Raw genomic sequence first — 72,089 nt, forward strand, 5'->3', positions numbered from 1 at the left:
TGTATGGCGATTCAAAGTCAAGCAGACTTACACACAGCATCAAACAAAAGTTACTGCCCTCATTGCCACATCAGACTGCCCTCTGAAAGGCTGCTCTGAGCCTTTGTACCTCCACTTTCCTCCCTCCACTGAAGTATTCATTTACAGCTAACTTTATTCTCCCTACCTCTGCTTCCTCTATGACCAAAGACAAGCCTATTGCAGGCGATGGCCAGACACCTACGGGGGATGTCCCTACTGGTCTTGCACCATTCACTACATGGGTGACTTCCAGTACCCACAGTATTACTTCTCCAACCGTTTCATGAAATATCCCAACGGCTCATTCTCCTTATCAATCCCAGATCCCTGGGACTCTCGATGGGCTGCTGGAGTAACAGCCTCAGTTTACTACAAGGGGTCCTCGACCCCCCATGGTACCCTTCATATCTCTCAAGAGTATGTTCCCTCTCGCTCCCAGATCTCTCAAGTTGCATCAGATATCAGACATTCCGAAAAAGTCATTATCCAAACTCTTGACGGCGCCTCTTCATCTTCTTATTCCTCCTACTCTTGGTTGCAGCTCATTCAAGACACCACCATCTTTCTCAACCACACCCTCAACACCGCCAATTGTTTCTTGTGCGCATCACTACAGCGCTCACTGCTGGCCGCCGTGCCCCTTAATATTTCCAACTACTCCTTCCATGCAGAAGGACAACCCCTCCGTCCCCTGGCAGACATACCCCTATGGGAGCCAGAATACCCAGATAATCTCACCATCCACCACTGTGTAGGCCCAACTCCACCCCCCTCCAGTGCACTTCACTGCCTCTCTATCTGCACCCCTACCTCCGGCTCTAAGACTTTTACACAACCGGGACACTTCTTTTGGTGTAATGGCAGCCTTTTCAACTCACTGCCTCTCAACTCCGATACACCCTGCATTCTCGTCACCCTAATCCCACAGCTTACACTTTACAGCATGGCAGAATTCCTTGAACTCCAACCTCCCTTGCACTCACGCACAAAAAGGGCTGCTTTCCTTCCCATCATGGTCGGTATCTCTTTAATCACCTCAGCCATTGGGGTGGGGTTTTCAGGAGGAGCCTTGGGTCACTCTCTATGGGCAGTTAGAGATCTCAACGCCAAACTTGAGGGAGCCCTGGCATCCACTGCCGATTCCCTAGCCTCTCTCCAAAGACAAGTCACTTCGCTAGCTAAAGTCACCCTTCAAAACCGGCGGGCCCTAGATCTGCTTACAGCCGAGAAGGGCGGCACCTGCGTCTTCCTCCAGGAAGAGTGCTGCTATTACATCAACGAATCCGGCATTGTAGAAACTGACATCACCAAACTCACTGACCTTGCCTCCAGCCTCCACTCTGCTTCCAATTCCAACCCATTCTCGTCAATACTAACAAACCCCCTCCTCACCTGGCTCTGGCCCATTGCAGACCCCATAATAGTCATTCTTCTTGTCTGTCTCTTCTTACCCTGTATAATAAAGTTCATCAAATCCCAAGTCGGGAAAATCTCTAATCAAGCTTTCAACCAGCTTTTACTCAGGAACTACCAGCTTCTGGCCACGGAAGACCCCTCACCCTCACGTGACCTCCTCACCACATGCTGAGATGGACCCCTCTCTCTGCTGGAAACTGTTCCTGGAAACAATAGCCGCAGACGCCTGGCTCCTGACACCCATATCCTCTTGGCACCATTAGAATCAACAGGTCCTCAACCTATGGTTACAGGGAACCTTCATTGATTTCCAACCTGAAGAAGTCCACATCTACTCATCCTTACTGTGGGGAGTCCTATCAACCCTTTCCTCCCAATCCTCAAACCCTCAGTCCCTTCTCCACCCCTGTTCAGCAGGAAGCAGTCAGAGAGAAAGCAACGTCCACAAACCCATAGAGGAGAAAGGGGGGAATGAAGGGTCCCCACCAGTAAGATGGCGAACTTCCGGCTTCTTTTCGGGGTCCTCGGTTCCCGCCGGCGCCACCTGAAGCCCAATCACCTCTCGCCCCCCTCCCAATCCCAGCACCTAGCCAACAGCCACCAGCCCCGTAGAAGTAACAGCACAATCACCCTATGCCCCATCCTATATAACCCAGCACCTTTCCCTAATAAAGCGGAACTCTCCGGTAAATTGCTGTTGTGTGTCGCTCCTTTCCTTTCAGCAGCCACCCCAGAATTTTAATGAATCAATTTAAATGCTACCTGTTTCAGTCGTTTGGTCTGCTCTCTCAGCTTTGAATTAAATATATCATCCTCTGTTGTATTGAGGCTTGGAGAAAAAAAGCTAGTAGAAAAAGCTCTTTTATCCAAGTAGTATTGAATTTTTAGGAAATCTAAGAACATGAAGAAAAAAGGTAAAAATTGACTTTTTTCCCCCTGAATGGTTTGATAGTATTTAAGCTGACAAAAGATCTTTAGCAAGCTGTACGAAAAACATTTTGAAATAATTGAGCTGGTGTATTAGAGATACCTGTTTCTACAAAGCAGAGATGACAATACTTTCAAAATCATTCATAAGGTAGATCCAACATTTATACCTATAATAGAAATGAACATTTTTTCACAATCACTATACACCATTACTTCTTCCCTGCCACCTTTTCTTATTTTTATTTTTTCTACTGCGGAAAGCCCCAATGAGCCTATATGAAATGTTACGTTATCCTAATATAAATTGATATAAATATTGGTGGTTTGATGTTAATATTTTAGAATTCCCAGACCCAAAAGATAGCCTGTCTTAGGCTTTTTTGATACCTTAGGACACATGGATACACAAACTATACGGAGGTAAAGCTCGGATAAACACAAACACAGTTCAAAGCCCTGGCGGCTGACACTGACATGCTGAGTGCGGTTCCCCCGGAAGGCCCTGATGGAGCCACTCACAGCTTGGGAATGGCGCTGCCTCTGTAACAGCTCACTGCCAAACCAGTGCTGAACGCTATTTTCCCTTTTCATCCTTTTTCATAAAAGCGAAAATCCTCTTCCATTTCTTTCGATTTGCAGTAACAGGTACTAATACAGGTTTTTCATAAAAGAGAAGTGGCATACAGAGAACTCCAGAAGAGCAGGACATACCTGCCCTGGAAATTTCGGGCTATTTTGCAACTTCTTCCATCATCCTGTTCCTATGACTAAATGTTTATAAAATGAAATGTCTTCTACATTATATCTATCTTAAGTTCTGCATTTAAAAATGATATTATTCAGTTGTGAAATTAAATTCAGTTGAAAAACTGCTGTAATAAGTGAACTTTCCTCTTCTTTCTTCTGTATTTAATGGCATTATAGGTGTATATATTAAAATATTTTCTTGTTGAAGTACAAATAATTAGACACATAAGTTATTATTTTATGATGGGTATATAAGTAATCATTATACTGGTCTTTTAACTTTTCTACAGAATTTAATTTTTCCAAAATAATAAGCAGCTAAGGGAAGGAGAACCAGCCATGGGGCTAGGATGGCCTAGTCTGCTCTGTAGGCACCATGACCACCTTTAATGGTGGACAAATGAAACCCGTCATGTTTAGACATGCACTTCTCCATAGCAGGGTCTAAGCTTCCTGCCTCTTGCTGATGCCCCACAATTCTGATTACAAAATTGGTGATAGATTCTTTGAGGTATAGATTTGTCCATGATAATCAAGTGAATCAGACATCCACTTCTTTCCTCTCCCCTCAGGGTGTGTATGTGTGTGTTTTAAACAATGATGTGGTGGTATAACTGGCATCCAACAAAGAATATTTAAAGTGTGCAAAATGGTAAGTTCTGACACTTGTATATCCTTGAAAAGCAGCGGACACAATCAAGATAGATCCACCCCCACCCAAAAGTTTCCCTGTGATATAATCCCCTCTCCTTTCACTGCTCCCTCAACCCTCAAACAACAGCTCATTTGCTTTCTGTCTCTAGAGATAGTTTCCATATTACTGAGTTTCATACAACTGGACTCAGGCATTTGTTATTGACCTTCTTTTACTCAGAATCATTATTTGCAATTAATCCATGTTGTTAGATGTATCATAAGTCATTCTTCCTGTTTCTGAGTAAGTGTAGCTCTGAGGTCCACAGTCATATGCCAGGAGCATCCACCTTTTTCACTGGCCACTTGGGGAATTAAAGGGACTATGAGGCAGAGCTATAAGTGGATGCTTAGCATGTCCCCTCAAAACTGCCTTTATCACATGTACCCTCAGTTTGCACTCACCTGCAGTGGTCTATAACCACAGGCTCTGCAGGATATCTACCCCCAGAAAATATTTGGGGAATGGGAGAAATATATACAGTATACTCCTTTGGGGGTAAATACCCTATTCCAGATGGGATTTGGGCTTTCTTCACTCTACTTGTCATAACCCATAACCATCTATAACAGCAGGGGTCCCAGGAAACCACTCGGGGCTGCCGTAAATCAGAGCATTCACCTCCCATGTCCACCAGCACCAGGAGATGAACATTCACTGGGGACCAATCAATTAATAATTCTACATGTGGCCTCCAGTCCCTACCACGTCCCCAAGGTGGGAGCCTTGACCCCCACCTCAATCAAACCACAATGCACAATTGCCCTCCTGTGGGGGCAGGGGCCCAGGCAGGGTCTGGGTACTTTCCTGCAGGAAGTCCTGCAGACACATGGCCAGGCATGGGGCTTTGACTCTGGCTTCTGTGCCTTGGACCTCTGCTGCTAGAACTGCTTCTCTGGCTTTTAAGTGATGCCATAGCTCTAGCAATATTCTGTTGGGCTGTCCATCAATTTTTTCTTCCACTGCCCCCACATTTATCAAAATCCACATCTGGGTCCTCTAGACCTTCACGGGACCCTTTGAGTCTCTTCTTTCAGTTGAAGTCAGTATTTCCTTCTGTGCTCTTGTTATTTCAACCTCTCCCAGGTCTGCTAGAGTATGAGTAACCTCATTTATGGGTTGCCCAATGTTGGAGGCAAGAATAGTCACTAGGAACCCAAAGAGGAATAGGGTAGCTGTATGGAGCACCAGGTTTCTCATTCCCATGGTGAACCCCTCATCAGTGCCCTAAGGGTCCATGTTATAGATGATACTTTTCATGCCCAACTCTTGTAAAAATCTGCTGTAGCTCTGCGTACACCTTCCAGCTAGTGGGTAAGTATGGTAAATCACCCTGATAAGGCCAAAGTGCCCTGAGGGCTGCTGTCAGCCAATCTAAAAGCACATGATTCCCTGGGGTCTGATGCGCATTTTGTAACCTCTCCTAGAGAGAGGGATGAGTCATCAGGGAAACCAGTTTGCCCATTTCTGACCCAGAGAGAATAATGCCCTCCACTACCATATCCCAAAGACGCAAAAGCCAAGAGGGCAGAGGCTCCATGGGCTTTTGCTGAAACAAGGTGCTCAAATCCACCAGTTCGGCCTGGGTATAGGGATGGAGCACCAAGTGGTCTACAACTTGGGGACGGGGTGTCTCTTCTCATTGAGGAAGCCATGGTTTTTGCATCTTTATTTTTGTAACTACAACCAGCCAGGCTTTCAATAGGAGAGGGGCTGGTGCCTCAGGTGGTGGCCTCAGCAACAGTTCCACCCTCAGCCCTGCCCCTCATCCTCCCCCAGCTCCTCCTTCCCTGACATCTCCTCTACCATCTCTAGGGCTGAAGGCATGACCTCTTCTTTCACCTCTCCATGGCCTCTGGCAGCGCACATTTTTATGCTGCCCCATCACACCAGTAGTATGTCTCTCAGTAATGTGACCTCAGTTTTCAATAGCTTTTATTCCCTTTATGGAACATCCCACAACTCATCTTTTTGTTCAACCAGTTGACACTGAAGTGCATCCCTTTCCTTAGTAACCCTTTCCAATGCCATGAGAAACAGCCACCCCACATATCCTGCCTCTCAGTGGCCAGTGAGTTCCTCTAAGGAGTCCCTTATTTTGTGAAAGGTCAATTCCACTGTCTGTGGTGTCCCCACCCTTCCCCAGTTTGGGGGAGGGGCCCACTACTCTAGGAGGCACTTTATACCAGAGCAAATCCTCACTGGGGAATCTCTAGGTGAATCCCCACCATCTGCAGAGAGATACCTGGGTGAATCCGTGGCACCCATGGGGGATTCCTGGGGTATCTCTCCACACCACCCATGGTGGGGTCCAAAGGCAGTTCCCTACCATCTATAGCAGCAGCTCTCTGAAACATCGTACACATAAAAACAGATTTTGGGTTCACCTGATCCTGCTGATTCACATCAGATGTAGGTCCCAGGGGTGGGGGGAGGGGGAAGGGTGTTCTTGGTCTGGGTCAAGTCCCCGCCCACAAATGAATCACATAAAACCAAAATAAGTCAAGAGGAAAGGTAGATTGGGATAAAGCCTTTTATTTCTTACAGCCACTAGCCAGGCCCAGAACCATCCATCTCTTCCAACCACAGCTCACGCTCCCCAATTCCTTTCTCCCCAGTCCCCACTAGGAAACCCACTCAGTGCTCCATTTCTCTGCAGCCATGGCATGTTACTTCCCACCCACTCCTTCTGGGAGAAATTCCTTGGGCAGGTTCTTGGTGACTGGCAGGCCAGACCAACATACCAGGAATGGAGGGGAAGAGAGAATGGCCAATTTCTCTTCTCCCTTTCCCTGGAGGCTGTAGGAGGTGTGAGGGTAAACACCTATTGATATGTAAATGAACTTAGGCCAGGCAGGAGATTCTAGATAGGCTGCCATTTACCCCACAGTAAGACTCCCACTTACAAATATACACAACTTGATTATCTAGATGGACATTTGGTTTGTTTTCAGTTTGTAGGTGTTACAAATAAAGCTTCTATGAACACTCACAAAATTATTTTTATGAAAATATGCTTCATTTATCTGGTAAATTCTTACTAAAATAAATGAGCATGTGGTAGGTATGTGTTTTTAACTTTTTAATAAATAACAGAACTATTCTCCAAGCTGACCAGCTGTTAATGAGCATTTCAGTTAATTCAATCACTTGCAGTACTTGATGTAAGTCTTTTAAATTTTGGACATTCTAATATGTTTGAGGCTGTACTTATAATTTCAGTTTCCATTTCCTTAATGAGTAATAATGCTGAGAATTTTTTCTGTGTGCTCACTTGTCACCTGTGTACCTTGTTTGAGGAAGTGTCTTCAAATTGATTGCCAAAGTTTTTAGTGGGTTGTTTATTATTGAATTTTGAAAGTTCTTTATATATATGAATACAAGTCCTTTATCAGATATGTGACCTACAAACATTTTCTAGTCTTGTCTCTTCATTCTCCTAAAGTATTAGTCCTTTAACTATAAATTTCAGCCCAGAATTTTCAAAAAATTCAGAATTAAAAAGCTCATATATCAATTTGACAATAAACTTATTTGCTAAGTAGAAATAACAATGCTTCTCTCTGTTGTGATTTATATTATTCATCAATTTTGCTAATGATCCAAGTATTCCTAATCCCCCCTAAGAAGGTAAATGTTTCTTCTAAAACAACATGTGAAACATAATCTTCATGAAATGCTCTTTGAAACAAATAAGGTATAAGTATTTACTGAATGAGTTCTCTGGAAGAGATATTGCCACTTTCTAGTGTGCTTTCTTGAATGATTCAAAGTGTTTCATTTCCAACATACTACCAATGTCAACAAAATACCCTGAAAATTAAATTTAGGAAAATATTTTCCCATTTTTTATAATCAATCATAGTATCTCGGTAAGTTTTTGATAGAAAATAAATTAATATTAATAATAATTCCCAAGTGCTTAGTAATTATTAATCCTTCTTCAGGGATACATAAAAAGGCAACAGAATGTGTGTGTGTGTGTGTGTGTGTGTGTGTGTGTGTGTGTATAAAGGAAACCCAGGACTAATATATAGTGCTTAAGAATCTTGTTGATTCTCCTTTCTCTTGTGGGGAAAAGTGCTTCTTCATAAAGACACAAGATTTAATCAAAGACTGTTCTTTCACTAAGTATTTTAAATAAATATCTACTGAGTGCCAAGAGATATTTCATCTTCATTAATCTTTTATTTCTAAAATGGTAAAAATGAACAGAGATAGTTCACATTCTGTCTTTTTACTGAATGCATTGATACTGACTAGTGGTGCTACAAATATTTTAAATGTTATTTCCTGGCCTTTTGAAATAAAAACAATGACATTTAGAATGCAGTCAAATAGCATTAACCTGCCTTCACTGCCTGCAAGATATATTGCAACTTATCTATAGCAGGGTTTCATAGTTAAGGTGACATCACCCAAAATGTCACTCTGGAGAGAGAGCCAATGACCCTGTTCTTATGGGATTAAAAATTCAAGCAATATAGCCAGCTATTTTTCAGGGTACACCATGGTGTATCTTAAAGGACTCTCAGAAGCCCAAGTGTAGATTCATAAGCAAAATTCATGCACTTAAAGGTTTTAGTGAATTTTCAAAGTTCATACAAATATAGCATTATCATTAATTTAATATCTATGAAGGGTGACAGGTAATAAAATAAATGAGTAAATTATTAAAACTATGTACAATAGAAGGAAATAACAGGAAAGAGAGATGAGGAATGTTGGGTTGGAGATGGTTTGAAATTTTCAGCAGAAGGTCAGGGAAGGCTTCTTTAATAAGATGTCACTTTTTATTCCTTAAAAAAATACCTGTGGAACACTGTCTTTCAGGCTACATGCTTTTCAAATATTAACTCATTTAATTCTATAACAACTCTATTAAGTTGGTACTATTATTAGCCCCATATTACAGGAAATGAAATAGAAAGAAAGGTTAATAACTTGCCCAAGTTCCATAAAGCTGGAAAATGGCAAAGCCATCTCCTGAACTCAGGGAGCCTGCCTCTGGGCTCCATGCTCTTCGCCTTTATGCCTTGTCTGCCTCTCTCCTTTCAGCAATGACACAAAGGAGATAAGGAGGAAGAGGACAAGCCAAGCTGATATATGGAGGAAATGCATTACAGGCAAAGAGAAAAGACAATGGGTTACTTTATATTTGAAAAACAGTCTGGAAGATAGTGCAGCTGGTATAGAATGTAGACAAGAGAAGGGTAATAGATGAGTTCTGTAAAAGGTAGTGGGTGCTAGATAGCATGAATATTTTACTTTTACTCTGAGAATGCTGGGGAACCAGGGCAGTGATCTTGTTGGGCAGCTGTGTCTGGGGAGGTCTCTCCCTGCACACTAGATGAAGCATTAGGTGGAACATCAGCCTGGATGGGGGAGGGTTCTTGACACTAATGAGAAAGAATTCTCAAACAGGTTGGATGAGTGTAGAAAAGGAAGGAATTCATTAAAGTGAGACTAGCAAGGAATGGCAGCTGCCTTGCAGGCAGCAGAGAGCAAGGAAGCACAGAGGGTGGAAAGGGAAGCTTGAACTCCTGCTTGGCGTAGGGAAGATCCTTGCCAACTCATAAAGCCAGGGTCACATAGTGTACAGCGTCGGCTCGGATCTGCACAACATGGGAACTAAGCCCCTACCACCCTAGGATTTGGGGGAGCCACAGAGCACTGGATGGAGTGACATGATGTTCTGAGAACTTCTCAAAGGCAAAGAAAGGAAATGTTCAGGCAGGCTACTAAAGAACATGATCACACAGCTACAGTCCTGTCCAGGTCACCGAGGAGACAGAAACTTGCAAGCCCAAATCAGAAACCTCAGTAGCCCTTCCCTCCTTGCCTGAAGTAGAACAGAGAGAAAACTAGTGCTTAAGTCAAGAACATAGAAAGAAATAGCAAAGTAACAAAGGCGCTTACCATTTGAAGAGCACAAAGACAAAGTGCTGTAAGTTGAGCAATAAGAAGTCTTTATTCAAGGCAAAAAGTACACACTTGAATAAACGGGAGTGTGAGCCACCTTAGAGAGAGGCATACTTAGATGCTTAGGATTCTGTCTTTCAAGCCTTTCAAGAATGGGGCAAAGGGCGGTGGGGGTGGCTGTTGGGCATAGGCTTGACATGTTGTCTCATGATGTCTCTCTCTGGTGAGAGACATCATGTCACCATCCACAGTCCGTCCTCTAGATATTCTGTAAGATAAATTTAATACAAGGAATTTATTGATTCTGTTCTCCAAGATAGTGGTTACCTTCAGCAGTGGGGACATATCCATTAGGACTGCTTACCCTGCCTTAAGATAGGTTGTTGGTTGATTACCAAATAATATGTTAGGAATCTTACCTCCTGAATCCCTGGTTCTTAAAGGAATCTTAGCCTTAAGATGGGGTCCCTCCTGTTCTTAGTATACTCTTTATATCTTGGCATTTTTCATCATAGGCATAAAAAGTTAATTATGATGCTTGTCCCATGTCCTTGCCTTACCTCAGTCTGAGTGTCAATGACTTGCTGTGTCTTATTTTAAGAAGTTCACTGTGGCAACTCTGTTGAGAATAGACCATAGTCCATAGAAAATTAGGACTAGGACTAGGGGATCCAGTCCAAAGCTTTTGCAATAATAGTGGTGAGAGATTATTTTTCTTTGGATCAGGTGAAAATGTTGGAGGTAATAAATAGTGACAAGAATTTTATATATATTGAGTTTGGCCAATAGAATTTCTTGGCAATTAGATAAGAGGTATAAAAACAAAGGCAGAAAAAGAAGTAAAAAGCTAACCTTTTCAAACAATATGGCTTCTCTCTCACTTACCAACTTTACATTTCCCTGTATGGCCCCGGAAGATGACTGGTTAACTAGAGACGGGTAAGATTCCTCAAGTGAGGAACAACCTAAGACAGGCACAGTCACAGGGGGGCCATCAGGTGAGAAATTGGGGAACAACAGTGGTGAAGCTTAGAACCTCACCCCCCCTGTTTTGAGAGAAAGCTTTTGCATCCATGGATGTTTTATTGCCCTTGTCTAGCTCAGATTAGCACATAGTCTACAGGCACACACATGATCATCTACAATTGCTCTCTTACAACACTAAACTATGTTTTCTACCTTTATCTTGCATCTACCTACCACTTCAGCATTTTATTAAAAATAAAAATAATAATGATAATAAAGGGAGAAATGTAGGATCCACATATAAATCAAGTATAAAAATCAAACGAATATTCATATTTGACCTGATTATTTATAGTTCATAATGTGTGATCAAAACCAAAAGTTTCTGTGATGACTGCCCTTGTACTGTTCACCATGTAAGAACTTATTCACTATGTAAGAATTCGTTCACCATGTAAGAACTTGTTCGTTATGCTTCAGAAGATTGGAGACTGACTAGAATTAGGCTTGAGATGGATTAATGATTGTGTATTGAGCATTGACCCCCCTATACAGAATTTTATTGTTGCTAACAACCATTTGATCAATAAATATGAGAGATGCCCTCTCAAAAAAAAAAAAAAAAACAAAGGCAGAAAACCAGGATGGCATCAAGTATATTGGTCTGAATAACCAGAAGGATAAAGTTTCTATTAATTGAGAAAGTAAGAATGTAGTAGGAGATGATGGATGGAGGCAGCTTTGGACATGTTAATTTTGAAACCTATTTGACATCTAAATGGAGGTGTCAATTTGCCAAATGGATTTATGAGTCTGGGTTCAGAGAAGTGATCCATACTGGAGATGCGAGAACTATGGAGAAAGGAAAGAAAAGGTTTCAAGACTAAGCTAGGGGTTGATAGCTGAGCATTTTGTTACTTGCAAAATATTAAATGCAATGCATCACACATGAAAAGGGGAGAAAACCTACGAGGTAGCAGAAGATAAACTGTTTTCTTTTTATAATCCTCTTATATTAATACATGCACAAAATGATGTGTGTGTGTGTGTGTGTGTGTGTGAGTGTGTGTGTGTAAAGATATCTCAGAAGACTTTACAAGTTTAATATGCATTTGAACTTCATCTGGATACAAGTTTATATTTTCTTGGAATTCTGGATTCTCAAACTTGCTAACACTAAAATACACCCTTTCATTAACATCTCTAAACGGTCCTCCTTTGAGAGTTCCTTGGATTAAGTTCAATTGTCAAAAAATGGCTGATGGTGATGCAAGCAAATTATAAATAAGCCAGTAAGATAATGCTTACATTTATCATTAAGAGGAAGGAAGAAAGGAGGAAGAGAAGGAGGGAGGAAGGAATCAAGAAAGAAGGACAGCAGATGGATAGATAATAGCAGCCAAATTTGCCCAGTCTATATTCAAAATTTGAATGACAAGTTTTATAAGGAGCACCTGGATTCCCTGATCATCTATCTCTCCAATCATATGAGTAGTAATCACCATAAAAGCACATTTTCAGAGCACCTGATACTGGGAAATAGCTACAATCTTTAGTATTTAATTGACCCATTGAATTAAACTTTTGTTAGAGTTGATTTTGCAAAGGAATTTGGCCTCTGAAGTCCTTGAAAAGCAGATGGATTCTGGGAAGGAATTAAGTGTCTACTGGTAGGGGGGTGATGGGTTGTTTCATTAATAAAATGTGAACAGCAGGAGGATGTTAATGAAGAGACACCCCAGAACTTGCATACCAAATTTATTCCATGGGAAAGAAAACTTGAATATGTTAACAAGCAGACATATTTTCCAAAAGGAAATGCCAAAGGAAGGGGCAAATTCATTACTTACAACTGTTCAGGTTTGAAAAAACAGTTTGTGCTACTTTCAATGTAACAGAACATTTTTTTTTTCAATTTGTGGTCTAAAAATAAATGAAAAATGTACCGAGTTAATATTACCTAATGTTACATATTTCATAGAATATTGATCGCAACGTGGGGGAATTTGTGACACGGGTTATTTATTTCATTTAGATAACATACTTTCTTCTCAATTTATTGGATGACAAATATGAAATCATTCTTTTTCAAATATGAAATCTTTAAAAATGTAAACTAATTTTGTTACAAAAGTAACTCATACATATTTTTGAAAAGTTAGAACTGCAGGTAAACCAAAAAAGAACATGAAAAACTAACTTAATCCCACTACCCAGGGATTATCACGGTTAACTCACTCTCCTCCCAGAGGTTTTCTTTTGAATAAAATACTGATTTATGTTTATCACCTAAAATTAATTTCAGGAGAGGGCTTTAGATATCTGGAGACACCACAGTGTGTCAAGCAAAACAGGAAAACAATCACTCTGGTGGCCTAAGTGCAGGGATTTTTATCCTCCTGAAGAATTCTTTTTTTTTTTGGCAGCCAATTGAGCAAGCAAGGCAGCAAGGATACTGGCAAAATAGCTCTTCGGGCATGTCTCAACATTCACCTTGATAACTTGCATTTACAGCTAGTGAGGTAAAGTGTCAGGAGTCTTCTGCAGGTTCTGCAGTTCTCTGGGCTCTCCAGCTGATAACGTTGCTCTGCGCCTCCCTGCTGGAGACTCAGCCAAGCAGAGCCACTCCTGTGATGGACGGTGCCATGCCATATGTGGCCATCCGGCTCTTGATTGCCATGCATCCCCTGACATCCTAATGCGGGAAGTAGGAGCTTCCCTGGATGAGTGACATTCAATTATCCAAGAAAGAAATTCTTAAAGGACTGCATGATACAAAGATAAATCACCTTGGCTGACAGCTTCATTACAAAACTGACATATGGAGAAGAGAAGTAGCCCACTGGGCTAAAGGTATTCTCTCAACCACTTCCTAAGCAACCAGCATGTCTAGAAAGGAAGATCCTTAGCCAGATGGCTTAAGCAGGGCCCAGGAGTCACATCATAGAGATCTTCCCCCCAATATCAAGGATTGTGTTTCTGACATCAATTATTGGCTAAATAACCCCTGAGAAGTTCCTGACAAGTAAATGTAATAATAATTATTATGATATGGTCCCTGATGAGACCATCCAAAGTGACTCCCTCCTCCTAGCACCCCCAAATCCCCACCATTGATCGAGATCTAGATTTCAGTCTCTCAGTTACTTTTCATACTACACCTGGCACAGTCTCTGACTGTCTTATTCTTTATGTTATTTCTGTCAACTAGCACATTGCCTGGTACCCCATAAACATTGAATAAATATTGGTGAATGAATGAATATGAGCATAAATGGCTGACTTTCTGACCATCTGAGCACAGACTGCCTGCCCCATGCACTCACCCCCAAGGCAGAGAAAGGGTGTACCTTCTCCTCCACACTGATGCCACAGGAAAAAGTCAGTCTTTTGGTTTACACTGTGCATCCCCCTGAAGACTCGACCATTTCTCCTGGGATTAGCAGGAAACAGGGTGAGGATTTTGCTGTTGAGAGGGACACCAACAGTATTAAAATCACAGGGTTATTGTGATACTTAAATTAGATAATGCAAGTAAAACACTAGCACTGTGTCTGCCATATAATAAGAGTTCTTTAAACAGTCTAATTGGCTGCTGGCCACTAATGCTAGAGGCTCATGGTCACAACAACAAGCTTCCCCCAATGTCTGGGAGAAAAATCTAATTTGGCCAGTGGTAGGAAAGGCACACCATTTTAGGAGCATCTTGCTTCACACTTACTCTGTGAGTTATACATCTACCTCAGAAGGACGGATCAGAGGAAAACTTGTAAAATGCTAAAAAGTGTTCCATAGAGAGTATTAGAAGTAAAAGGACTTAATGATAATAAGTCTAGCCTCCCATTTCACATTTGAATCTTTTCTACATCTTCAGCAAAGGGTACTTCACTCCCATACCCACTGGTGAGAAGCCTGTTCCTAAATAGATTCAGGAGAGAGGCCCACAGGGAAGAAGAATGCAAAGCTGCCTGTATTATATCCTGTTTTTTAAAACACAATATATTCAACAATATGAAATTCTACATTTCATGTCATAATACATACACTGCTGTGGAGGGCTTCCTTTAAACTTCTGGAATAATCTTATTCTCATTTTGATTCCAGTAATAGGAGATGTAATGAAAATGTCAAAAGAGGTTACTAAACGATTTAGGCACATTTTCAATTCCTGTGCTGCATTTTTAATAGTTACATTAAAAAATGAATACTGCAGGGACTCTCCCTCCCTCTCTCTCTCTCTCAGGGAAAATTAGGTGTTCTGGAGATATAGCTTTGATATAAGTAAAGGCTTTAAAGAGACAGCTATTTAATTATGCATTAATATAAATGCTGAATAGGAGATGGTCCATAATGAAGATAGCCCACATTACAGATTATATCCTACTTACCCTATTATGTTTAGTTCCTATTACTTGTAGTGCTCACCACGGCTGGACAGACCAGGAAAACCTAATTAAATCAGCTGGTTTCTTGGGAGATGTAGGTGAAAAGGAAATTGATGCCTGCATGGGAAAAACAGTCATTGAGATAAAATGGATCAGAAGTTCATAGTGAAAGATTGTGTTGCTTTATCACTTGCTGTGTCAAAAACACTAGAGTTAAAACTAACATATTCACACACAAATACTCCCACCTGGTAGAAAAGGGGGTGGTAAATGCTAGTAGAATGGTACAAGTTAGTTCAATTAAAAGAAGTTAGTCAAAAATCCCTGAGACCTTTAAAAGAGCTCACTCAGGAGTGTGGGCTGACATCTTCGTGAACTGGGAAACCTGAAATAGATTTCACATATGTCTACTTGAAGCTTTGCACTCTGGAGGGCCACAGTGCATGCTGTATCATGTTCTTTCCTACCACCATCATACTTGTAAAGATGAAATTTAGGTTAAACATCTAAGTAGCCTTAAAAGCAATAAATAACAGAAAGGTAGGATTTGAAGTGTACATGATACAGGCAAAGACTTCGGATATGGTCTCCACATTTTTTCCTTTTCTTCCTAGCTCAACCAGGTATCTCCTTGACCCAGAGATTATGTCATAAAATGGAAATCAGAAGTTAAAGACAACAGCTCTTTCTTTTCTTCCCTATGTTATAAAGTCTTTGAAGAGACAGAATACCTATAAACGGTATACCTTTAAAGGACACAAGGAGGTCAGAAGTAAAAGTCTTTCAGGAAAACTAAAGATATTGAAGGGATAAACTTCTTGAGATTAAAATGCAGTTGATGGTCAGCAACTGGGAGGAGTGGTGATTTAGGAACCATTTTTCTGAGAGATGAACAAATGAGCCTTATGTATAGAGGCCTTGTTTTTTTTTAACACCAGTTGACTCCTCACCTTAATATTAACATAAGAAGAGAGAATAATCTAAATATTTCCAAGATTAAATTTCTTCCAATTTAGTGAGATCATAGGAAGAGTTAGTTTTGCTTTTGATTTAAATAAAGAAAGATATGAATAATTCTTGTACTGCTAAATTGGTGGGCTGAGATTAGCATCAGCTACAGATGTAGAAAACCAGTTGCTATTCCAGGTGCACTGCAAAGCTAGTTGGAAAGGCAAGATTTACATGGTAAATTGCAGGATCAGTATTTTATGGTTCAGAATCAAAAGATTTAGTGTTAAATCTGAAGAGACCTGATTTAAGTACATGAAATATGTGAACTACGTTCTCAGTGCATTCATGTTCTCTCCATAACCACGTTTGGCTCTGTGATTCTTATCTTTCACTCCTGAACTGAAGCTGATATTCTTTTGGACACACCCTATGCCTAAGTCTCTCCATTACTCTCTCACTATTGACATGCACTTGAGATCCAGTCCCTCCTAACTTCATTTTTCACAGAGTACAGCTATGTAATTTCATAAAATCATTCTGAAGCATTACTTGGGTTTCAACATTTGGGTTTCAACAAGATATTTCAGTGCCCAAATTTCATGAGGGAATTCTAAACAAGGCAATATCAAGCTCTGTGGCAGGAAATCCTGAGACATGAATGTGGGAAGACAGATGGGAATGTGTGTGGTCACATGGGTAAGTCCAGAACTAGGGGTTAAGTTGTCTAGATCCTACTCTTTTCTGTGTCATAGTTCCCTCATCTAAAAAAAAAAAAAAAAAAAATTGACTTGAAAGCAATCCTTAGCTTTCTAATGTCTGATATTTCAATAATTCTGTTTTGCTGCCTATAGATGGTTTTTGTCTATCTTCATTTTACACATGCATTTTTTTTCTTTCTCCCTTTCTCAATTTGCCCTTTTGGGTGTGTCCATTCCCAATTAAATAATGACAAACATATACCTATATTAAAATGTATGAATATTCAAATAATGAGTAAATGTTCTATACTCATTAAGGGCTATATGTCTATGCCTAGATGTCAAGTGATCTAAATACAAAAGTAATAACTATAGAATTGTCATAATTATAATTTATTTCTGACATTTTTGTATTAGCAAAACTATTATCAACATTTTTCAAATTAATGAATAAACCTGTCACAGTTTCAGGGAATGGTTTTACAAATAGACATGAAGCTATAGGCAGAGTGGAATATGGTATGAATATGCTTAATAGGAAAAGCAAGCCCTTGGCATAGACTGGAGAAGAACAGGTCATTATCCAAAGGTGGAAAACAAACTTATTTTGGAATATCACAGTAAAGGGAGGCATTTGGCAAAAGTGTAAAGTTGGTAAAAGTCTGTCCTTGGTGTCCTCCTTCTTGCTTACTTTTCAGCCCAGGTAATCCCATTTGTCCCCAGTCTAGATTGCCCTCATTCTTATTGCACTTGATGTATCTTTGGGACAATTCAGAATATATATTCTATAATATAGTCAATTAATGCTTATTGAACAGGATTCTACATCTTTATTTATTAGTGTGAAGATATTATCTAGCTTATACATAGTGGAATGTTTCATAATGCCAGAATCACCAAGTACTGCTAATAGTGGAAATGACAACTTATTCAATCATCAACTTGTTTGTTTTTCAGTCATTTAAAAAAATATGTTCTAGCAGTTATTATGGACAAGAAATAATAGATAAGAAATAGAAGAGAGCTGAGGCTTACCAGGGATGATAGCATAGCACAGGGCAGATAACCACAGGGAGGAAGGGTGGTTGTGAGCTCTCTTAATGTAGTCTACCGTTCATGGATTTTGTTTTTTTGTTGTCATTGGGGAGTATTGGGAGAATCCAATGCATTTAATTTTGACTGCTTATTTCATTCCAAAATGATTACTTGTCTATTACAGCTTCACTGTTGCTTCATTGTGACATCTGTAATCCTGGCTTTAAATTACCTGGATTTTGACAAAAGGAGCAATTTACATCTTTTAAGCATCATGGTAGATTTATCTTTTACTTTCCAAACATCTTCCAATAAATCCATTATTTTTTAAGGACCTCTCTTCTATTGTTCATAACTGCCCTCAGCCAATTAAATAATTAACTGAGTCAGATTCTTCCAGTAGCCAGTCCTAAATTAGGCATCTTAGAAGCTATATTAAAATTTTAACTCAGAACATAAACACCATTTTCAGAAGTTGCTTAATTATTATGCAATACAAATAATTGGTGCCATATTTAAGTGTTCGCTAAGTGCAGCTTTTAAGAAAATATTACTATGTTGTCATGCAGCAGGACAGAGTTGTTTCCTATTAGCTGAGGTGCAGCTTCCCTTAGTCAAAATAGAATCTCCATTTTCAGGTAAAGTAGACAAAGGAATGTACAAACATATGGCTGAACTAAACATGATCTTGCATCAAAAGTGACAGGCACTTATTAGTGCTCTGATACTAAATATTGTATAAGCATTTTTAAAAGAATCATAAAACCATTAATGTGACAAAAAACATTTCCTTGAAGAAGTCAGTGTAACTTGATCTTTAAGAATGGAAGGATGCAACAAGTTGCCTTTGAAATGTCTGTCGTTCTAATACAAGGATCTTAAAAAGAAAGAAAAGTCAAAATTTGGTGCAATATGGTGAAAGAATGCTCTAATGGGCATTGGTTTCAGAACATGGAAGAAGTGAGTTTCTCAATTCCAGAAGTATCCTAGGACAGGATAGCAACACAGATCAGAGTCTTATGGACTGAGTTTATTTTCCATGGTTCTTGTCCCCACCACTACAAAAAACTGGAAGACAGAGACACAGTAGCAAAGCAGAGCAAAAGTTTTATTTGAATGCTCCCCAAGGAAGGAGTGGGCCAGACTCAAGGTACACAAAGGCCCAGAACTTTTAGGGGAGTGTCTATTATTTATCATGTCCTAGCTGGGAGGCACTTCTTTTGATTGACAGGGTGAGATCATTTGATTGACAGCTCTAATTAAACACCCATTCCTCTAAGTGCTCATGTCTTTCCCAAAATGCACACAGAAAAGCCCATGGGGGAATGGGGAGCAAAACTGCAATTTTATTTTAATGAGATCATGAGGAAGCATGGTTTGGGAGGTTCTTAGTTTTGTTCCATTGCCTCTGTTGGCACCTGGTTGTGAGGGGTTTGGCATGGTAGTGATAGACAAGAAGTTCTCTCCCTGCAAAGCCTTCTTTGTCTTCATGTAGGACCCCTACCTGGGCAGTTCGGGTAGTTTTTCCTTGAACTTTATCTTCCCTTTCCTCTGGCTGCTCATGTCTCTCTCTCTGTACCTAACAAGAGGGATGCTACAGACTCAGTGGTGTAGAGGAAATCACACAGTGCCCAGACTGAGAGTGGAGCTCCTTCATGGTCATGCCCATGTAGCAGTTTACTTTCCCCAAAGTCTGCACATTTGATCAGAAACTTAACTAAACAGAAGCTAAGATTCTCAGAACTGACTGAAGATAGGGTGTGCATTTTAGGTAGCTAGCTCAAAAATAAGTAGATGAAAAGTAAACAAAAAGAGAAGAAAAGACAGGGGGAAGACAGAGGAGAAAAAACAAAATTACTGTAAGCTTCCAGATCTGTGGTTCTGGCCACATGAAGTCGGCAGTGTATCTGGTGTTAATCCCCTGGATCATAGCTTTCTCAGGGCGACAGCATGGGAGCTGTTCAGGCTGTCGTCCCTGAGCCTGACCATGAGGCAATTTCAGCATCTTGGGGTCACTGGAATCTTCATTCTGATGCGGGTAAAAGTACCAAACTGTTTCATGTTTTTTACAACTTGCTCTCTGAATATTCAGCTGTGATGCACACACTTTATGTCATCATTTGAGTGAATCTTGGCCTTCAGCTCCTCCATTTTTCTCTCACCTCATAACAACATCCTCTTGACTGTAGTTTCTGTTTTTTTGAGTTTACTCACTCCTTCCTCTTTACACCTTGCCTTTCTTCCTTGAAACAGGCCATAAAATCCTCAGGGTAAGAAAGGTGTCCTCTCTATCCCTGGAGGAAGGAAGCATCCTTATTATCTGACTACAAAGGCATGCCCAGAGGAATCCTAACAGACAAGCTTTACCACATTTCCCCCAGTTTACTACATGACTGCAAAAATTTCCCACAGTTTAGCACATAATACTTGTGAAAAGGAATCCTCATTTCAAAATGGAGTCGGGAAGCCCAGAAGGGAGAGTCCCAAGCCTGCGCCACACCTTGCAGCCTGCTTAACCAGCAGGAAGATGAAGTTATTTTATAAGAGGACATTTCACCCAGGAATCTTCTGCTTTTAAGAAAAAATGGAATCCCTTGCTTGTCCTGCCTCCCTATACACCAACCACTGCAGCCAGTGAGGACTGTCCAGGACCTCCAAATCTTGTTCTTCTCCACTGGCTTTTTTTCAAAACAGTTCTCTCCAGTTTCCTCCTAAAACTCAACAAAAGCCAACCTTCCCTTTGTCTCTTTGGATTTGCCTGTATTTGCAATAGTTTGCTTGTCCTGAATTGCAGTTCCTCTGCTATTCTCAAACTCGCTTTACAGGTAAAATAATTGGCCATTTTATTTTTTAAGCTTACATACCTCACCTTAACCTGTCATATTCCTCCATGATTGGCCACTTTTCACCAAACCTAGCACATAAGTAAAGAGGTCCCCTGTTTCTTTGTGGCTTCGTTGCCTTATAAAGACTCCTGCGTCACATACTCTGCTCTTACATAATCTCCTTTTAATCTGTTTTTATCTGTGTCAGCTTAATTTTCAGGCCCAACTACAGACCCTAAGATAGTTGAGGAGAGCTTTGTGCTCCCTACGAACTCATCATCTCTGTGCTGCCTCTAGCTTCTAAAACCTGCACCCTGTCCTGCATCCTGACCTTAGTGGTACAGCCATGCACTCACCTGCCAAAGCTAGAAATGAATCATCACTGACAGGCCCCACTCTGTATTCCCACAAGCACTCACACAAGTCTGACAACATTCAACTCCCAAATGGCTCTCAAAGCTGCTCTCTTCTACTCCTGGCTACCAATATCTTCTGCCCAGATTACAGCAAAGATTTCCAACTGGTTTTCCCAAGAAGATCTTGCTGCCCTTATACACTTTTCACATCTCAGTTAGTTGATTATTATTCATAGCTGTATGATGAAGTGGGCAGTACATATAAAGTACTTGTAGTTCTGGGAGAAACGGGATCCTCTTCCCAGAGCAAACTCCCCTATGAATCCACTGAAACCGTAGTAAGGCAAGGGGAAGGCAGGTTGAGAGAAATTGTTTTTATTGTTCATAGCTTGCTCAAATTGACTGGCCAGACTCACTTTCCGTCTCCTCCAGCCGTGGTTCCCACTTCTTTTCCCTGCAACCACTGCATGCTGCGTACTTCCCAGTTCGCCTCTTCCAGAAGGAACTCCATAGGCATGTCCTTGGTGACTGGCAGGCACCAGAACAATTACACCAGGAACGGAGAGGCAGAGAGAATGGCGGTTTTCTCTCCACCGCTTGCCTCAGAGGCTGCCAGAAGCTACAGCAGTAACCAGCTATTGATGAGAAAATGAATTAAGGCCAGGAGGGAGATTCTGGAAATTCTGCCTTTTACCCCCCAGTACTTCAGCATACATAATGCAATGGCTGGCTCACAGAAAAGTACATGCACAGTTGTTTGAACTGAAAACTAACCCAGTCATCTTTTCATGAAATATTATTTTTACTTGAAAGAACTGGTGAATTATGGCATTTTGGGATTTGGATATTGAACAGACATATTCTTGAAAATGAGCCCATCACTCTAAGGGAAAGAATTGATAGTTCTTTTCTTGCCAATGATAAAACTTGAAATTTGGAGTAAAAACTTTATTTTTTGAACATTTGTATTCACCAGTGTGGGTTTGACAGTTTTTTAAAGACTTTTCTGATGAGATTGGTGTGACAGTAAAAAATGTGATTTTTTTTTGTCGTTATATAATGGAATGTATCCACATTTGGAAATGTACATAACCTAGTAAACCAGTCATCCCCAAAAGACCAAAGCATAATATTCCTAAATCTGTTCAAAGTGAAGATAAAACAATATATTTTAATGAAACAAAGTATGACAATGATGTCCTTTAATCTTTCAGATTAAATTGCAATTTACATTTAAGAAACTATGATGTACTGAGTTGGTATAGTGATAACGGCTACCCACGATTAATCTGCAAAAGCTATAAACATACTTTTACTTTTTAACTGTATGAAAGGCTGAATTTCAAATTCAAATATTTCACATTTCAAATAAAGAACATTCAACAACAGATTGACTGCAGAAGCAGTATGAGAATCCAGATGTTGTCTGTTAATTTAGATGTTAAAGAGTTTTTGATAATTATAAAGCCACTCTTAATGTTAGTTATTTTTTGTTTTGGAAAACAGCATTGTACTTTCTTTTTCTTTTTTTTTTATTAAGGTATTATTGATATACACTCTTATGAAGGTTTCACATGAAAAAACATTGTGGTTACTACGTTCACCCATATTATCATGTTCCCCCCTACTCCATTGCAGTTGCTGCCCATCAGTGTAGTAAGATGCCACAGAGTCACTATTTGCCTTTTCTGTGCTACACTGTCTTCCCCATGATCCCCCCCAGACCATGTGTGCCAATCATAATACCCCTCAATCCCCTCCTCCCTCCCTCCCCACCCATCCAACCCCATCCCTCCCCTTTGGTAACTGTTAGTCCCTTCTTGGAATCTGTGAGTCTGTTGCTGTTTTGTTCCTTCAGTTTTGCTTCACTGTTATTCTCCACAAATGAGGAAAATCATTTGGTACTTGTCTTTCTCCACCTGGTTTATTTCACTGAGCATAATACCCTCCAGCTCCATCTATGTTGTTCAAATGGTAGGGTTTGTTTCTTTTGGCTGAATAGTATCCCATTATGTACTTGTACCACATCTTCTTTATTCATTCATCTACTGATGGATACTTAGGTTGCTTCCATATCTTGGCTATTATAAATAGTGCTGCAATAAACATAGGGGTGCATATGTCTTTTTGAATCTGAGAAATTACATTCTTTGGGTAAAGTCCTAAGAGTGGAACTCCTGGGTCAAATGGTATTTCTATTTTTAGTTTATTGAGGAACCTCTAAGTTGCTTTCCACAATGGTTGAACTAGCTTATATTCCCACCAGCAGTATAGAAGGGTTTCCTTTCTCCACATCCTTACCAGGATTTGTTGATCTTAGTCTTTTTGTTATTGGCCATCCTAACTGGTGTGAGGTGAAATTTCATTGTGGTTTTTCTTTGCATTTCCCTGATGACTAGCGATGTGGAGCATCTTTGCATGTGCCTGTTGGCCATCTGAATTTCTTCTTTGGAGAGGTATCTGTTCATATCCTCCACCCATTTTTCAATCAGCTTATTTGCTTTTTGGTTGTTGAGGCATGTTTATATATTTTGGATGTTAACCCCTTCTCAGATATGTCATTAACAAATATATTCTCCCATACTATAGGAAGCCTTTTTGTTCTGTTGATGGTGTCCTTTGCTGTACAGAAGCTTTTTAGTTGATGTAGTCCCTCGTGTTCATTTTTGTTTTTGTTCCCCTTGCTTGAGGAGATGCATTCAGAAAAAAGATGTTCATGTTTATATTCAGGATATTTTTGCCTATGTTGTCTTCTAAGAGTTTTATAGTTTCACAACTTACATTCAGGTGTTTGATCCATTTTGAGTTTACTTTTGTGTATGGGATTGAACAATAATCCAGTTTCATTCTCTTGCATGTAGCTGTCCAGTTTTGCCAACACCAATTGTTGAAGAGGCTGTCATTTCCCCATTGTATGTCCATGGCTCCTTTATCATATATTAATTGACCATATATGCTTGGATTTATCTCTGGGCTCTTTATTCTGTTCCACTAGTCTATGGGGCTGTTCTTCTGCCAGTACTAAATTGTCTTGATTACTGTGGCTTTGTAGTAGAGCTTGAAGTCAGGGAGTATAATCCTTCCAGCTTTATTCTTTCTTCTCAGGATTGCTTTGGCTGTTCAGGGTCTTTTGTGGTTTCATATGAATTTTAGAACTGTTTTCTCTAGTTCATTGAAGAATGTTGTTGGTATTTTGATTGGGATTGCATTGACTCTGTAGATTGCTTTAGGCAGGATGGCCATTTTGACAATATTAATTCTTCCTATCCATGAGTATGAAATGTGTTTCCTTTTATAGATATCTTGTTTAATTTCTCTCATGAGTGTCTTGTAGTTTTCAGATTATAGGGCTTTCACTTCCATGGTTAGGTTTATTCCTAGGTATTTTATTCTTTTTGATGCAATAGTGAATGGAATTGTCTTCCTGACTTCCCTTTCTCCTAGTTCATCATTAGTGTATAGGAATTCAACAGATTTCTGTGTATTAATTTTGTATCCTCCAAGTTTGCTGAATTCAGATATTATATCTAATAGTTTGGGAGTGGATTTTTTAGGGTTTCTTATGTACAATATCATGTGATCTATAAACAGTGACAGTTTAATTTCTTATTTACCAGTCTGGATGGTTTGTGTTGTCTGACTACTGTTGTGAGGACCTCCTGAACTATGTTGAATAAAAGTGGGGAGAGTGTGCATCCTTGTCTTGTTCCTGACCTTAAATGAAAAGATTTCAGCATCTCACTGTTAAGTTGATGTTGGCTGTTGGTTTGTTGTATATGGCCTTTATTATGTTGAGGTACTTGCCCTTTATACCCATTTTGTTGAGAGTTTTTATCATGAATGGATGTTGAATTTTGTTGAATGCTTTTTGGCATGTATGGAGATGATCATGTGGTTTTTGTCCTTCTTTTTGGATGATGTTGATGGATTTTCTAATACTGTACCATCCTTGCATCCCTGGAATAAATCCTACTTAATCATGATGGATGATCTTTTTGATGTATTTTTTAATTTGGCTAGCTAATATTTTATTGAATTTTTTTCCATCTATGTTCATCAGAGATATTGGTCCATAATTTTCTTTTTTTGTGGTGTCTTTACCTGGTTTTGGTATTAGGGTGATGCTGACCTAGAATGAGTTTGGAAGTTTTCCTTCCTCTTCTACTCTTTGGAAAACTTTAAGGAGAATGGGTGTCACATCTTCATTAAATGTTTGATAAAATTCAGCAATGAAGCCATCTGGTCAAGGGATTTTGTTCTTAGGTAATTTTTACCAATTCAATTTCATTGATAGTAATTGGTCCTTTCAGATTTTTCTGTTTCTTTCTTGGTCAGCCTTTAAAGGTTGTATTTTTCTAGAAAGGCATTTCTTCTAGGTTATCCAGTTTGTTAGCATATAATTTTTCATAGTATTCTCATAATTCTTTGTATTTCTGTGGTGTCTGTCATGATTTTTCCTTTCTCATTTTTTATTATGTTTATGTGTGTAGATTCTGTTTTTTTCTTGATAAGTTTGACTAGGAGTTTATCTATTTTGTTTATTTTCTCAAAGAACCAGCTCTTGCTTTCATTGATTCTTTCTATTGTTTTATTCTTCTTGATTTTATCTGTTTCTGCTCTAATCTTTATTATGTTCCTCCTTCTATTGACTTTGGGCCTCCTTTATTCTTCTTTTTCTAGCTTCATTAATTGTCAGTAGACTGTTCATATGATATTATTCTTCTTTCCTGAGGTAGGCCTGTATTGCAATATACTTCCCTCTTAGCACTACCTTCACTGAGTCCCACAGATTTTTGTGGTGTTGAATTATTGTTGTCATTTGTCTTCATATATTGCTTGATCTCTGTTTTTGATCCACTGGTCATTGATCCATTGGTTATTTAGGAGCATGTTGTGAAGCTTCCATGTGTTTGTGGAATTTTTCATTTTCTTTGCGTAATTTATTTCTAGTTTCATACCTTTGTGGTCTGAGAACCCTGTTGGTACAATTTCAATATTTTTTAATTTACTGAGGCTCTTTCTGTGGCCTAGTATATGGTCTATTCTTGAAAACAGTCCATGTGAACTTGAGAAGAATGTGAATTCTGCTGATTTTGGGTGGAGAGTTCTGTAGATGTCTGTTAGGTCCATCTGTTCTAATGTGTTTTTCAATGCCTCTGTCTCCTTACTTATTTTCTGTCTGGTTGATCTGTCCTTTGGAGTGAGTGAAGTGTTGAAGTCTCCTTGAATGAATGCATTGCATTCTATTTCCCCTTTTGTTTCTGTTAGCATTTGTTTCAAATATATAGGTGCTCCTGTGTTGGGTGCATGTATATTTATAATGGTTATATCCTCTTGTTGGATTGGCCCTTTTATCATTAAGTAGTGTCTTTCTTTGTCTCTTGTGACTTTCTTTGTTTTAAAGTCTGTTTTCTTGTCTCATAAAAGTACTTCAACTCCTGCTTTTTTCTCCCCATTAGTTGCATGAAGTATCTTTTTCCATCCCTTCACTTTTAGTCTGTGTATGTCTTTGAGTTAGAAGTGAGTGTCTTGTAAGCAGCATATAGATGGGTCTTGTTTTTTAATCCATTCAGTAACTCTATGTCTTTTTGATTGGTTCATTCAGACCATTTACATTTAGGTTGATTATCAATAGGTGTGTACTTATTGCCATTGCAGTCTTTAGATTCATGGTTACCAAAGGTTCAAGGTTACTTTCCTTACTATGTAAGAGTCTAATTTAACTCACTTAGTAACAACATTTTACTTTTAAAAATGTTATTTATATTAGCATGCAATGAGATTATTACTGTTATTTTTACATGAATTAATATATAAATAGTTCAAAACTTCCTAGCTTTCATTTTTAATATGGTAAGCATTGACATGTATTTTCCACATTAAAAATGGTATATTTATGTCCTCAATAATTTTTAACACTATAAAGAAGTTCTCAGGAAATAAAAAGTTTCAAAACTATTTTCTTATACTATGTATAATATATAATATAGTACTAAATAAGTACTTGTCACTCTTGTTAATTGATTAACTGTTGTAATATCATCAGTTCAATCCCTGAGATTGAATTCTAATTAATGATTAAGTTATATGGAAATGAGCTTTTCTAATTTGTATTTCCAGTTTTAAAGACAAAGCAACATTTTGAAATCTTCTACATTTTATTTTCCCATCTCAAATTGAAGGATATAAATGTATGTTAGAGATTCTATAGGAAATATTTAAAAATTGGTGGTTTTATCATCTAAATTAAGGCATTTAAATACATAAAACAACCTGGCTCATCATCCTGTAATATTGAATAAAATGGCATAATCTGTTTCCACTGTTGTCTTTATAGGTATATACACAATGTATTCAATGTATATGTATACCATTTGCAAGGACAGTCTACAGTATTATTTGTTAAACACACACACACACACTCAAACAGTAACAATAACAAAACAGAAACAAGATAAATTATCCTAGGAGACCAGTTAAATAAATGGTGGTGTATTTATACAATAGAGCACAAATGACAATAAATTAAATGTGGTAGGTATTATATATATGTTCTTAAGGAAATAAAGTCCAAAAAAAGAATAATAAAAGACAAAAAGGAAATTTCATAAAGATGCCTACAATAAGAAAGCACTTGGGTAAGACATAAAAATATGCAAAATAACATTATAAATCATTTATGCATATATAGATAATGGACAAGAAAGATAGACACCATCTTTAGAATTGTGAGTAGCACTGAGAAGGAAAGGAGTGAATAGAAATAAGAAAGGTAACAAAACAAAGCTTCAATGATTGGTTTTACTTTGGTGTTTAAAGAAACTGAAGAAACTGAATGTAATAGGGAAAATATTACAATTTTTGCTTCACATATGTCTTTCTGTATATGTGAAATATTTCAGCATAATTTTTTAAAAATTATGTTTACTAAAATACTGTTTCAGGATCATTTGATGGATACATGGTTATCTTTATTTGCTATTGTTTCTATAAGGGGCATATATTGATTGACAAAAACAATACAAAAAAATAATTATTTGAAGATATTATCTTATATTCAAAGGCACATTGAAGTTGCCAGTAACCAGAGATGTATGGTGAAATAATAAAGATTAACAATCTTGATATTCATTTCAATGATTATTTCTTGGATTATAGTACATAAGTAGGATTTTACCAATTTTGCCCGACTTGTGAATATTTATGAGGCATGTTTTTAAGGTTATAAAGGAAATTTTTTAAATTTATACTTTAACTCTTAGCAAATTTCTTAGTATACTGGTAATTGAACAAATAAATAACACCTTTAAACTTAAAGGTTAGAAATTACATTAAAAATGTTTTCTCAAATTGAGTGGTAGAAATAGCACAATTTCTGTTGTGTCATTAATATATTATTCATTTTAGATAAATTTGCTTTATGTCTTATTTTACTAAAACATGCAAAATCTATTTAGGAAGAATAATTTTACTCATCAATTGTAAGTATTAACTAGTGGATAAATTGTCACTTTAAAGATTGCTTTGGGACTAGAAATATAAACAGAAGTGTAATTTCTTAAATTTATAATCAGTTTTCCTGCCTTAAAGATTAATATAATGTTATGATATATACATTTATTAACAGAAGAATTTTAAATAGGTTCAGGAAAATCATCATTTCCTTAATTTCATAAAGAATTTACAGTAGTGACTCTCCATCTTCCCACATTCAGTAACCAGTCATAGAGATTCTATAGTTTGTTTTTAAAGGCCTAGCTAAAACAAATAAAATGATTAAAATGATTTCTAATATCTGCTTATATCCTGTACAAATCCTGAAAAGTTATTTTGAAAAGATTGATAGAAAGTATGCATAACAGATAGGTTAACCTCATTTCATAGGCCCATAGTACTGTTTAGTAAAACAATATCCTGAACTAGAAAAAGTAATAACATTCACCAGTATTATGTTGAGAATTGTCATAATCAAGGAAGTGCTTTTCCTGTCTAAAACAAATAAATAAAAACAAAAGAAACTGATTGAAATGGTGATGTAGGCTGGGTTTCCTGGACACAGACTCTGACATGGGGTATTGTGTTTAGAAGGTTTATCTTGTAGCACTCTTCACACATTTGCCTGTAAGAAGTTAAAGGAAAAGATGGAGCAGAGGTAATGCTGTGTACAATGTGGGTGCAAGTGAGGTCTCCTCTGATAGTATGTAGCACTCTGGAGCCCAAATGGCCTTTCAGTTGCTCCAAACTGAAATGAATGGCAGAGGCTTTATATACTCCACGTGAGCCTTCTCCTAGGAAAGATGGAGCCTTCGGTGCAGTAGTGTCCTGATATTGAGGGCAGTCCTCCATGATGGGCAAACTGTGAGCTGGCAGCAGTCTATATTCTTAACAGCTGGATGATGGCTACAGCTGCCCACATAAGAGAATAGATGTGGAACACCCTGTGCCCATTTACATGTATTCATTACGATGGTATCCATCACTGTTCTCCACAAAGTGAAGTCTGTATGGATTATTAATAATTTCTAGATGCATGTGCCTACTTCTACATATGTTAGAGATGTCTGAAATAAAACTCATATTCTTCACCAGGTATTTTTTAAAAATTAGAATCAATATAGGCAAGTAGCCAGCAGGAAAGTTGAGAGTTCAGTTATAAAATATGGGGGAGATTTTTACTGCAATTTAAAATTAAATGTAAGTGTGAAATTTGTGACTTTCAAGGTAAGAAGCAAACTGGAATAATATGGCTTCTTGTCATCCAAAAAGAAAAGAATTAGCCTTCAGGAAAAAAATAAACATTTTCTAGTTTTTCACCTTAGACATAATTTGTCACATATTAAAGGCATTGAGTAACAATGTCTTTAATTACCTTCAGAAAATACGGAAGTGTCTTCATTCAGCTATAATATACTTTGGTAAAATTGGAAAGCTGACCAGAGAATCAATTGCCATAAATCATTGCTAAGGAAAAGTAAGGCCTTGTGCATTGTTTTCTAGGCTGTAATTTGAACCTATTGAGAGAAATGATTGGTACCATGTCTTTTATAGAGCCATATTGATGAGAAGCATTTGCTTCAACCATATTTTGCCTGGAGCTAAATGAGAGACATTGCGACTGAGTCTCAGGCAAATACCTGGCGCACACATATCTATGTTGATGATTGAAAAAACAGAAGATGGTCTGGCAGCAAGTTTACATACTGTTATGGAAATTAAGGAGTTGAATTATATTCTTGCCCATTTGGAGATTCATCCGCTGTCCATGTGGACAGTAAGGGGCCAATGGGTAGAGTCAATTTTTTAAAAAGAGCTTTTCCGTCTCCATCAACTGAAGACATTTCTTTGTTTTATCTTAAAAACCATCTCAGAGAGACTGGTATGGCCACCCAGAAGCTTAAATTGAGAAGAATTTTGAGGTAGTCTGAGGATTCTATGGTAAAAAAGTGTCATGACTTATTAAAATCTGCCATGGGTGAGGGAGTAGGCATGCTATTTCTCTGCTAACCAGGATTTAGTCTCATGGATATCTGCACCATACAGCTTGGGAAGCCCCTAGATGAGATCACTTTTGGAAGACCTGAAATCTCAGTTGACTTCTCTAGAACATATGATTGTGAGTAGCACTGCCTCCTTTTGAGCTCATAAGCTGAAAAATGTACTCCTAAGGGACTCTTGATGGAATTATTTTCTGTGGCTCATATAACATTAGACTGTGCCAGATGCAAATTTAGTGTTAGCCTTGCTGCTAACAACTAAGTCAATCCAACTTGTTTGGCTGCTTAAGAAGCATTTCTGACAGTGCAATGATGTGATTTGAAAAGAAGAAAATGCCCAGTCAATGTGGGGTGTGAGGAGGGAAATAATAGATCAATGCACACTTGTATCAAAAGTGTTGGGTCTTTAACTGCTCTTTTTTTAGAGACTAAATAGAGTATTTGAGGAGACCATTCATTCTACAGTCTACTGCAAGTCGTCTCCCTGGAATTCAAGCCTGATGACTGCTGCTGCTCTCTTCAGAAAGCCTGATGATCAAAAAAGATCAAAAGCCACACTCTTGTCCTGAAATTCATTGCTTGCTCCTCCCTGACACGTGCTTCTAGCCAAATGTGCCAGCATCATTTCTACTGTTACTCTGTGTTCTACTACTATATTCTACTAATATTTCTCGTCTGCATTCCAGTAGAAATGAGCTATACTAAAATGAGAGTCCCTAATGACCAAATTCAATTAAAGCTTGAATTGAACATTAGCAGGATATTGAATTTATCCACCCCCTTCCACATTCTAGAATAATTTTATATGGAACCAGGACTAGAGAAAATAGTGTCAATAGTTATTTTGAGTTAAGTTTGACTGATTCCAGTTACTGGTACTGCATGATAAAACTGTTTAATAACTGACACATCCCACAAAAAGAGGAAAAATGCATAAGTTTATGTGGTCAGATCATACAATAAAGCAAGGGGTATAATGAGAAATCCATTCATTTGAAAGATGTTGACAACTGATAAAAATATACTTGTCAATGTGTTTAACTTTTTGTGCCCTAATATCTCCACAATGGATTGTAAACTCTTCGAGGAGAGAACCATTATCTGTTTTCTTTTACTGTTAAATACTTAACACCTCACACAGTGCTTAGCTAAGCGTGCTTATTAAATAATTGTGAATATGCAATTAAAGCAGAGACTTTAGTTTGTAGGGTAATTAGCAATAATCTATTGTGCACTCTTCCAAAGATTCTAATAAAGGGATTTTAATGTCTTCTCCAGATTATTAAAATCCTCATCTGTTGCCTTCTTAGTCCAGAGCATGGTCCATGTGAGAAGCATGGGTAGAAATAAGGTATATTTTGAGATAATGGCTTTTAGTTTCCATAGAGAATCACAGAGGACCTCTAAGGGTGACAGATACCTGAGTTCATTTTTAGAGGTTGTCATTGTGGCTGCTTTTTGCTTTCTTCTTTTCTTTCTTTTATCTTCATCAGGTAGCAAAGGGTAAAGGAAAGCAGTCAGGTATATTAAAGTCAATAGGGCTTTTGAGTCATCCTGGGCCCTAATAGTAAACTCTGCTCTGATTCTAAGGTGGCTCTGGGCATGTTTAGTGTGAGGTAACATCAAGAATGTCCCTTTTACACTGATACTGTAATTAAAGTAAAATATGAAAATGTATATTTATAGTCATTAGATAAAAGTATTATACTTTTAAAAATGAAAATTAAGTTACCCTCCATAGTAAAGAGACAACATAAGAGAGAAAAGGTCAGGGAAGACTAAACACATAAAGTATTGGAAAGCCAGCAACTAGCAACTTGACATCTGAGAAAATAATAATAACAACAACAATAATAATTATACTTTAGTGCTTACCATATGCTAGACACTGTTCTAAGCACTTGACATGCATAAACTAATACTACAGCATCCTTGTAAAGTAGATGCTGGTATTACATTCATTTAGCTAAAGGAGAAACTGAGAAGATGGAGGTTCAAGAAATTACACAGTCAATATCCACTGTCGCCTGGACTTGCACCCAGGCTAATACAGCACAGAGCCTGGGTTTTAAGGGCTGTGAACTACATGGTCTCACAAACTGACATTCTTTGTTAAAATAGAAGATTGATGTCATTGTAGTGATACACATACACATTCTTATCATCCTCTTTCTATCTCTGTGTAAAAATAGGTGAGTAATTGATGTGGTATTTGTTAAAATGTGGCCACTTACTTTAGAATCCCCTGCAGATCACAGGGCCTTGAATTCCATCTCATATTTACTGAATCAAAATATACATGATTCCTATTTTAAAATATTAATTCCCCATTTATATAAAGGCTAAAACACAGGAGGTCTAAGTAATAAGGGATTTGTACCCACTTGCTCATTTATTCAGTATGAACTGAGTACCTACTCTACATTCATATTGGGTGAGCCATTAGCAAAAGCTGTGGGAAGATGAGCACAGAGCTCCAGAGTGGCTACATCTGCTGGGGAGAGAGAGCCAGGCCTTAGGTGAACAAACAGAAGGCCTTCAAATTAATGATCTGTTTCTTAAGCTGGGTATGGATAAAGAGGTAGTTGTTTCATTTTTATTACGATCATCTACAGTTAAAAGTAAAAAACTATATATTGATTAATAAACTTCTAAGTAATTTGAAAGCAGACTGAAGTTTTGATCAATGCAGAGAATTTTCTCCTAGAGGAAAAAGCACATTTAGCTTTCCTTTCTATAGGAAGTTAAGGAAAACTTCTTACACTTTATCTCTCTTTAGACAATTACCAGGTTCATCTGGCAAATACATGCATTTATCTAGGTAATTTCAATCTGAAAACATTTATTTTTTCCCTAAAATGGGTATCTCTGGATAATGCTATGATAGTTCATTTATTCATTTTTTCATTCAAAAAATATTATAAAGTGCTTTTATATATTGGGCACTGGTGAAAACAAAGGGAACTGTACAATAATACAGGAAAATCTTTGAGATAACTGTTAAATCATATTTGCATACAATGCATGTAGACAAATGAAGTATTTGTAAACATGAGAGACCATAATGTCCATGTCCAAATGAATGTATAGGTCATATATATTACTGTGTAGGCACTAATCTATACAATTAAGTAGCTTATTGCCTGAAGTTATTATATTTCTTATGTATTTTATTTTATTTGCACTATTCTATTTCTCCCATGATATCTTACATATTTTCAGAAGCCACTTCAATCTCTTTTTAAGTGATACCTTATCTCCAGTGAAATACAGCTTCTGTTTTACAAAACTGCCATAGCATAGGACAAGAAACCAAGGAGACCTTCATTTCAAATAAATATATAATACACTCATTGAAATGGGAGATGTGCTACATGGAGCATCCTTTTATGGCAACACTGGTCTCTGTGCTGCCAAATCAAAATGCCAAGAAGAAACAGCAATGATCTACAAAGCCTCTGGCCAGGAGATTTGGAACTTGAAATCTTAACTAGATTTGGTACTGAACATATCTAGGCATTATCTCTAAAAAGAATCAAAATCTCCCTAAAGTATGTGGCAATGCACCTAAGTAAGTAAAGAGAAAAGAAAGGGAAAAAAGATAAAAAAATATATATATATAAGTCTATTAAAATCATTCTGCTTAAATATAAACTTGTATGGTGTTGGAGAGGAAACATTTCCCTTCTCAGACTTACCCCAAGTCAAGAACACTTCTGATGAGTCCTACACTAGCTGTTTGAGCCAGGGTGCCCTTCATGCAGTGCGTGTGCCTCCTGTGCCTGCTAGTTCTGGATGCTGCACAGTCTCCTATTTTACTAAGTGACAGAGTCTGCATCTCTCATGTATGGTTCAGAATTCTGACTTAACGTTTACTGACACGCTGACTGCAAACACAGCTGCTAACAGAATTTGATAGCTTCTAAAGTCAATGTGTAACATCCTTGAAATCTTTCTGGGGTGGAACCATAAATAACAAAAAATTATAATTTAAGGATGTTTAAATAACTATTCTGTTATGTAAAACACTAAGTGTGTGTGTGTGTGTGTGTGTGTGTATACAGGCTTACACATAATCATTTCTTTTTTAATTCTTCCACAAAGTTCTGAGGCCCTTAAAAGGTAGAAAAGGCACTATCACTTTTATTAATGCTTGAAATTAAGGAATTCATTTTAAATGAATAAACAAAGTTAATTCTTCAAGAATTTAGGAATATTTTATCATTTTACAAGAAGTATTATTGATGACTACACTATATATATGTATGTTTATATGCTGTCCTAATAACTTTCACATATAACGCCTCATTTACTTGTCACAATAATTCTGTGTCAAATTTTTCCTATATTCATTTTTTTCTATGAAGAAACCAAGGCCAAGAACAGAAAGCTTACACAGTTAGCTAATAAGCCAGTCCATATGTAAACAAAACTTTGTTCCCTAAGCAATTAGATCCAGAGGGAAGATAATCAGAAAGTTCTAACACATGAATTATGGAAAAAAGGAAATTCATTTTTTTTCCCATAAAATGATTTCATTAATTATTATAATTAATATCAAATTACCAAATTCACCATTTGACATTTAATAGAAGTGTTACTATATAGATTATAGATTTGTATAAAATCTGACAAAACAAACTAGAGAGATCTCCACTTTGCCTTTCATCCCTATTAGAACTCTGGGATGAGAAAAGGATGCTGTCAGATCAAAAGCAGGATAAAAGGAGGAAGCAATATTCTTTTCAGCAATCCTTTCATATGATATGAGTTAAAATCTCTAAGACTAGAGCAGGTATCACACTGAGGATAACAAACCAATTTTAAGATAAATTCATTTAAAAAAAACCCTCATTTTTAAAGTTTCTCCTTTCTAAAAACAGTCATTGGCCAAGTAAGTACAAGAAAAGTCACATTTATTTGCTAAATAGACACCCTTAAGAGTCATCCACACAGGTATGACCATTATTCTTTTGATTAGATGATGGGCCTTAGTAATCCTCTCACAATAAAAATTTTCAGTTTTTTATACATTATAAACATTCCATAGTAGATTAAAATTATTATAGCTATTAAGCCCTTCAAAAGCATTATGCAAATTCTTCTTTAACTATAATGGTATTTCACACAGCCAGGAGCAATAAAAGATGAGATAGCTTTATTTTAAGGAAAGGGGACAACATTAGTATTATTATTATTTTACAGATAGATAAAAGTAAGAATGCCATTCGGTTTGGTAGTCAAGGTTAACAGGATTACAGTCAGTGAGGACTCTGTAGAGCCATTCACTTGGCGTTATTGCAAACTAAAGCATGCATAAGTATCAACTAATACTAATTAATTATCCAAGTGTCTCTAATATATTGTACCAAAAGCAAGAGTCTTTTGTTCCCAACCACCACTTGTCTCTGACTTTTAATGTAATAAAATACACTGCAAGTTCTTTTGATTTTTCATCTGAAATGACCAGATGTTCAGATGAATATGTTTTACTATTTTTAGGACTATGAAATGTGTTTTCTTTCCATCTGAAATGTCATTATGACATTATTCTTTCCTAATATTTAGCTGTAGGACCACTTATCTAAAAATGGATTTGTGATCTTTGAATAAAAATTCATAATACATATTATTTCTTCAGATTGCTTTTGAAAAATAAAATGGCTTCCTAATGGAAACACCCATTCACACATTTTGTCCTTTCTTTTCTACTCTTCTATCTCTGACTCCTTTCTTTAGTCCTGATAGACTGATACCCAAGAATATTCATGTTTATCCTGAAGTATGCCATTTTCTTACATTTTCTTTTAATCTAGTCCCAACAAGTTGTCTATTTGTTCTTGTGGTCCCGTTCCAAGGAAGACTCTCTGTACCCAAGAGGTCTGCTCTGATCAAAATATTGTTGAGCCTTTGGAAATAAAATCTTTCCTCCTGAAAATGGAGATCTTGAGGTTCCCCAGTAAATCATTCAAAATGCCAGAAAGGAGTAGGAATATTCTCTTAGTTTTAAAAAGGAATGAGTGTGACTTATTCAGAATGCGTGTGAAATAGTTAGAAATATTTCATTATTGGTAAACAAATACTAAGTATTTTCCTGTGTGTCTGTCAGGGGAGAGCATAACACTAAGAACTGTCTTCTCTGTTGAATGTCTTTAAACCAAGACCCAGTGTGTGTTTGGGAATCTTATTTTGAGGATAACATACCATTTTAGAGTCCTCTCCAGTTCCTATCAAAATGCATATCTATTCCTTGTGGCCTTAACTATGTTCAAAGAATGTATTTCATTAGTCTGTGATTAGCAAACTCTGTCTCAACTGCTTTAAGCAATAGAGAATATTTTCTTTCATAACATTTCGGAGATTTCCTCACTTTTCAGGTTTCTCCTCTTAGTTGGAGTTCAGGTCGAGAGGTAGGAACCCGCACCGTCTGAGAGCCGCGTAATGCGGTCAAGGACGCAGTTGCTTCTACAGCTGCGCCTCGTGGCCCTCAGTCTCAGCCTCATCCTGAGCCTGGTTCCTCTCCTGGTGACCAGATGGCTATATGTCCAGGTACCCTTCACATATGATTTCTTCTTTCTTTCTGTGTCCTGCTTTATTGGTGAGAAATCTTACTAAGGACAACCCCCAATGGACTTCTCCTCATATCCTGTCACTCATACTGGGCCATACACCCACACATTAAAGGAATCCCTGGAAGGGGAACAGACCTGCACAGTGCACCTCAAACCATCAGGTCACCTGAAGAAACAAACAGGGCTCTGATTTTGACACTGAACATTTTAGGCCAAGAAACAAAATCAGGGCTCTGCTCTCGTGGCAGGGGTAAAATACTGTTGAGCAGGCAACCAACTGATGCTCCAGGCCCGTTTGTCTATCTACAAGATAGTCACACCCGCCATGCCATACACACACCTGAACATCAGTCCTGATGAGGGCAAAGCAGAGAGCACCAAGGAGGGGGAGGACTGAAGGCCCAGCAAGAGGGCAAGCTGGAAAGAAGGCACAGACTGTCTTCCCAAGACATTTCCAAACGCTGCAGCCTGTAGTTTGGGATACCCTGGGAAATGATTAATTGGCAATTTGATTCATTTTGGTACCACAGAAGAAATAATTTACCATTAACTCCCTGGTGCTCTGAAGGAGTTAATTTTCATCACTTGGATGAGCACTTTATTCCCAGAGAGTATCTTAGTCTGTCTGATCATGGGAAGAGACTCAATTCAAGGAAATATTGAACCATTTGGAAAGAACATTAGACTGAATTAAACACTCTCTGTGCTCACCCATGTGAGGCAAATTAGTTCATTGTATTCTTTTAGTCTGTTTGCCAAGAAGCACAAGAAATAGGAATAGGTGCTACCAACTTAGTTACACAGTCACCCAGCAATATTTATTAAGCACCTGTTGTTTGCAGAGAACTATCCTTGAAATGGTGATAGTAATAAAGGAAACAGGTAACATTCATGCAGACACAAGTAAGATGAAAGTCCATCAGACCTTGGCTTTCTGGGTCTACCTGTAAAACGAAAACCAGTAAACCTTTGATGGGGTTCAGAGCAGACCATCCCCAAACAGCACTTTGGCATATTGATTATTCTGAATTAAAGTTACTTAAGAAACAACCAGTACAAGAAGGACACTCTAACCCTCCTTTGCTCCTTTGAAAGCAGCAAGTAAGTTTCCCAAGTGAAAGATGCCCTCCCTCGGTTTGGAGAATTCAGGAGATCCTTCCAGCCAGAGACAGAGCATTCAGGGCCTAGCAGGCTGTATGAAGAAACTTAGCTGCTTCTTCATCTGCTTGCTACCCAAGCCCTAACTCTTTTGTCAGGTCTTCACAAATAACTGTATCTTTGTTTAAAAGATATAAAAACAGCCTGCCTTGGTCATTTTGGAAAGTCTCACATTTCTCTAAACTCTTATCTGTAGGAAATTAAAATCTGTTTCTCTCCTGTTAATCTGTTTTATGTCAAGTTAATTACTAATCCAGTCAAAGAACCTAAAAGTGGAGAAAGAAAAAGCTTTCCTTCCCTAGACTCTACAGGTACTCATTTTGTGGCAGAACTTATACACAGGGCATGCAGCAAAGAAACACGCAAGCAGCTGCCTTCCTATCACTTGTAAACCTTATTCAGTACAGCTTGAAAGTATCCTAGCTAACCTCCCACCTCTCTCCATGTTCATTCACTCCTCTGAAAGCTAGATAATATGCATTTTTTAACTTACAATACAATTGATAATTATCATTTGCATATATATCATAATATGATTATTGCTTCTCATATAGCAACATCTTAAATATTGATACCAAATATAAAAGTTGTTGATCTGGTAAAAATATATGCATTAATGGTATTATTTTCTTTTTATATAGATAAATCCATAAGATACCATATTGTACAAAAACATTCAATATTTTAAGTAGAATACTACTAGTTTCACCCACCATTTTTATAAAAAATAATCAAGTATCATTTTATGTACTATATGAAGAAAAAATCATTTCCTGTGTCCAGGTCGACTGTCTTTGATTTGAATATTAATACTGTTCTGGCAACAAAAGATGGTAACTTTAGTATAAGTGGAAATTTTATTTTTCAAATTAAATCAGCATAAAGCTAGTTTAGCATAGCATGTCCCCATGTTGTAGGACAGCCAAATGCTCTACAACATGCCACTGCCCGATGGCATCAGACATTCCTGGGATTGGCGCAGGACCTATTTGCATTCTACAGAGTAAAGCACTAAGGAAGAATTCATGGAGATTGAAATGTGAGCTAAATTGAGAGCATAATTCCAAGCAGATGATTTCAGTTAATTAAAACTAGTAGTACAGGTTCCATATAAAAGGGTGCTGGTAATTTCCAGAATATATGAGGACATCTACTGAACTATGCATTTTATCACAGTCTAATAAGCTGTGATAAAACGCTTTAACTACTAGGAGGATTTATGGAACCAACAGTGTTTATCAAACTGATATTCAGTCAACTCTGACCTATTAAAAGAGGGCTCAATTTGGTCATCCATGCCTTTACTTCTCTTCATCCTCCTTTTCACCTACTTCTGAACTCATTTTACCCTCCATCAGAAGAGTAACATGGAATGACTCAATTGCCTTTAACAATTTTGGTGAAACTTGCCTTGAGTGAATAGTAGCCAGTAAACATTACACCTGAGACAAAGCTGGAGAATATGTCCATGTTACATTCCTACATTGCATACAAGAAGAAACTAGTCACTAATCTCCAAAACACAACAGGCAATGAGAGAATACCAAACCCACTGAGTGTTGGGTCGTGTTCTTGCCTTTGTATGCATCTTTCCCTGGTTGATTACATCAAAAGACATCACTAAGAACAGCCATTTTGTAGGGTGCAACATCTGCTAGACAATAATTAAATTTTTTCAGACCAAAAACATTTCCTTCATTTTCTAATATGAAGCTTATTAGAGCATCAACTAGTAACATGCATATAATACCATTAGCAATAGGTTTTCTCTTCCACCTATTCTGTTGAGATCATAAATTATCCCTATGGATGTTCACTTTGGTCAAAAAATTCTTAACAGTTAGTGCCAACTTACATCCAGGATCCAAACAATTTGGATTATAGAGCTGACTTGAAATCTCCACGTCTCCACTCATGAAGGTAATATAAGCCCTCACATTTCATTTGATAATGTTTTAGATATTTTAGCATGATTTCAGTGATCCCAGTAGTGACCACAATAGCCCATCTGCCTTGATGTCACACTCTTGGTCTCAATGCAGAACATTCCCATTGTCTGGTTGGCCAAGAGGACATATCAGCCTCCATTTGAATAAGCAAACCATTTATGACAACAGTACCAGCCTGTGTTCAGGCTGATTCCATTCACCATTTTCCTTTCCCTGTACTTAATTTCTTTCATCTTAAGTATAGGTCTATTCATGACCAAACCATCTTCCCCAAAACTGATACATCAAAATGTATGTGGGACAGAAGCAGCACTTCACATTCATAAAGGGCCTGATTTTATTAATGATACAAAGCTTAATAGTATTAGAAAATAAAAGAAATGGAATTTTTGCTTACCTAATTCTGTTTTCATTGCAAACTCAAATGCTGTTAACTTTCTCACAATCCTTCCACTTTTCCAAATTTAAAAGAATAAATAATTTATATAAGAAATCTGTTATGGTGGGGTGCTTAGAAATGTGAATTCTTAATTCAAAGGCTTATTCATGAGTCCTGGTTCCATTATTTATTACCTGTTTGAACCTGAGCAATTTGCTTAACTTATTTTTGTGTCGGTTTTTTCATCTGTAACATAAAGGAAATAATACTACTTATGTCATAGGATTTTTGTGATGATTAAATGAATTAAAACATGAAATAGTTTATGTGCTTGTCACATACAAAGTTCCTAATAAATATTAGCTATAAAGGGCCCAGCTTAGCCATACCTGAACTCCTTACTCACAGAAAATGTGAGGAAAAAAGATGTGATCTTTTAGATAAAAGTTTGTTACACAACAAAAGATGGGCAGTGGAGAAGTAGTTAATTATGAGACATCTAGTTTGGGAGTCTACATTTCTACCTGTTAAGGTGAGGTATTACTTGCTATATGGAAGTCAGATATTCTGGGGACTAAACAGGACCGTTTGCCTTGGCTATAGCAGTGATCTTTACACAGCAGTTTAGGCAAGTTAGCAACCCTAACCCAGACTCAGTAGGTCAAAGTGAACCAGAATTTAAAAACTGGTGACAGGAAATATATATTGATAGCTTTTACAAAAACATTTTTTTTTATTGAAGGAAAAAAAGGAAATAAATAGGTAGCCTAAGGAAGACATACAGTTGAAGGCACATTATTTTACAGTGAATTAAAAAAAGGGAGTAGATAACCTTGAGAAAGTAAGAAAAGAGGAAAAGGAATTGACTGTATTTTTTAATGGAAAAGAAGAAATGTATAGAAAGGCACATATTAGGACAAGGCAAATGAAGAGGCAGGTAATTTTGCATATTTGAAAAACTGTTGAAAAGCAATGCTTAAATCGTATAGGTACTAGGGAAATAAAACACATATAAAGCTTTTTAAATAAAATATAACATTATTTGATTATTTACCAAGTCTAAAGTGTCTAATCTGTAGTAAACAGTAAAAAAAAGTGCCAACTACTACTACTTTTCTGATTCTTAGAGGTGACAAGAGGCAATGGTAGGGAGAGGGCAGAGGTGGCAAAAGGGCACAAGTATGTAATTGCTGATCTTCCCTTCTTCATGATGAGAAAGAATTGCTAAATAAGTGAAGATCCTATAGGTGGTAGTCATTATAGGTACCTTGGCCATAGTATAATTTGGGGAGGCTTGTCAGCAGTTGAAAGCCCTCTGAGTATTCAGGAACAAAGGGGTGATTGAGTGACATTCACTGGAAACTAAGGCCATGTTCTACTCCACTTTCTCTTACTCTTCCAGTTGTTAATCAAGCTCCCCAGGCTTCACTTAACTCATCTTTTCTTTGTTGAAGGGAGAAGCCAGGCTCCTACAGTGCCTGGTGAATCAAGTTTAAGATAAAGATAAGTTCTATTTCAAAACGTATGAAAAAATAAATCTTAAAAGTTCTGATGAAAAATATGTTAGGCTTCTCATTTTCAGAAGTTGTTTTTAACCACGTACCTGGGTAAAGGATACCTCCTCATCTTAAACTGTGAAACTTCAGTTCGTGTTATCCACCTTTCACACACGTCTAGGCTGAAGTGTTAACCTGGTATTGAACTCTGGGTTGCTTAATATGCTTTTCTCATCATGTTACCTTCACACTAGGCTCCAGTTTAAATATCTCACCAGTGTAGGCAATTTTGCTGTCTTTTCACAAGATGACAGAATTCATGGTTCAATGATGAAGTGTGAAAAACTTGCCACTAAAATAATAAATATGATACATATCATAGGCTTTACTTTTCAAATTACTCATATAGATTTTGAATCACAAAGGAAATTAATGGTTTGATGCATCCTCCAAATTTCAAAGACTACATTAGAAAAAAAACAAAAAACAAGGTATGCAATTGGATTGGATGTATGTTTAATTATTGATAGACATCACACCACATTTGTCTTATTCACTGTATGGGGATAATTATAACTGGAATAGATAAATCTGGAAAACAATCTAATGAATGTAGAAAGGCCAAATACTTGAATAATTCAAAATAATTAAAATGGTATGGTAATGGCATTAAATCCATAAGTATATTTTTATTATAGCCTACCAAATATGGACATATTTCCTAAAAAAAAAAAGTACACATATAGCAGTTAACAGCACTGGTGTTATATAAGCTCTGACATTCTTAAAAATAAATAACCAAATAAACTGTACTGTTAAAATTGTCCGTTCTTTTATTCTATTGAAAGAGAAGAAAATGAATGCATTTTGAAAGCATATGAGTGAAGCTAGCAGAGGTAGATTTAGCATAAAGCTAAAGAAGCTCAGCTTCAGACCCCTCACTTCCACGGACCTCTGAGAGTTGTGACTATTTGGTTGTGATTATGAGATTCTAGGTGGGGCTGTTTTGATTTCTTTTTTTTTTTTAAATAGATTAAACATTTTGCATCTAATTATGTATTTGCATTCTTTTTCTTTATGGGGGACATCTAACAATCTGTAAGCTTCAGACTCCATCAAAATCCGACCTTGCCCCTGGGGGTCTGGTAGTGTGAGGGGCTGCACTGGTGGCTCCTTACGTTTTGGGAGGCATCAGCTTCTACAGGTGTGTAATGAGGTTGGTGTTCACACATGTAAACATCTTCCATGGAAACATTATGTATAATGGTTAGATTTTTGAGCACAGGCTGTTGAAGTCTATTGAACCCATAAATAACTAGAACTATAATTCTTTGAGGTTGGTCTAAGTGAGGAGGCTGTAGGCACAGAAAAAGGAGAGAAAGAAGGAGGGGAGAGTTGAAATAGAGGAGAGGAAAAGGGGATAAAGCAGAGGAGGAAGAAAGGGAGAAGGAGGTTAAGGAGATGAAGGGAAGGAGGGCTGCAGAGAGGAGGATGGGGGAAGAAAGAAGGACAGAGGGAGAGGGTGTACTCTCTTTTTAACTTAGTCTTTTGAAATACCTTCCCTCTTCATTCCCCAAAGCCAACATGGGTCCATTCAAGAGTGTTTGGTTTTCTAATAACATTTCTACTTCCTGTTAATGGTCTCACAGGCACTTCATGGGCGTGACCTCCCTCTGATGTTTGGAGTGTGGCACCTGAAAGAAAGAAATTACTACAGTAAATGCAAGACCAATGACTGCTTATTCCTCTCAAAGTGTACCTTCACTTTGAAAGGAGGATATTTAATTTTTCAATTGAATCTCTTAGGGAAAAAAAATCAGAGAGTGCACCTGCGTGAAGCGGAAACCATCAGGCAGTGCGGTGGGGGTGACAGTAATTCATGGTACAACATCAAAGGCCCATCGGGCAGAAGGAGTCCCCAGGCAGGCCAGGGCTGTCGGGTCAGCTTGTCTAAAGTGCTCCTTTCAGAGCTTCTTAGCTACTTCCTCTTCTAAACAGAGTACCTAATACTGTCAGTTTGGAAGCAATAGTGATTTTTCTACGAAGACAGTATGTAAGTCAGGCACTTCTAACCTGCCTCCCAAGCATTCCAAGGCAATGTGTTAAGACCTGGCTTCTTCCTTTGTTCCCCACCCTGCATGTAGGTAAGACTCCACACAATATCCATGGCCGTTTCCATTAGTTTCAGTGTCCAAGTTTCCATTTAATTCTTTTAGATAAAACCACGTACTGAAGGGAGAGTCGAGCCACCGTTTTCTTCTGCCACTGTTAGCTTTGCACTCTCGTGGAGCAGCAAGGGATTCTGAGCATTTTAAGGTTGTCCCACAGGAAAGGGAACTAGCTGAAGCTGCGTAAATTTTCATTCACTTCTCTTTTTCTAATCCTCGCAATAATATCTTAACTTCCTTTTCCTAAACTTTTGGGTTATTTTCTCTTATATTATGAAAGAATGATATATTTTACTTTTAACCATTATCTTACTGCTTTGTCAATTAAAAAACATTTTACCTATGTATGGCCACACAGCAGTGAACCATTCGATCTCAGACACCTTTTGTAAGAGAATTGGGACCATCAGACAGACCAAAGGAACTGTATCTGATACCAAGAAGCAGCAGATGCTATTTTCCTTTGTTCATAAAGTTAACCTGCAGCAAATTGAATTTACCTTACTTTCCATTTCCTTACACAAGTTGTCATCAGATTACAGACAAAGTGAAAATACTTAGTTCATTTAATTTAATTAAGCTTAATAGGAGCTCTGTTTAATTATCTAAGAGCAGAGTCAGCCAGAACGTGGTGCTGAGAAAATGATGGATCTGGAGAAAGCACTCTAATCCAGGGCTAACCTGCTAGCTGCGTTTTCTTCGTCTGCATATTAATTGTAAAAGGGAAATTTTATGTATCATTTAGATGGATCCTTTATAGTTAAAGACTTCTTAACGTGGACTGCAAAATGTATGCTTAGATTTTCCAGTAACACTTGGGGAAATGCCTTGTAAATGGGTGTATAAATTTGCTTAATTAATCAAACAAAAGAGAAAGCTTTTAGAGAGCAGAATCATGACGGGAACTTAAAAGAAGGAAATTAAAAAGATAAAGCTTATTACTGCCTAGTAATTTCAATTTATGCTGTAAATAAAATAGGTTTAAAAGCAGAGCCAGTGCAAATATGCCTGTACAGCAGGTTCTCCAGTATAATTGGCCATGGCCCAAGAACTACCAATGGGCTCTGAGTCAGTATTGTTTTTTGAGTGTCCTTGGACTATTGAATTTATTAAGTGGTTTATTTGTAGTGAAGACAGTCTCTAGGTAACCTTGCCTCTACTTGACATGTAATCTCTAAGCTAGATGCAAGAAGTGCACTCTGATAAACAAGGGTTTTCATGTTGATCTTGGAAACTATGCTACTTTATAGTTAAAACTAACAAAATCTTAATGATTTGGGGGCTATTATAAATTATGCTTACAAACATATACTTTGAATGTTTGTTCTCTATTTCCAAGTAATTTGGACAGACTCTTAGAGAAACCAACTTCTTGGTCTAAGGCAAATGGGCCGTGTGAACCAACAGTTCTGGTGTTTGATGGTGATGTTTTACCTCTTAGTCATCAAATTCTGGTCTGAGGGCCAGGACATGCGTGCTACTCAGGGCCCTTTTAAAGTGTAGAATCTTGGGCCCCCCTGAGAACTACTAAATCAGAGTCTACATTTGGCCAAGATTCTAAATTTAGAAGCACCGTTCCAGCTAGTGCGTGTGTGCCATTTCAGTGAACACGCCCACAGGGATTCGCATGTGCATTTGTACTTGACACTGTGTATTGATTCATAATTTATAGCAGTGTGTGTGTGTACCATCACTCTTTTTACATTTTACAATATAGCTCTCCTTTCTTCTAATGTTTGCAATAATAATTTAAAATAATTGAGAATAGATAAATGACTTGAGAAGGTATTTGAGCCATGGAAATAAAGAACTCTAAATTGGCCTCAATTTGAGTAAAGCATGAGCTCAAGTATTCTTCAAGTTCTAAGAATGTAGGAGAAAGGAACCACTTGACATTTTTGTAAATGGTTCCCTGTTATTTAAAACAAAATAATTTCACAATCTTCAAGTTTCTCTATAGGTTACAATTTGCAAGCTATTTGCAGTAGAAAATTATTTTATTTTTACTGTGTACAATGATTTGATTTAGTGATTTAATTATTTGTCATTATAATTCTAAGCGTTTATCTTAACAGTTATAAAAATCAAAAATATGGGGTACAAGAAAAATAACTAACATTTATTGAGAACCTTTCTATATGCCAGGAATTCTTCTAAGTATTTTACATATATTAGCTCATTTAACCCACAAAATAACCCTATGAAATATGTACTGCTGCAGGCCCATTTTACATTTGCGGAAACTGAAGTATAGAAACGTTAAGTGACTTCCCTTTAAGTCACACAACAAGTTTGTATTGGAACTGAGATACAAATTTAAGTGATCTTTCTTCAGCATCTATATACTTTAAAAACTTCTACAGCCATCTAAATCCCCAATGAAAAGGACTGATTATATAAGCTGTCAATAACAATGTCAAAATATTGGGCAATCATTTTAAATGAAGTCTGGGATGCATGAGGTGGATTCTCTGCTTAGAGTTTTACAAGACTGAAATCTAGGTGTTAGCTAAGTTGCGTTCTGAGCTGGAGCATCTGGGGAAGGGGATTTGTTTGGGCTGTTGGTGGGTAAAATCCGGTGCCTTGAACCTGTAAGATGGAAGCCCTTGTGTTCTTACTGGCTGTTACCCAGACATCACTCTCAGCTTGCAGAAGCTCCTCCCAGGTCCTGTCCAGACAGCCTCCCATCCTCAAAGCCAGCCGCACTTAGGGAATCCTTCTCGTGCTTCTCACCTCTCTGACTTGCCCTTTCCTCTATAGCTGGACAAAACTACTCTGCTTTTAAAGGGCCCATAGGATCATCATGGAAATTATATCATATCAGATCCAAAGATTCTACTTACACTCAAAGGGGAGGGAATTTTACCAGAACTAAGGTCATTAGGAGGTCAGCTTAAAATTTTACCTACCACACCTTTCTTTCCACATTCTTTTTTGGTTTTCCAAATTTCTATAGTATTTTTTTCTAATCAAATAATAATGTATAGAAATGGTTTGAATTCTTTTTACAGTACGTATTTGTAATTAAGGTAGAATTGAAATTTATATTGTGAACTAAAAACCAATGATATTTTTCTTATTTAAAAAGGAATTTAAGGAAGACTGAAATGTTCCACGTATTCTTTTGGTTGTCAGTGCCCACTTTCTCTTGAAATAATCCATACATTTTTGCATAATTATAACTCTCCTATCTTTAGGCCAATTTATATATCACAAAATAAGCCATCTTGGCTTCCTTACTACCAGGGACCCAAAAGGTATATCCTGCCTCTGCTTCCACCTCAACCATCCACCAATTCAAAGGCATCGCAATGAACTGCCGCTCTGTCAGCATGCCAGATCCTAAGAAAACAGGCTTACTGCTCTCGCATGTAGGGAATTAAAATGCTATTTCCGGGGAAGGGACTGTGGAACAGAAAAAAGCTATTTCTGTCAAGTTACTAAATGTTTCATCTGATTGTTAGAGTCATAGGAATAATAGCTGGAGGCTAGACAGGTATATTGCTCTTTTAAAAGCAGATGGTGGAACTCACAGTAGATTTTAGAGGGAGGGAAAGCAGAAACCTCCACAAAGTAACCGATTTCTATAAAGTGAGGCATCTTTTATATAATAGTAGGTGTAAAATCACAGATGTAATCTTTGCTCCTCTGTTATCTTTCTAAAAATTTTATGGTATTTATTAATAGAATGTTCACCCTATGGTCTTTTTTTGCCAATGTTTTTATATCAAATTTTGAAGATAAACATTTTATATAACACTTTTACTGTTATGTTCACACCTAAAAATTATAGCACATAACTATTATTCTAGAGATCCTTGATTTATTGAATGAATTTATATATCATAATTGAGGGTATTGATTGCCTATAAATGAAAATATGTTTATTAAATTACTGCTTTTATGTTGATGTAATATTTAGTTTCATGGTAAAATACATCATTGGAAAAGTGAAGTTGGAGATTGTAGTTCTAATTCTATCTAGGACGGTTGCTTATTTCTTTGTTGGAAGGAGTTTTCTTCAGAATTTACCTGCAATATGTATTGTTAAGTGATGAGATCACAGATAAGTATTTACATAGCATACAGCCTAATCATAAAAAAGCAGATGTCTTGTGGTAATACATTTCAAAGAAAACATTTATTTGTTAAAGACGTCCTGCCCTTTGTAGATAAAGATAATGCTTTTGGTCAACTTGAAAAACATTTTCCGGGAATGGGGATATGTGATGAACATTCAAAGTGTCTGGCATAATCCTCCTTGCAAGAATTGCCTAGTTTTAAGTGTTTAGGCTATGATCGTGGAAAAGAGTAAAATAAAATAATCATGTTGATCAAACACATAGTCATGGCCTTAAAGGCACAGACTTTTATCTGTGACCTAACTGGTTCATCTTTATTAATATGTGTTAGTTTCATTTTCATTTAATATTACCATCAGTTGGTTAGACAAAAAAAATTATAATCAATTTAGAAGCCATTTAAATGTGTATAGGTAGAGGGCTTTATTAACATTCTCTGCTATGGACTCTCAGCTTTATGAAGGCAGAGACCATGTCTGGCTTATTCATATCTATTCCTTTCTGGGAATATATAACACAATGCGTGGCACATCTTCCAACTAAAGGTCTTATAATATTATTTTAAACAATTGACAATATTATGATTATGAGGGTTCTAGTTAATATAATTGACACTTGCTATCCAATTTAAATTTGGTTTTGTAAAATAAATGTAGCAGAGTGGAAGCACAGTGATTAAGAAAGAAGACTTTGAAGTCAGACATACTTAGATTTTTATCTTAGATCTATATTTTACTAGCTAGGTGACATCATTAGATCTCTGAAGTCTCAGTTTTCTTATATGAAGACAGGGTTAATAATAGACAAACCTCACAGGGATTTTGTAAAGAACAAATAAAATACTTTGTTTAAAACACAGAGATTAGTGACTAGCACATCACAAATGTTCAATAAAACCAATTTTGTTGTTGTATTTTTGATTTAATATATTTTCAGATTTAATCCAGGATCACCAATGATAATTTTTAAATGCATTAAATTATAGCACAACAAGGTTTTAGAAGAGATAGAGGAGTTTACACCTTTTATAGTGCAATGGTTTGATAATCTGCCTTTTTGATTTTTTTCATTAAAGAAAATGATGTGTTGCTGAAGAATAATTGTCAGCAGTTGCATGTCCAGACATGCTGCAAAGTAATCTTAAGTTTTTTAGAGAGAATTATTTTTTCTCAGTAATAGATAGATCATCAGCTATGATCAACAACCAAAAATCTTCAAAGATTGGCTTACATTCTCAGTACATACTTAAATGTCAGTATTCTCCTGTGTTTTGGAGTGTGTGTTATCCTTAACATTTTTATTTTCCTACTGATGCTGCTTCCTCCAGAAATGAATTTCAAATATGTAGACCTTTTCTTTGTTGTGCTTTAATTTTAAATATATCTCCCACAAGTAATGAAAAACAAAACCCAGACATGTTGGACCTGAGTAAAATAAATGCAGAAGAGATTGTCAAAATGAATTTGTCTAGGTGAAAATTACATTTGACAATGGATTTCTGGGGCTTGGGAGGAGGTTGTGTGAGGGAAGCAGAGGGCATGAGGGCATAGTGCCTATCACAAAGTAGGCATTCACTAAGTAGCTGTTGAATGAATGAATACATGAATTAATATGAACTACCAAATCAGAAAATCCTTGACTCAATAAACCCTTGTAGATTTCTTGTTGGTTCACTGCCAAGGCTCCTTGACACAGACCTTTCTTTTGTAGAGGTGTTTTTGGAATCATTTCTTTCCATTACCTCTTCTCCCTTCTGTTACTATTAGTTTAAAAGCCAGAGATACAGCATATCCACTTACATTGAACCATCTGATTTTACTAGCCAACTATCAAGGACACAGAAACTCTTAACACTTTATGATCTCAAGTTGTTTTCTAGAGTACAAGAACTCCCTCATATTTTCCTTGCACTTAATGGGTATTCAATAAATGAGAGTGGCATGTTTATTGAAGTACTGGTCAGAGATACATGAAATTATTTAAATTACTAAAAAGGTAATGCCATGCTCTCAAAGAATTTTTGAATGCAGAGTCAGACTACTTGTTTCTCCTAATATATTTTGCAATTAATTAGCAAACAGAATAACTCATTTAAATTATTTGTCAAATTAGTGGCTATAACAGTGCTTTCCACTGAGAATAAGTAAAATGGTCCAATTAAGTGCAGACAGAAAGTAAGTAAACTTTTCTTTTATACTTGTTTAATTAAGGGTATAAAGAGAAGTTGGGGTAAGGGTCCAGTAACATTCTACAGATCAAACAAAGCCTAAAGACTTGTTTCAGGTGATGTCCAGGGCAGTTCTTTCTAGCTCTTCTGTCTTTGTCATTTATTCCCATTGCCATGAATATTATTTTAGTATAATACTGTTTTATAAAAATCCCTCAAAGGTCAAAGAAAATCTAAGCAAAACACTATGATTTAACCTCAAAGTGCAAACATCAAATGGTAAAGCTCTGGTCATAGTGATTTCATAGAATTGTATATTTTTGCAAAGACTCAGGGTGTTCCTTAAATATAATTTAAAGACTGACTATCATAAACATTTTTGTTGGTACATCTGATAATATGAGAAATTTTAAATTATAGCCTTAGCATTGTTCTTTACAGAATTATATTAGAGATATTATTTTGAAAACTGAGAAGAATTTACCATATGTGTTAATGTTTTAAGAAACTTAATGTTTCCACTGAACTTAGACATATTAAAATTCACACATATCTGAAAATCTTTTCAAATAGGACAAATGATTATACCTAAAATTAATTTAGCCCTGAAAATTTGTGAATGAAAGGAATACTATTGTGACATTTAGAACTTTAGGAAAATAACCGGATTTTCAATACAAAGTCAGTAACAGTGTCTTTAGTGTATCAGCAAAACATCACATCTGTTCACTCTGCCATATAGACCAAAGAGTTCTCCACGTGATGGTCCCATTATGTATAAGCTCAAGAAAAACTGTATTTCCTGAGACTACAAAATAAAAGGAGGAGATAAAATAAGAATTTTCAAGGGAAAGGGGAGAGGAAGAAGAATGGGGAAAGAATTAGAAGAGAAGAAAGTAAGAGAACTGAATTAATTGCTTCTAATTGTGAATTTTCAAAACGTTTCACTAGTACAGAGTTGACAACAGCTGAGAGGTAGTTTTCATTCCTCATAGATCTTTTTTTTCAATAATAGAATATTCTAATTATATTATCTTAGAAATCTTATTTTCTTTCACTTAAAAATAGTTTGATAACAACTTTAGATCTCTTGTGAGGAGTTAATTTTCTGCTCTCAATCTATCTCACTTGTAGTTTTTATACATTGATTAAGTGAACTGTGGATTTTTTTCTTCAGAAATTATATCTGAATAAATGGAGTGCTAAAAGGATATTACCACATACTTTTTCATTTACATTTAGCTCCTAAGAAGATTAACTATGCTCCTGTAATTGCTCACAATTAGAAAGCAGGTTCCAGTTAATACCTAATGGAGAAAAGAGGGAAAAGAATTGAGGGCAAGTGAGTAAGCGTGGTGACTAACTGAGTTTAATACGACACAATGTAAAATGGTGATTTACACATCTAATGGAAAGAAAGAACATTAAAAAAAACTTCTTCCGTAAAATACCATGTCAGAGGGCACTAGCTAAGTACACACAAACACACACACACACACACACACACACACACACACACACACACACACACAATCAACAGGAAGATCATAAGTCCTTTGCCTTCCCCCTCAAATGAGGCTAGCTATTCAGAGAGAAGTAATGGCTTTCTATAAATATTATTTTTGTGCATATAGAAAGCTTAATTTCCTTTGCAAACATTCCTAAGTATTGCACCTGAAATAAAGTAGAAGTAATTTACCATAGATGTCATGACAGGGAGAGGAGAACTCCACTGAGTCCTTATGACTACAAACATGCTCAAAAATTCTCCTGTAAACAGCATCAGCATCTGAAGATGTCCTTGCTCTTATCCTTTCACAATTATGTATCATTTTGCAGCTCAGGGCATAGTGTGGTGTGTGATTTGGTACCAAGGCAACGGAGGGTGGGTAATGAAACAGTGCTCTGCCTTTTGTATGTGTTTTTATTAAACGTGATGTCAAAATTTACACAGTAATCAAACCTTCAGCATGGATTTTAAACTTGCCATATGACAAGCATGATGCTAGGCTCTGAGTAAGATGGGAGAGAGGTGACACATCCACTCTGTATTCCCTCAAGTCACATATAATAATTATGAGAGCAACAACTCTTATTTGGATGGTATTTTGCAGTGTAGGAGGCTCTTTCTTTGATAATAATGGGCAGCTTAACTGACAAATTTATGTCCATCCTTAGTAAAAGACTAAAACAATGCAGGAAATGATATCACCAAGTCAATTTAAGAAACACTAGTTCTTTGAACTCAGAGAGGTAAACTTACAGGAATATTTAATTTATCCTGAACAATTCTAGGATGAAGAATATTGTGTTTTCTGCTTCTGATAGCACAGCTTAATTAGCTATTATCTGGCAAGACTGAAATCTTCCCTCAAAACAGTCATTAAAATACAGGAAAGGGTGGTCGGCATCTGGGGACAGTGTTCAAGGCACTGAAGGCTGGATCCAACTCTAGGAAACTAGGGATTTCTTTTAAGGTAGAAAGTCTGAGTCAGCCCTACATAGCATAGAGGAAGTTAAAGAAAATGCCGTTCCTGGGCTCACCCATTTTGGATCAAACTAAAACATGGAGCACAGGAGAGACCGACGATTTGGGTAAGTATCTTAGTACAGATGTGTATAAAATCAACAAAATCAGCAAAATCTGGATTTTTCTTCCAGAAAGTTAAACAATCAACACTTCAGTCCTAAGAGAGGGATATGAGGTTTGCCTCTCTTTTTCCCTTTTCTTAAATATGGTATGTTGAATAAAATCAGGTCACAAGGTTCACCACAGCACAGATCATTAATATTTTGCTCACTGTTGTAATTGGTCTGCTCTTGAAAAAGAGATTTTGGTGTAGCCCTTCATTCCTATGTAATTAGGACTTCAGATTTTAAGGCGTGTGCCTCTTTTGTACATCTGTGAAAGCTCATCATATTCATATATATTCATAAATATGCATACATTCATTAATATATACACACATACATGTATATAATTCCATTCACAGGATTTACAAACAGAAAGGTAAAATATATCCATACCATTTAAATGACAAAGTATATAATATGAAATTTTAAAATCATTCACTTTAATTTGTATCCTAGTATATCTTTGGCCATACCTTTACCTTATATCTTTGGAACTTTCAGATAAGTGGCAGTCTGGGTAGAACTGGAAAATTTTAATCCAATTGGAAGTCCTATTTTAAAATAGAGAATTGTAGCTTATTTGCAGTTATTTTAATAATAAATACATTTGAGCTTATTCCTTCTATCTTACTTGGCTTTTATTATTTGATCCGATTTATCTTCTTTTTTATTTTTTTTACTGGATTGACTAACTTGTGTGCTTTCCTTAAGTCAGTAATTTCAAGTCTCTACATATATACATACATATTCCCCCCAGTGTTTGTTTTTTTTAATGGTTGCATTTAAGCATAGGTTTGTTTATTAAAATGCCCAAACCAATTATTGAAATCATCATATACAATTATCTCCAACAAAACCATCATCAAAGATGCTGTTTGTACAGTTCCCTAAGTGCTTGCCTGTCAGAGAGCTTGTAATATAAGTGGCCACTGCCAGTAGTGGTTTTCACGTTGTCATTATGCCTGACATTTCTAAAGTGTGACTCTGCTGCCCATGGCATACAACAGGGCAAAATTAGACTTCATGCAGTTACAGAAAATAGAAGCCCCAAACAGATACATCAAAAGAAATGTGTGCTAGGTGTAATGACAAGAGTTTTGAGGTGGAGATAGAACTTAGAATGTTTTTTTTTAATGTTGTAGTTCACTGGAGTAAAATACATGAATACATGTCCTATGTCCAAGATTTAAATAGAAAACTCACCATTACATAATAATCACATTTCCAGATTTTTTTTTACTACGACTGGAAGAGATTAATGACTCAGCTCTCAATACAGCTTGTGATTTTGAAATTGAAATGAGGTTATAATTTGTGCTTGGTAGTCTAAAAAATGCTTTCCCAGTAAAGCCATGGCTAGGCGAAATACCGCCATGGATCCTCTCACAGACTCCTTTATATTTTTGGTTCTCCATTGGCAAATTGTAAAACCAGCAAGGAACTTGAGATTTATTTTTCATTGCTACCAAATAATCTCAAATTGTTAAATATTTAAATGAGCAATTAGAACCATAATTAAGAATTAAGAGACCACATTTCTACAGTCTTCAATATGTCAAAGAATACAAGAATTGCTCAGTTACCTTTGTCATGCATGTCAACCTTTTAAAAGCAACAGGTTTTAAACAATGATTAGATTAGCACTGTGTTCAGCCACAATTCATACCAAGGAAGGACTATAAAAACAGATAACCAACAGCATAAATACATGCTTCACAGTTTGAAATTGTGAAAGCTTCTATTTCCATTTGACCAACACTCATGTTGTACAGTGAGAACAAGAAAATATCAGAAAGTAAAATGCATCAAGAAGTATGATGGACAGTGGGTAAGAAACACAAGGAGCTTAAAAAACAGTAAAATTAATCTAAGACTTGGGCTGACATCCAGATTTTATGCAAAAGGAGGAAATCATTTTATCATGAAGAAAACTGAATGCCCAGAGGCTGGGCTGAGCTGAGCACTTCTCTGGGGAAGGCTGTGCGAGACAACGAACCTCAGTCAGAGCTATTGCACTGGGGGACATGGGGAAAGCAGAAATGACTAATATATTTTATTCTAGCTGTCTGGGAGGGTATAGAGTTCATTAGTGTACATTGGCACTGAGATGAATAGATTGTTCAATTTTAGAGGTGGAGTCATTGATACCTATTGTAGATACCATCCCATTATTGTGAAATGTGACTGAAAGAAAATTTAAATTTTTATCAAGATACAAATCTATCTAGAACTTCTGTAAAAAAAAAAAAAACTTTACCCATTATTGTCCGTAAGTCATTTGTTTTTTTTCCCAGTTGGGTAAATGTCTGTAAATCTCTATTTTATCTCCTCTCCCTTTAGATTTGGACTACAATGTTTTTTGTGCTGTTGTGCTGTATGTAATCTGACAAAACACTTGGCTATAAAGAAATCTGGTTGTTTTGCAGAATAGGTTATAACATTTCAGTTATTATCCCAGATATAAAGGTATTTTTTTCAACTACTCTCATAGATATTTTTATCTGTATCTACAGAAATACTTCAGTATTGATTCTTATTTTATTTATTCTTGATACATATTTCTCCTCTTCTTAGGCATTTTGTTGGAGATAGCATAAATTACAATTTCTGTAGACCATAAATCCTCCAGATAATGTCTTCAAGATTGGGAAGATTTGCTGAGTAATAATAAAGAGATCTGCTCGTAAGTGCATCCTGCATACGATGCTGCATCATGAGTTCCTTTTCCTTTCTCCATCTTCTGAAGAAGATCCATCAAAAAGCACTTAAGCTTTCCAGGGCTTCCTCTGCATTTACTTACCCTATGATAGAAGAATATTCATTTAAGGCTTCTTAAAAGCTCTGCCTCCCCCACTCCAGGTCTTCACTAAACACGGATGTTTCTGTTCATGCAGGTATGGAATATCAAGGTAGACCGTTTACTGAGAGTTTTAAGGAAAAAGTTTGATGGTTTTCTGTGAATAAAAGAAGGAAGAGGAAGTGAAAGTACAAGAATTGAGAGGAGCAAGCATAGGATTAGGACAATACATGGGGACTGAAAGGTTTTCTAAGGAATGCGGAAAATTCCCTAACAGGTAAATTCTCCAGTGCCAGGAATGTCTTCATCCTCCAGCATATTGCTTTGAAACAAATTTCTGAATGAATACAATGAATTCAACATGGAAACACTCAGTTAAGAAAAAGAGATTCTGATGCTCTTAACTAAATTTGGGGACCCATCAATGTGTACACAGGCCATCTACATAACATGTGTAGTTTGTCAGTAGCTAGACTGTCCCATAGGTTTAAAAATGTGATACTTTCATGCAGCAATTACTGGAAAGGTTTCTTACCTCTGTCCAGCAACATATTTCTTAAATCGATACTAGAATCTCTGCTTTATTTCCCAGCTTAAGACTTGATTCTTGTTGAAATAAAAGAATATTCTATCTCTTCTCTCTCCCCATCCTACGCACATAGATGAAGAATAACTAGATAGATACAGTGGCATAAATAAGACACAGATACTTTTTTAAATCAGGTTTTCAGGGAGTAATAAGGTACAGGACAGCTCATCTCTTGGAACAGCTCACTGCACATTTTCTCAGTCACATTAGGACAAGTCCCACTGCCGATTTTCTCACACCCCAATTCATCAATCTTATTATGCAATACACCAAAATGTGGTGTTTCCTACTTAATTACCTTCCCCATTAGAATAAGAGCCCTTGAGCATGGATTGTCAGTCTGTGCTGAGCTACAGAGTAGTTGCTCAATAAAATGGTTGAAAGAATAACTTCAGATATCTTTGACTCTGGGTATTTTATTCTAATGCTAGCAAATTATGAATTATTCAATACTGTAAGTTATAAGCCATTGTTAATGAACAACAATTGTTCACTTCTTGAGACCTGACTTCATATTATTTGAGTCAATTTGGACTCCATTGTATTGATATGCTTCATTGCAGTGCAATACTGCTTAAACCTTTCAAGTGATTTTTGGAGTTAGACATAATACCCATCTTTTGCTTTATCAGAAGAGTGTGTGTGGGCATTCTGTTTATTATATGAGATCATTAGCTCTTATGTTAGAGATTTTTATTTGTGTACCTTGTATAGCTCCATTTGCACCGAGTATGTTACTAGCTTCAACATGTGAAATCTTGACAGTTCCTTCATGTTGTTTCTCTTAATTTCTTGACTCCTGATGGCATCAGTGTGTTTCTGGTATTGTCACTTAGGTCAGAGCAATGACAATGACCTCTTAACTGAACTTCATGGCTCTAGATCATTCCCTTTATCCATCTGTTTTTTACATTCTGTTCACAAACTCCTAGTGGTCCTCCATTATCTAAGAAATAAAGCATATTTTAATTGAGCTAGCATTTACCATCTTCTATAGTGTAACAACCTTCCTATTAGCAGAGTATAAAGAAATAAAATATAACTTTGTTTCTGTTCAAATGGATCATTACACCTCTGTGTCTTTGCTAATTCTACTATCTAGCATATATTTCAATCATTCTTAAAAATGATGAAATTCTAACATAATAGAGGAAAATGTTTTCCTTCATGTTAAATACAAAACTCTTACGTTTGGGAATGGGATATGTGAAAATGATCACAGAAATGTTTTTCTAGAAGCAATTAAAGAGAACAGAAAAGCTCTTAAAAGCCCTTTACAAAGTGTGGGAAGAGTTCTGTGTGCGGGCGGGGTGCCAGCTGGACGAACGGGAACTTGGGGAGACCGGAGCAGGGGAGAGAGGAGGCAGGGTCACGGGAGGGCCTGAGGCCGTGGACTGCGAGACGGAACAAAGTGATACTTCACCTATCTGATCCCTACCTTGGGTAAGTATGTTTCTTTCAGCTTCTTTTTCTTCATCTGTAAAATGATACTTATAAGATAATAATGATTGCTACCTCATAAGGTTTCTGAGCAGCATAAAAATAAAATTAATAATAAATACATGAGAGGTGCATAAAGTAGTGACTGCCACTTACTAAATGCTACATAAATGTGTGCTACCATTCTGATATTAGGTTGTCATTTTAGGCAAAAAAATGCCATCATCATACATAAAATGTCACAAAAGACCTCATGGTCATTAGAATGCATTAAATACGAGTATTTTCAGGGCTAATCGTAAAACAGGGAAGTTTTTTTTAAAGTAGGATTTTTGGAAGAGTACTTAAAATTTATAAAACTAAGGCAATAATACATTTTAATTACTAATGTAGTCATCTGGGGAAAAGCAAAAATTCAGGGCTATGAGAAAATACACTTAAAGAGAAATCTCACCCCAGCGATTTCATTTAAACTTAAGAGGGAAAACTTTATTAGAGAACTCCTGGGGTAATATACGGCATTGTTACATTTAGAATCTTTGTTCTGAATTTAATTATGAAATTATATTTAAAAACATTGCTATAAGAAAGAAATATCCATATACTATTCATCCCTGCCCCTTTTATTATATTCCATTATCAGTATATACAAAAATCTTCACAAACTGGTCCCACAGACACTTAGCAACCCCAATTTCTGTTTACTTCCTATGCAAAGTTTCCTTCCAACCTCTTTTCTTCTCTCTCCTTCCCTGAAACACACCCATTCCTGTAGAGTTTCCAGAACACTTCACAGTTCCATGTATGGTTTACTCTGTCTGCAATAGCTTCTTACATCTTCACTTGGGTAACTCCTTTTAATTCCGCCACCCAATTGCAAAGTCACATCCTCTGAGACGTCTCTGTGAACTTCTTTGGGTAAAGGTAATTGCTCTGCTCAATCTTTTCTGCAAACCTCCGGTGAATTCCTTCCTCGGGGAAAGGCCAAGTAGAGCCCCTCCCATTGGTGCATGTGTGTGCTGGGACAATATGACACATCCACATAATTCTCTTGGCCTTTCCACATCACTCACCATAAGACAGAATGGTTTGCCGGCCCTTTGGAGCCGTGCTCAAATTACTGCCACTGACCGGGGGACACTCTTTCTCCAGGAATCTTCCCGTTGCTGACTTCTACTTCTCATTCGATAACTGCCCAGGTGGCACCTCCAAAAAGAGGACTTTCCTGACAGGGCAACTAATTTTCAACTCCCTGTGTTCCTCACCCCATTCTACAGCCTTTCTCTATCACTCTGCACTTTATTTCTTGCATATCATTTCTTTTTTTTTTCTCCTCGCTAGGGAGAAGTTATTATTAAATACAGAAAAGGAATACATTTCTTGGAGTGGAATTGATAGATCAGAGTATATATATATTAAAGCCTTTGATACATTTTTGGCAAATTTCTATCCAGAGATAACTTTATTGCTATCATTATATAGTATGTATGATTTTAATACAGATATATAATTACATCTTTCACTGTAACTATCACTTGTGTTCTTATAACATACTGATCACTATGCTAAGTGCTACAATCCATTACGAGTATCTTTACATGCATGAAGTCTACTTGCACTTTCACTGATAGTATGAAAGAGTACTAACTTTCACATATTCTCACCATAATTTAATATTTAATGATTAAAAATTGTATTTTACTCTTTCTACTAATATGTTTTCACATGTCACTAGTTCTTTGTGTTGCTTTTTGGTAAACTGTGCATTAGTTTACTGGGACTGTCACAGCAAAGTACCACAAACTGTGTGTCTTGAACAACAGAGGATGTGTGAGGCCAGAAATCCAGGATCAGCGCAGGCAGGGTCACACTCCCCCTGAAGGCCCTAGGGAAGGTTGACTCCAAGTCTCTTTCCCAGTTTCTGATAGTGCTTCGGTTTGTGGTAGCATAGTTCCAATCTGAACATGGCATTCACCCTCTGTCTGCACATTGTCTTCCTTCTGTACATGGAACCCTGTGTCCAAATTTTCCTTTTTTATAAGCACATTAATTAATTGGACAGGGACCACTTAATGAGCTCAACTTGATCATCTGCAAAGACCCTATTTTCAAATGAAGTCATATTCTGAAGTACTGTGTATAAGCACTGTCAACACATGAATCATGAAGAGACACGATTCGTTCCATACCATCCAGTTCATGATCTGTCCTTATTTTTTTTGATATGCTCAAATATTTTCATGAGTTTTAAGAAAAGTAGAAATGTAAGCTTGTACCACACACATGTCTGGCAATTATACTTTCAGTTTGTGTTTATCTTTCCACTTTGTTTATGTACTATGTACATGCTAAATTTTATATTTGTGCATGGAAAATGATTATTTCTTTAGCAATTACTTTGAGACATGTCCTTGCATTATAAAAATTAGGTAAAGGACCCTTAGATTGCTTAAAATTTCAACTTCTCAGTTAATTGTTTAGTATAAGCCACACATTTAGCCTTCTAGAGTCACCCCTCTGCAAATTATTCTTCACAGTGCCAGAAGAATTTACCTATGCTTCCAATTTATTATCCCTTTACTTAAAATCCTCTAATGGCTTTTCATTCCCTGTATTGTAAAAACCTTATTGCAGAGTTTGGCTTCTAGTTTCTTCAAGATCTGGCCGTAGCCTTTTTTCCCAGCCACATGTTCTGCCCAATCATACATACACAAACACTTCCTGCTACCTGAAGCCTGGAAAATGCACCATGTCTCCTCAGGCCTCAGTGTCTTTGTGAACACAACCCCTAACTCCACATGCATACACATTTAACAATGAAATCAAAGAATCACATCATATAAACTGGTTTGTATCTCTGACTTCTGAGTAGTATATGCTTTATCTACTACACAAAAGATGAGTGAAAATGAATGAAAAAGTATTTCTAACAAAAGGAATGATAACTCTGAAAAGAGTCAATATAAGACTTAGGGAATGAGATGCAGAAACAGTTGAACAGATTGTGCAAAACCAATGGGGCAATAAAATCAGAGGCCTATAACCAAATCTGGGAGAAACACTCCCCTAGCCATTCTCTAATGACAGACCAATGATTCTGAATGTTCAGAAAATAATTCCACAGGCAGTTCTTAAACTTTTCATTTCAAAGTAATTTTAGATTTTTTAAAAAGCTATAAAGACAGTATAGAAAGTTCCCCTGTGTCCTTCATCCAGGATTCCCTGATGATAACATCTTATACAACCATGGTCTATTTATCAAAACTAAGAAACTAGCATTGGTACAAAAATACAAATTGAACTATCAGCTTTATTCAGATTCCATCCATTTTTCCATCTACATTAGTTTTCTGTTCAGGAATGCAAACCAGGGTATCGCACTGCCTTCAGTCGTATGTCTCCTTAGTCTCCTCCACTCTGCTCTCCTTGTTTTCTCAGCTACTCCTTTTTTTCATGACCTTGATACTTGCTGAGAGTACTCATCAGGCACTGTGTATGGTGCCCTTTATGGACAATAACAGAGGCTGGCAATGATGCTGAGCAACCGGGATTCTCGTTCCACAGATCTTTAAACTGTTCAATTTTCATTTCATATAATGGGCTTGCTTGTGTTCAGATAACCCCATTTGTTTTCATTCTAAAGTTTGTAACATGTAATTTAGTCAGGTATGAATCAATTAAGGGGACACATAAGAATCAGCTTTACTAAATGGATAGTTTTAATCACTAACCTTGGATCAAAGCAGGTAAATAGTGAGAACATAGCATAGAGCGTGACACCTGAGAGAAGCTCCACTCCTACTTGGGTAAGTCATACTTACATCCATGTGGGGCTAGAACATGTACACTCTTGATTATAAGAATCTAGGTATTGTCAATTATCAATAAAGACATGAAGTTTTATCTATTAGAAAATGATTTTAATAAGTCCGATAGCATGTGGTATTTGTTATATGTCAAGTACCACAGTACATGCTTTGCAAGCCTATTCGTGTATAAGACCAAATTACTGATACTATGGAGGAAAACCCTTAAAAAAGACTAACATAATTTTATTTTTAAAATTTCTGATGAAATAAGATATTTAAAAATACTATCTTAACAATCCAAATAAAATGATATGGATAATTATTACCTAAAAGGAAATTTCTATGATTCATTTAAATAGGAAAAACAGCATAGGATAATTCCGTTGAATGTTCAATCTAATGGATATTTGCCAAGGTAAAGAAAACATGGACATTTTAGTATGCTTACAAATTTTCCACTCAAAGAAATGTAGACACACTCTCAGTGAAAAAGGAAGAGAATACAGGCATACTTTGTCTATTACACTTAATTTTATTGTACTTTGGCATATATTGAGTTTGCATTTTTTACAAACTGAAGGTTTGCTACAACCTTGTATGGACCAAGTCTATCAAGCGCTATTTTTTCCAACAGCATTTACTCATTTCATATCTGTGTCACATATTGGCAATTCTCACAATATTTAAAATCTTTTCATTATTATATTTTTATGGTGATCTGTGATTAGTGATATATATATATATATATATATGTATATATATATGTATTTTATTTTATTTTGGTATCATTAATCTACAATTACATGAAGGACATTATGTTCACTAGGTTCCCACCCTCACCAAGTCCCCCGCACATACCCGTTCACAGTCAGTGTCCATCTGCGTAGTAAGATGCTGTAAAATCACTACTTCTCTTCTCTGTGTTGCACAGCCCTCCTCATGCCCCCCTACACTCTACATGTTAATCATAATGCCCCCTTTCTTTTTTCCCACCCTTATCCCTCCCTTCCCACCCATCCTCCCCAGTCCCTTTCCCTTTGGTAACTATTAGTCCATTCTTGGGTTCTGTGCTTTGGCTGCTGTTTTGTTCCTTCAGTTTTCTTTTGTTCTTATACTCCACATATGAGTGAAATCATTTGGTACTTGTCTTTTTCCACCTGGCTTATTTCACTGAGCATAATACCCTCTAGTTCCATCCATGTTGTTACAAATGGTAGGATCTGTTTTTTTCTTATAGCTGAGTAATATTCCATTGTCTATATGTACCACATCTTCTTTATCCATTCATCTACTGATGGACATTTAGGTTGCTCCCATATCTTGGCTATTGTAAATAGTGCAGCGATAAACATAGGGGTGCATCTGTCTTTTTCAAACTGGAGTGCTGCATTCTTAGGGTAAATTCCTAGCAGTGGAATTCCTGGGTCAAATGGTATTTCTATTTTGAGCATTTTGAGGAACCTCCACACTGCTTTCCACAATGGTTGAACTAATTTACATTCCCACCAGCAGTGTAGGAGGGTTTCCCTTTCTCCACAACCTCGCCAACATTTGTTGTTGTTTGTCTTTTGGATGTTAGACATCCTTACTGGTGTGAGATGATATCACATTATGGTTTTAATTTGTTTTTGGCTGATGACAAGCGATGTAGAGCATCTTTTCATGGGTCTATTGACCATCTGAATTTCTTCTTTAGAGAACTGTCTATTCAGCTCCTCTGCCCATTTTTTAATTGGATTATTTGCTTTTTGTTTGTTGAGGTGTGTAAGATCTTTAGATATTTTGGATGTCAACCCTTTATTGGATCTGTCATTTACGAATATATTCTCCCATACTGTAGGATACCTTTTTGTTCTATTGATGGTGTCCTTTGCTGTACAGAGGCTTTTCAGCTTGACATAGTCCCATTTGTTCATTTTTGCTTTTGTTTTCCTTGCCCAGGGAGATATGTTCAAGAAGAAGTCACTCATGTTTATGTCTAAGAGATTTTTGCCTATGTTTTTTTCTAAGATTTTTATGGTTTTATGACTTACATTCAAGTCTTTGATCCATTTCGAATTTACTTTTGTGTATGGGGTTAGACAGTGATCCAGTTTCATTCTCTTACATGTAGCTGTCCAGTTTTGCTAGCACTATCTGTTGAAGAGATGGTCATTTCCCCATTGTATGTCTATGGTCCCTTCATCGAATATTACTTGACCATATATGTTTGGGTTAATGTTTGGAGTGTCTATTCTGTTCCACTGGTCTGTGGCTCTGTTCTTGTGCCAGTACCACATTGTCTTGATTACTGTGGCTTTGTAGTAGAGCTTGAAGTTGGGGAGTGAGATCCCACCCACTTTTTTCTTCCTTCTCAGGATTGCTTTGTCTATTTGGGGTCTTTGGTGTTCCCACATGAATTTTTGAACTATTTGTTTCAGTTCATTGAAGAATGCTGTTGGTAATTTGATAGGGATTGCATCGAATCTGTATATTGCTTTGGGCAGGATGGCCATTTTGATGATATTAATTCTTCCTACCCAGGAGCATGGGATGAGTTTCCATTTGTTAGTGACCTTTTTAATTTCTCTTAAGAGTGTCTTATAGTTTTCAGAGTATAGGTCTTTCACTTCCTTGGTTAGGTTTATTCCTAGGTATTTTGTTCTGTTTGATGAAATTGTGAATGGAGTTGTTTTCCTGATTTCTCTTTCTGTTGGTTCATTGTTAGTGTATAGGAAAGCTACAGATTTCTGTGTGTTAATTTTGTATCCTGCAACTTTGCTGAATTCTGATATTAGCTCTAGTAGTTTCGGAGTGGAGTGTTTAGGATTTTTTATGTACAATATCATGTCATCTGCAAATAGTGACAGTTTAACTTCTTCTTTACCAATCTGGATTCCTTGTATTTCTTTGTTTTGTCTAATTGCCGTGGCTACTCCAGTACTATGTGAAATAACAGTGGGGAGAGTGGGCATCCCTGTCTTGTTCCCAAATGCAGAGGAAAAGCTTTCAGCTTCTCGCTGTTCAGTATGAGGTTGGCTGTGGGTTTATCATATATGGCCTTTTTTATGTTGAGGTTCTTGTCCTCTATACCCATTTTGCTGAGAGTTTTTATCACGAATGGATGTTGAATTTTGTCGAATGCTTTTTCAGCATCTATGGAGATGATCATGTGGTTTTTGTCTTTCTTTTTGTTGATGTGGTGTATTATGTTAATGGATTTTTGAATGTTGTACCATCCTTGCATCCCTGGGATGAATCCTACTTGGTCATGGTATATGATCCTTTTGATGTATTTTTGAATTCGGCTTGCTAATATTTTTTTTAGTATTTTTGCATCTATGTTCATCAGGGATATTGGTCTGTAGTTTTCTTTTTTGGTTGAGTCTTTGCTGGTTTTGGTATTAGGGTGATGTTGGCTTCATAGAATGAGTTTGGGAGTATTCCCTCCTCTTTTATTGTTTGGAAAACTTTAAGGAGAATGGGTATTATGTCTTCTCTGTGTGTCTGATAAAATTCCAAGGTAAATCCATCTGGTGCAGAGGTCTTGTTCTTTGGTAGTTTTTTGATTACCACTTCAATTTCGTTGCTGGTAATTGGTCTGTTTAGATTTTCTGTTTTTTCTGGGTCAGTCTTGGAAGGTTGTATTTTTCTAGGAATTTGTCCATTTCTCCTAGGTTTCCCAGTTTGTTAGCATATAGGATTTCATAGTAGTCTCTAATAATTCTTTGTTTTTCTGTGGGGTCCGTCATGATTTTTCCTTTGTCATTTCTGATTCTGTTGATGTGTGTTGACTCTCTTTTTCTCTTAATAAGTCTGGCTAGAGGCTTATCTATTTTGTTCATTTTCTTGAAGAACCAGCTCTTGGTTTCATTGATTTTTTTGATTGTTTGATTCTTCTCAATTTTATTTATTTCTTCTCTAATCTTTATTATGTCCCTCCTTCTGCTGTCCTTAGGCCTCATTTGTTCTTTTTCCAATTTCAATAATTGTGACATTAGACCATTCATTTGGGATTGTTCTTCCTTCTTTAAATATGCCTGGATTGCTATATATTTTCCTCTTAAGACTGCTTTTGCTGTATCCCACAGTAGTTGGGGCTTTGTGTTGTTGTTGTCATTTTTTTCCATATATTGCTGGATCTCCATTTTTATTTGGTCATTGATCCATTGATTATTTAGGAGCATGTTGTTAAGCCTCCATGTGTTTGTGAGCCTATTTGCTTTCTTTGTACAATTTATTTCTAGTTTTATACCTTTGTGGTCTGAAAAATTAGTTGGTAGAATTTCAATCTTTTGGAATTTACTGAGGCTCTTTTTGTGGCCTAGTATGTGGTCTATTCTGGAAAATGTTCCATGGGCACTTGAGAAGAATGTGTATCCTGTTGCTTTTGGATGTAGAGTTCTATAGATGTCTATTAGGTCCATCTGTTCTAGTGTGTTGTTCAGTGCTTCTGTGTCCTTACTTATTTTCTGTCCCTTGGGGTGAGTGGTGTGTTGAAGTCTCCCAAAATGAATGCATTGCATTCTATTTCCTCCTTTAATTCTGTTAGTATTTGTTTCACATATGTTGGTGCTCCTGTATTGAGTGCATATATATTTATAATGGTTATATCCTCTTGTTGGACTGAGCCCTTTCTCATTATGTAATGTCCTTCTTTATCTTTTGTTACTTTCTTTATTTTGAAGTCTAGTTTGTCTGATACTAGTATTGCAACACCTGCTTTTTTCTCTCTGTTGTTTGCATGAAGTATCTTTTTCCATCCCTAGACTTTTAGTCTGTGCATGTCTTTGGGTTTGAGGTGAGTCTCTTGTAAGCAGTATATGGATGGGTCTTGCTTTTTTATCCATTCTATTACTCTGTGTCTTTTGATTGGTGGATTCAGTCCATTTACATTTAGGGTGATTATTGAAAGATATGTACTTATTGCCATTGCAGGCTTTAAGTTTGTGGTTACCAAAGGTTCAGGGTTCGCTTCTTTACTATCTTACTTTCTAACTTAACTCGCTTATTGAGCTATTATAAACATGGTCTGATGATTCTTTATTTCTCTCCCTTCTTATTCTTCCTCCTCCATTCTTCATATGTTGGTGTTTTTTCTGTGCTCTTTTTAGGAGTGCTCCCATCTAGAGCAATCCCTGTAAGATGCCCTGTAGAGGTGGTTTGTGGGAGGCAAATTCCCTCAACTTTTGCTTGTCTGGGAATTGTTTAATCCCTCCTTCATATTTAAATGATAATCGTGCTGGATACTGTATCCTTGGTTCAAGGCCCTTTTGTTTCATTGCATTAAATATATCATGGCATTCTCTTCAGGCCTGTAAGGTTTCTGTTGAGAAGTCTGATGATAGCCTGATGGGTTTTCCTTTGTAGGTGACCTTTTTTTTCTCTCTGGCTGCCTTTAATACTCTGTCCTTGTCTTTGATCTTTGCCATTTTAATTATTATGTCTTGGTGTTGCCCTCCTTGGATCCCTTGTCATGGGAGTTCTGTGTACCTCTGTGGTCTGACAGGCCATTTCCTCCCCCAGTTTGGGGAAGTTTTCAGCAATTATTTCTTCAAAGACACTTTCTATCCCTTTTTCTCTCTTTTTCTTCTGGTACCCCTATAATGCAGATATTGTTCTGTTAAGATAGGTCATTCAGTTCTCTTAATATTCTTTCATTCTTGGAGATCCTTTTCTCTCTCTCTCTGCATCAGCTTCTCTGCGTTCCTGTTCTCTCTTTTCTAGTCCATTAATGGTCTCTTGCATCTCGTCCATTCTGCTTTGAAGTCCTTCCAGAGCTTGTTTTATTTCTGTATTCTCCCTCCTTAGTTCTTGCATATTTCTCTGCAAGTCCATCAGCATGGTTATGACTTTTGTTTTGAATTCTTTTTCAGGAAGACTGGTTAAATCTATCTCTCCAGGTTCCTTCTCAGGGGAAAATGTAGAAGATGTAAGGCTGTCTGGGTTAGTCTTGTCTGGATCAAATTTTTGTGCCTTTTCATGTTGATAGGTGCAGTGGTATGCTATTGACTTGTCTGTCAGCTGGGAGAGCCTAGACTTTTTCCATTTGCTCCTGGCCATTTTTTTACTGGGACAACTGCGCCCCCTAGTGGCTTGTTTTGGGCAATTGCATGTAGACTGGGTCTCTGTATCTTGCCCCACCGGTATGGAGGAAGCTCCCTTGCTGTGGGCGTGGCCAGCCTCAGGCTGCCACTCTGCTATGGCCGGGGGGGCTGTTTGGCTGTTTACCTCCTTGAGGGATCTCAGGGCTGTTGCCCAGGGGGTTAGTGCGCCCAGAGTTCCCTGGAATTTCCAGCTGCTGGACTGTGACCCAAGATGCTTCCCTTCAGTTGTGGGTTCCCTGTCCCTTTAAGACTTTCAAAAAGCACTTGCTTTTCTTTGTCCCAGAGGTGCTGGCTGTGGGACCCACACACAGGTCTTACTGTCCTGCTTCCCTAGTTTCTAGCACCCCACGCATGCACTGTGTGTCTGCACTCTGGTGCGGGTGGCTAGGGCTGGGTGTTTAGTAGTCCTGGGCTCCCTCTCCCTCCCTGCTCTGACTCCTCTCCTCCCACCAGGATCTGGGGTGAGGGGCCTCAGGTCCCGCTGGGCTGCAGCTTGTATCTTACCCCTTTCACCAGGCGCAGGGTTCTTGCAGGTGTGTATGTAGTCTGGCTGTTGTCCTGTGTCTTCTGGTCTCTCTTTTAGGGATAGTTGTATTCGTTGTATTTTCAAAAATATATGTTTTTGGGAGGAGATTCCCACTGTCCTACTCATGCCGCCATCTTGGCTCTGCCCTCTTTGATTAGTGATCTTTGATATTGCTATCATAATTGTTTGTGTGGCACCTCAAACTGTACCCATATAATATAATTACATTGATCAATAAATGTGTGTATTCTTACTGGTCCACCTACTGGTTGTTCCCTCATGTCTCCCCTTTCTCTGGCCTCCCTATTCCCTGAGACACAACAATGCTGAAATGGAGCCAGTTACCAACTCTACAGTGGCCTTTAAGTGTTCAAGTGAAATGAAAAGTCAAATGTCTCACTTTAAATCAAAAGCTGTAAACGATTAAGCTTAGTAAGGAAGGCATGTCAGAAGCCAAGTTAGGCTGAAAGCTGACTTTTGCATTAAACAATGAAGTTGTAAATGCAAAGGAAAAATTCTTGAAGGAAATTAAAAGTGCCACTCCAGTGAACACACAAATGATAAAAAGCAGACCAGACTGATTGCTGATACAGAGAATGTTTTAATGGTCTGGATAGAAGGCCAAACCTACCCCTTCAGCCAAAGTCTAACAAGAGCAAGGCCCTCAGTTCTAGGAAAGCTCTCTTTAATTCCAGTAAGGCTAAGAGAGGGGAAGAAGCTGCAGAAGAAAACTGTGAAGCTAGCATAGGTTGTTGGTTCATTAGGTTTAAGAAAAGTTGTCTCAATAACAGAAAAGCCCAAAGGGAAGCAGCAATGCTGATATGGGAGCTGAAGAAGTTATCCAGGTGAGCTGGCAAAAATCATTGATGAAGGTGGCTACACCGAATGGTTTTTCAATGTAACACAAACAGCCTGCTGTTGGAAGGTGGTGCCATCTAGGATTTTCATAGGTAGAGAAGTCACTGCCTTTCTTCAAAACTTCAAAGAACAGGCTGACTCTCTTATTAGGGGCCAATGATGCAGGTGACTTGAAGTCGAAGCCAGTGCCTATTTACATCCTGAAAATCCAAGGGCCCTTAAGAATTATGCTAAATCTACTCTGCCTGTGCTCTATATATAGAACAACAAAGCCTACATCTCTACATCTGTTTACAACAACACATATATTTACAACATGGTTTAATGAATATTTTAAACCCACTGTTGAGACCTATTGCTCAGAAAAGAGATTCCTTTCAAAATATGATTGCTCACTGACAGTGCACTTGGTCACTTAAGAGCTCTCTGGCAGAGGAGTACAATGAGATTAATGCTGTTCTCATGCCTGCCAACACAATATCCACTCTGCAGCCCATGGACTGAGGAGTCATCTCAACTTCCAAGTCTTATTATTTAAGAAATACATTTTGCAAGACTATAGCTACCACATATAGAGTGAATCTAGGCAGTATCTAGGCAAAGTAAGTTGAAAAACTTCTGGAAAGGGTTTACCATTTTAAGTGTCTGAAAGAACATTTGTGTTTAATGGAAAGAGGTCAAAATATTAATCCTAATAGGAATTTGGAAGAAGTTGATTCCAACCCTTATGGATGACTCTGAGGCATCCAAGACTTCAGTTGAGGAAATGACTGCAGATTGGTGCAAACAGCAAGAGAACTAGAGTTAGAAGTGGAGCCTGAGGATGTGACTGAATTGCTTCAATCTCATGATAAAACTGGAATGGACAAAGTGTTACTTCTTATGGATGAACAAATAAAGTGCTTTCTTAAGATAGAATCTACTCTTGATGAAGGTGCTGTGAAGGTTGATGAACTGACAACAAAGGATTTAGAACATTACATAAATTTAGTTGAAAAGTAGCAGCAGGGTTTGAGAGGATTTACTCTAGTTCTGAAAGAAGTTCTCCCATGGATAAAATGCTATCAAATGGCATTGCCTGCTGCAGAGAAATCATCCATGAAAGGAAGAGTCAGTTGGTACAGCGAACTTCATTGTTACCTAATTTTAAGAAGTTGCTACAGCCATCCCAACCTTCAATAACCACCACCTCAATCAGTCAATATATGTCAACATCAAGGCAAGACCCACCATCATTACTCACTGAAAGCTCAGATGATTAGCAATTTTTTGTAAGAAAGTGTTTTTGATTAAGGTATACACAGTGTTCTATTTTTTTACACATAATATTGTACATTTAACAGACTACAGTATAGTGTAAACATGACTTCTATATGCACTGGTAAACAAAAATTTAACTTGACTCACTTTATTGCAATATTCACTTTATTGTAGTGGTCTAGAACCAATCACAGAACATCTCTGAGGTATGCCTGTACTTTAAACTGTTCACATCATCGAGTCACCTTGATTGGTTTAAAATGTATTTTCATTTAAAAATCCAAGTAAAATAAGAGTAGGTATTTGTGGAATATGAAGAGAAAAAGGAAAGCATTGCAAAACACTGTTCTAGAAGGTGTTATTTAGCAGTAACCATATTATGTGTACTAAAGTCTACTAGTTACAGAGAACAAGTAAAGGGTTTAAGTTGGTGTTAATACTGGTTTTCTCTAATATTTTATTTTTAAATGTTGCCAAATAAGGAGAAACATTAAGAATGCAATTTCCATTAGTATAGCGGGTAGGGGGGAAAAAGGAAAGGAAAGGATTCTATGGAGCTGATACCAGCAAGCACAGCAGGTATGTGGTAGGAGATAAAGTTCAGTTATCAGTAGGAAATCAAAAAGATGAGACTCAGTAAAGAAAAGGCAATTGGACACTTAACTCCCAGTCGTCTAAAGGCAACTTCTGGACTCTGATTGTGAAAGTAAATACCTCCACATATAAAGCTGTTTCTTAAAAAACGTTACCACAGAGAAGGGAGTTTGAGTTGTACAGTGATTCAGTTTTAAGGAAGAAAAGAAAAGAGCACGGTTTTAGATGTTACTAGGAGCAGTAATACTTAATGATACATTTCAAATCTAATTTTATTTAAATTATAAAATTGCAAGCCCCACTGTTTCCTCACACAGTGCCAGCCCCTCCTCCCTCACTCCATCAGCGTTTTGTGAAGCGTTCCCCTTAATTAACTAAATTGTTGTCTAGCCAGACATCTTGACTTTGAGAAAATGGATGTCCAGGGATTTGCTTGACAGAGGACCTAACAGAGTCTTCACCAGAACAGAAACATGACATTAGTTCTGAAAGAAATTTATCGTCCTGCTGAACAGAAGTTCCGCTGCCAGCAGTAGAAACTGCTCTAAAGGCAAGATGACTAATATGTCAGCACATCAGCAATTCCTTCATGGAGACAGAGAAAGAACACCTAAATAAATCAGACTTGTCACAGTCTTAAATACCATAAGGCATGTCATCTGGGATTTGATTTTGGTGGCCCAGAGCACTGGGTGGAAAAGTCTCACCTGCACTTTTCCAAAAGCCTCATCCACAGCATCCAGGCAGCCATTTGGATGGCCCAAACCTTCTATGTTAACTCTCATGATCTTCCCTAGATGTCGCTTCCAGATCATCACAGACATTTTATTCATTTTAAAAGGAAAACTTAGGACTGAACAGGAAGAGAACAATATATACTGCAGCTCATTTGTATCCTTTTTGGGTTTTTCTGACTTTGTAATTTTACCCACCACATGCTATAGTAATGAACAGCCATTATTGCTTGAAGTAGGGCAGGAAAGTATTATTTCAGTGATTCACCCATTCTTTCCAATAAGAGAGTATTATTATAAAAATGACTATGTCACATACAGAGAGGGCCTTGCAAATTATATACTTAACAG

This window comes from Manis javanica, chromosome 5 (genome assembly GCF_040802235.1).
Source record: "Manis javanica isolate MJ-LG chromosome 5, MJ_LKY, whole genome shotgun sequence".
Lineage (NCBI taxonomy): Eukaryota > Metazoa > Chordata > Mammalia > Pholidota > Manidae > Manis > Manis javanica.